Source organism: Mauremys reevesii, linkage group 7 (genome assembly GCF_016161935.1).
Source record: "Mauremys reevesii isolate NIE-2019 linkage group 7, ASM1616193v1, whole genome shotgun sequence".
NCBI classification, from domain to species: Eukaryota; Metazoa; Chordata; order Testudines; family Geoemydidae; genus Mauremys; species Mauremys reevesii.
Window position 1 is genome coordinate 103,255,533 of NC_052629.1, and position 71,940 is coordinate 103,327,472.

At 46.2% G+C, this 71,940-nt stretch overlaps 1 protein-coding gene across 4 annotated transcripts; it reads left to right on the forward strand.

Annotated features, from left to right (window-relative positions):
* Positions 1-8,424: 8,424 nt before the first annotated feature.
* GATA2 (GATA binding protein 2) lies at positions 8,425-30,711 on the forward strand. 4 transcript variants are annotated; one of them, XM_039481667.1, is made up of 6 exons: positions 8,425-8,696; positions 20,691-21,090; positions 21,916-22,518; positions 25,286-25,464; positions 28,469-28,594; positions 29,417-30,711. In XM_039481667.1, exons 2-6 carry the CDS (start codon positions 20,862-20,864, stop codon positions 29,714-29,716), a joined length of 1,437 nt encoding a protein of 478 aa, XP_039337601.1. In that variant the 5' UTR covers positions 8,425-8,696; positions 20,691-20,861; the 3' UTR covers positions 29,717-30,711. The 4 variants fall into 4 exon arrangements, with proteins under 4 accessions (XP_039337601.1, XP_039337602.1, XP_039337600.1 ...); XM_039481668.1 differs by lacking the exon at positions 8,425-8,696 and adding an exon at positions 12,292-12,377; XM_039481666.1 differs by lacking the exon at positions 8,425-8,696 and adding an exon at positions 19,869-20,200.
* Positions 30,712-71,940: the final 41,229 nt, after the last annotated feature.

The window sequence follows — 71,940 nt, forward strand, 5'->3', positions numbered from 1 at the left end:
CTAAGTGTCAGCTCAGTTTCCATTTTGATTCACCCATTGCCAGCATCCTCATCATCTCTATCCTTTCCAATCATGTCATGGAGCGGGGAGGCTTAGGGGTATTAGATCCCTATACATGGGAAATGTTTTTCTGCCAACCTATGCCTTACCTAGAGCACTCAGATACTATGGTGACGGGCACCATATCAGTGCTAGTAATTAAATAAATAAATAGGAACATATGCTGTAATACCCAGTCTCTAACGACAGGGTGAACTTTAACAAGAGAGGAGCTCTGATCCCAAAAGTATTCCATAGTTATTTTTATTACCACTATTCTTCTGGACTTACACAGCTCTAGTCACAAGCTTTGTGGTGCTTCACCACATGAGCATGAAATGTAACTGAGAGTCACAAAGAAAGAAATTCATTCCCAAGCTACTAAAACCTGGTCAAGGACAATATCATACTCTGCAGTTGCAGTGTTGTTTGTAGTTTCCCCTTTTGTTCGTAGATCTGGTTGTTCCTGTACTTTTAAGGCTCCTTCCTACAGCTTTGAACCCAAGGGTTCAAAAGAAAATCACAAGCTGATCCCCAAAATCCCATGAGACTTCAAAAAAAATACTAACTATGGTGTTCACTTAGTTTGCCTCTCTCTTTTGGAGCCTTCAGGGTGCACGCAGATCAGAATCTCCAGCCTTTCTCCGCAACCACAAGTACTAGAAACTAATGCAGATGTAAATGAGACCAGACGCTGGCCCTGTGGAGGCCCACACAGACCACAACTATTATTCCATTTCAGGCCAGCAAGATCTAAGAATTTCATTTCAAGAGGTAAGTGACACACTCAGAGCACAAAAGCAGTGGCACAGCACAGTGGAGATACTGTAATGTTACTAGGCTGATGTTCTGAGTCTGTGCTGAAAGCCTGATGCTTGGCCTCCAATACGCTGCTGTCCACTTCCTAGTCCTTCCCACCTTCTGTTGCTGCTGCTGCTCTGCATGGCCCATCCAGGGCTGCCTGCCGCCCAGTGTCACTACTATCACCTGAAGAGTACAGACACCCATAACAAGGGGGCTGGGAAATTGGGGGAGAAATAGAAAAACAATTCTTACTTCTCCTCTCTGACTGTTCTCCAGCTGCTGCTGCCTTCACGCCCCTGCTTTCCTCCACAGATATTCCCATATTTAAATATTCCTGAATAATCTCAAGAACAGCCCCTCCATGTGCACAAAATTTCATGGTTCCAGACAACAAACAGGCTTTTTTGTACATCATGAGGGCACATGTGAGTGTGCGCACACACTCCTTCCCTCTCTGCCAGGTTCCCGGCAGTGACCTTGGAGGAGGGAAGAGCTGTAGTTCTTTGTGTTGTAGAGATAACACATTTGCCACCAAAGTGTCTAAAGCCTGCCCAGGTTTTATTTTATGGCATTTCCAGGTGTCACCAAACCCCTCCCCCACATCTGCTTGATAACAAGTGACTTTGTTTTACTTCTTTATGCCAGGCTGGGCCGGGTGGATTAGTTGCAGCGATTCAAATCTGTCAGCTTGGAAAATGGTGGTGTTTATAGAACACAAGGCTTTTTTTTTTTTAAATGTGTTAGCAGAAACCTGCAGCCTTCATGACAAAACCGCCACGTAAATAAATTAATAGAACGTGGATACCAATTGTCGTGAAGGTAAACGCGTAGTGAGCCATAAGCACTGGAAATGTGAAGTTGCTCTTTAGCATATTATGAGAAGCTGTAGAGAGATCACCCTTGTGAAATCCAAAAGAAACATTTATTTAATCTGTGCCATTACTGTGCGTGGGTCTGCTCTGTTTGGTGACCAGAGACCCTCTACAAATATGTCCTAGTCAATAGGAAGTTATAGAGAGAGTTCACTGACATAATAAGGCTTCAATACACCCAAGGACTTAAACCCATGATTAACTCTAGCTGCATATTTAAATCTGGTTGACTTCAATGGGATTTCAGCACACGCTTAAAGTTAAGCATGTGTTAAAGGGTTTTGCTGAATAAAGATGGACTTATGAAGTGGTGCCATAGTTCTTAAGGCTCATTATTAACACATATTAATGGTTATATAGAACACTATAGAGAAGGCTGTTGAAAAAGCTAAAAATGTTTGGAACCATTAGGAAAGGGATAGGTGATAAAACAGAAAACATCATAATGCCGCTCCATAAATCCATCGTACACCCACACCTTGAATTCTGCATGCAGTTCTGGTTGCCCCATTTCAAAAAAGATCCATTAGAATTGGGAAAAGTACAGATAAGGGCAACAAAAATGATTAAGAGTATAGAAGAGCTTCCGTAGGAGGAGATATTAAAACAATAGGGACTGTTCAGCTTGGAAAAGAGACAACTGAGGGGAGATTTGATAGAGGTCTATAAAATCAATAATGGTGTGGATAAAGTGAATAAGGAAGTGTTAGTTACCCTTTCACATAGCACATGAACCAGGGGTCACCCAAGGACATTGACAGGCAGCAGGTTTAAAACAAACACAAGGAAGTACTTCTTCTCACAATGCCATCAGTCTGTGGAACTCGTTGCCGGGGGATGTTGTAAAGGCCAAAAGTATAACTGGGTTAAAAAAAGAATCAGATAAGTTCATGGCAGATAGATCCATCGATGGCTATTAGCCAAGATGGTCAGGGATGAAACCCAATGCTCTTGGTGTCCCTAAACCTGTGACTGCTAGATGCTGGGAATGGACAACAGGGGATAGAGGACTCAAAGTGCCCTGTTCCGTTCTCTTCCTCTGACATATCTGGCACCATACTGGGTGAGCTGGATCCTTGGTCTGACCCAATATGGCCGTTCTTAGTGCTTCAGGTCTCATCTCCTGCGAAACTGTGTGTGTCTATTGCTATGACTGTTAAAGGCAGCAGTATGGTGAGGATTTATCCCTAACAGGATTGATCTAATCTCTTCCTACTTTAGTTAATAATTAAGCCCAGCTTTTGCTTTTCCCCAACAGAGCGAGTGAAGTGCTAGACAGGTCTGTTGCTCACGGCCTTTCCTTGAATCCGCACTTATCATGAAGTGGATCAACCGAAAAAGAAGGGACCGGACACATCTACTTTTTATGCAAGATAAAGAAGAATCTTTATTTTACACTGATTGAATCCACTAGCTAGTGCAATAAATAATAATATTCCAGCCACAGGCTAGCCTGACTGAACCCGAGCATGGGTCATATTGAAAGTGAGAAGGCTAAATAATCCCAGCCACAGGAAATGGGCCTTACCTTTCCAATCCAAGCTGGTCTCTTGGCTTTCTGACACAGCAGGAACACTTCATATCTCCCTGGAACATGATGCTGTAGCAGAACAATGTTAAGTGCAGCTTTCTAGCCTAGTTGGCCATGAAATGGGCTCTTCTTCCCATGCTCAACTTCTGAGGTCCTACTGCACCATAAACAAACCAAAAGCATTTGCTTAGGAAACGCGAATGCTTCTCCAATGCTGGCCGGAAGGTGGCGGCCTCCGCCTGCAAATCTCACAGAGCCCAATTAGATGTTCAATATCACTAGAAATCATTGCTGTTGATAGAGATAAATGGGTAATACACTATCTATGTAACAATAGTTTTAAAAAAGGAAGAAAAAAAGAACTTTTCATCAATGGCTAATCATGATTTTTTTATTGCTTTGCTTTGCATTTTCTGGGGAATAAAACCTCAGAGGAGCCCACTCTTTCGTGGAAAATGAAAGGGCATATAAAAAAATGAATGTACATGGATTCTAAATATTTCAGGTTGTATGACTTTGTGTTTGACCTTAGCAGAAGATGAACTAATCCTGCAATATAATAGACTTTCATAGAGATATGGAAAATGGCTGCTTTTTTATCTCAGTTGCCATGGGAACCATCAGAGAGAAGGCCTAGCTGAGATGCAATAGAAGGTTATTAAATGTGTGCTTGTGTATATTGGAAAAATACAGCTTTTTGTCATCCTGTGTCACTCATAGGTCTTTAATACCTAATGTTTAGGTTATTAATAAACTAACACGGGTCCATTTTTTGCAGGGAACAACAGTGAATGTAGCTGTAAAAAAATTAGTACAAGTTGGACATTTGCAAAACTCTTTAATAGGGGCAGAAGTGTTGGGCTGGTTTTTCTGAGCTATTATTTCCCTCAAGTTTCCACCAAAGTTTTCATTCCTCCCTTGAGGGAAAGCCAGGCGATACAGGAACAGAGCCCACCTCTTCAAACTGAAAATAGGGCGCACCTCCCCTCCTCTTTGTCTTGTACTGGCAGGGAAGCCAAGCGTGACTAGAAGGTTGTGCGCACAAGGCTGCCAAGGTGAATCATACTGCACCTTGGCCACGTCTTTGGGCTGGGTTAAGACCTAAGGGGGAAAAGGGCTGTAGAGATATTTCTCGGCTAGAAATGTTCCCCTTTTACACTTTTAAAAAACCCAGGCAGCAAATCAAAGTAATACTCTGCAAAGAAGGAAAAGGAGGTGCAAGGACCGATGGCTGAGAACAGCAAAGCAAAGCGAACATGTCTCTCCCGGTGAAGGGATAGTATCCCTCTCCCCCGCAACCCCCTGGAAATGGGAGCTGGGGGCAGACCCGAGCAAACTCTGCCCGCTCTGCAGTGGCTTTGGGACTAGGGTGCTGGGGCGGGGCAGGGCCAGGCGGCCCTTCCGTGGGCACGTGGCAGGCCCCTCTCTGGGGAGTCAGTTCACTGTGCAGGAGGCACTTTCCTTAGGCAGATGCTTGCCAAAGCTCGGGCTGGTGGTGCCCGTGTCCCGGGCTGGGAGGAAGCGCGGTCACACAAGGCGCTGTGCCCGGGGCAAGCCCCCAGCTCCTGGGAACGGTGCTGACAATCCAGCCCTGCTCTGGGCTCCCCTCCGGAGCGGGCTGTCCGGGGCGAACACTGCCCGGCTGAGCCCGGGACACTGGAACCAGGCCGGGGGCAGCGGGGACGCGATCCGCTCCCGCAATCAGCCCCGGCGCCCGCTGGCCTCCTGCTCGGACGGGAACCTGCCCCCGTTCACACGTGTCCCGGGCCGCGCCAGCCGCGGGGAGAGGAGGGAATGAGGCCGGGCTCCCCACGCCTACCTGCCCCGGCCCGGGGTCAGCCGGGTGCCTCCGGCTCTGCCCCAGCAGCCCGCGTGTCCCCCCGCAGAACCCAGGGCTCGGGGCGCTCCGGAACGAATCCGAATCAGTCTAAAGGCGACAAAGCGGGAGCTAATCGCTTGGGGACTGGACCGGACGGGACAAGCCAGCCCCGCGCGGGAGCCGCTGAGCGCAGCGGAGGGGCTGGCTGGGGATTATTGACCCAGCACTAGCCGATAAATGGCCGGGCGGCCGCAACCTGCTCCTCGGCCACTTAGCGCCCTAACCCGGAGCCGGTGTGCTGGGCTCGTCCGGGGAGTTAACCCCTTCGCTGCCGCGGGGCGCCCTGTCTGGCAGCGCCTCGGAAAGCGAGGTGGCTTCCCGCGGCTGGAGGGTTTGGGGAAGAAAATGAGTGCCTGATCCTAGCAGGGGCAAGTTGGTGCCTGAACAGTCCTAAATCAACAGCCCTCCAGCTGCCTGGCGCCAGCGACCCCAGGCCAGGGCACAACAGCCGCCCCGAGCCAGACTTCGCTTTCGGAACTGGTCTGAAGGCAAGCGAGCAACGCTGCTTATTTCTCCCAGGCAGGGCCCCCCAGCATGTCCGGACTGGAGGCAGCCCCTGCGCAGAGGCTGGGTACCACCCAGTCACGAAAAGGGGGACCAGATCACAATGGTTTGTCTTCATTTGGTTTCCTACAGAAAACCAAGCTCTCCCACACCCACCTGTGTATAGATATAAACGTAACGATCTCTCTCCCTGTGATCACCCCTTGGGGTTTTTTTGGGGGGGGGAGGTCTGTGTGTGCCATTAGATATATATTTCTTCAGGCAAGTTTGCCATCTCCTAAGTGGTCCAACCAAATCTAAAGGAGTCTTAAAACGTGTGTCTCTACCACCACACACACCCCCATATTCTGGTGCCATTTTTCTCGCTAGTGTCAGAGAGGAGCGCACTTTATTACACAACGAATATAACAGTGAGTAAATGGGGAGTGCTAACAAAATATGAGCTGTTAAAAATACCCAGCCTCCCGGATAGCCCATGCATCGCACACACACACTCGTGTGTACATTTCTGCATAATCGCTGGCTGGGCACACACATGCAGGGCACACACACCAGCATGCATGCATGCTAAGCAAAGCTAGGAATACATAGATTTTGCCTATCTGCCGATCAAACGCGGAGATCTGCTCTGGTAAATGATGCATTAGATGCGGTGGCTGTATTTGTTGTGTGAGTTTTGAAAGGGTCCTGATAATCTGGAAGCGAGAGATAAGGAACACCATTTATTCAGCAGCACTTTGGAACCAATTTTCAACCCTGTTCAACCCCATTCTCCAGCAGCCTCCAGGAGCCCAGGAGATAAGGATTGGGCTATTCATTATCTTCACAAGGAACAAAGATTAGCTAGCAGAGATGAAAAATTACCCCTGGATAGTAATAATAAGGAGGAGAACCTCTGGAGTTGCTGAGCCTATATTCTCTCTGCTGCTACTACTACTGCTTTTAAATTCTCTCCCTCTCTTTTTTGTTAAATCAATATTGAAAAGGTTGGGTTATTTGTTAAACCTACTCACTGTCTATCATATTTTTCAATATGCAGAATATGGTTGTTACAGTGGAAGAAAACGGTGAGGTTTTTTTTTCCTTACCCTCAGACTTTAAAATGACATCTTTAGTATGAAATCTAAATGGTGCAGGCAGAATAAAACAGCATTAGTCTATAATAAGCATTCAGCAAAATACATTTTTAAAGACTGTATTGAGTCATTGTGGAGTTTGGGGGTTACTCGCTACAGACATCTGACTAGCTGGCAGATAGCAATGCAGTTGTCAAAGAATAGAAATTTATCCGAAACTCTGACCTTTCTACAAAATTAAAACAAAAACACAACACACACGCACAACGTCTCTGGGTTCAAATCCCCATCTATATTAAAATGCGTGCGTGAGAACCCCATGGCTACTAACCCTTTGAATTACACAGGACCTTTCAGTTTAGGGGACTTGTTTTTATTCGAATATCTGGATTTGCAATAGCGCCTTACTTTTGCCTTAAAATATGAGCATTTTTTTAAAATAGCCTTTTTTTTTACCATGCATAAATCTGGTTCTGTATCTCATCTCTTAGGACGAAGGGTGATACAGGCGAGTAATTAAAACAGTTACTTTGGAAATAGGCTGCTGGGGGCTGATAAGAATTATCTGTAGCATATCAAGGACCCCCCCTCCACCCCTGAATCATATCACAAAGACAGACAGAAAATGCCAGCAAAATGGGATTTTTAGTTGTTGTTTTTGTTGCTCACATATTTTTACCTCCGTTATGATAATTCTTCTCCTATGAAACTTTTCTGCTTCCTTCATGAAACGCATTTCTCTTCCCCCACCCCGCCAGATTTTTTTACATTAGTATGATCATTTGAATTGGGAAAGTGGGGTTCCCCTTGCTCCCCAAAAGGAATTTAAGATATTTGAAGTTTTGGTGTTGTAGCCCATCCTTTCCTAATCGAAGGGCAATAATTCTCTCTCACACTCTGCCCTTTGCCTGAAGAGGGGATACACAGTTTAGACACAGCCCTTGCTGTGTTATGTAAAAAAAGAAGTTATTTTGCTGGCTGTAATATGGAGGGTGGGGGAATGAGGGGGGACAAGGTGAAACTCCCTATAAACCAATAAGAAAAGAAAGAACAGGTGAAGATTTCCAGCCTTGCGCTGAGTCTAGTTGCTTGCAAACATTTTCAAACACATTAGTTCTGGCTGACTTGCCTAATGGGCTGGGATAAATGCATTTTAACATTTTCTTTCTTTGCGCACAACGACTGGCTGGTAGGTATCTGCGTTTTCATTCCGTCCCCCGGCCCCCTCCCCACACACAGAGCTGATATTACGTGCAGGTGCATCGTCCAGCAGATTAAAATTAGGGACAGAAAAATCAGAACGGTTATAAAAGGGCAGCACGTTAAATGCAAGATTTACTCCCCTCACTGGGGAGGGGAAAGAATACAAACTGTTCTCCTTTCTGGAAAGCAATAGGAAATAAAGAGAGACTGCAGCTAAATAGACCTTAAATCGGAATCCCATATTTCTTAGGAGACTGTAGTGTCTTTGTGTGTGTGTGTGGTGTTGGTGTAATATCAATTCATTTAAAAAATATGAAAGTCAAGTCGCGTAGACTGTGACAGCGAAGGCAACAAAAGGTGCAAGCAGCAGACAATGTGATGTGCTTGTACAGATATTGTAATGATGCAAATGTAGTTGAGGGGACGAGCTGCCTTATTATGTACATAAATACACACTGGCTCGCTGTGCCATCCGTGAATGCAGGAGAGTGAGAGGGAGAAGGGGAGGGCGGGGGGGGGGAGACCAGCTCGAAAATTGCTGCCAGTTTTAAACAGCCTACCCCTGGCAACCCCTCTGCTGGTCTGCTTATGCATTCACCAGCCATTTAGACACTTTCGTTCCTCTTTATTCAAATACATGAAGGCGAGCTAGGCAGAGGCGAATCCAGATGTGCTTGCGCCGCTGTAAATGAGCCCAGCAAGAGAGAAAAAGACCATCAGCCCCCCAGCAAAGAACCCAGTGGAAGGCGCTCAGGAAGCAAGGGAAGAAAAGTCACTGTAGGGACAAGGTAAGGGTCTTAAAATAATCAACTCGTGACAAAGTGCCCCGGGGAACGGGGCTGGGATGAAATATGGGGCTCTGCTTCCTCGGGCTGTAGATTAAAAGCCTTTCATTTCGGCTTTTCAAATCGGAACCCCAATTGAAACAGAGCGCTTTGGCTGTGGCGGTGGGGAGGCCAGTGCAACTCTTCCTCACCGGGGCTGTGTTGAACTGGAGAAAGTGTAAACAGCGGTGCTCCCATGGAGACAATGCACTTGGAAGGGCAGAGATTGTCCGTACAGCCTGGGGTTTTTAGCAGGGGGAGATGAAGTATTGTTTATTACAGATTCTCCCCTAAACCGCCCCTGTGCTCTTGTCACTGGCTGCTTGGATGGAAATGCAGAATATTTTGGGTGCTGTTCCCTAGCCACTCCATAAGGGACCCTTCTATCTAAAGAGTGGCTAATGCCCAGTGACAGAGAACAGCTTGGCGTGTCAAATAAAGAACTATTGCTCGGTGTTTTAAATAAACCAGTCTTGTCTTTGCAGATGATTTAGGGCATTTCTTGGGGTAGTTTTTCCTCTTCCAGAACAAATCACAGAATTTGTTATTTCTAAAAATGTGCAGATCTACTCCATATCCGGTGGGGAAAAAATTGTTCGCGTTGCATGGTTGCTTTAACAAGGCTGGTTTCTTATTTGAGCTAGATGCAAACAGGTAAATCCATCCTTAGCAAAATGTAATAATTTACAGACCAAATTTACTGACCAAATGAAGCGATGATTCAAAGAAAATCTAGAGACAGACAACGCGGAAGAGTAAGCTCCTATGAAATACTCTTGTTCTCTTTCACACTGGAAATGGGTGGTTTTTATCTGTTTTGAAAAACATTTCACCCCTAACGACTAGCATGCTCAGAGATTAAAATAAGCCAAGAGGGTTGGAAATTGGGAAAGAGATGGTAGTTTTCAGTTTATAATGTAAACCTGGCGTCCCCAAAGTATCTTACAACTCAGGTATGAAAGACGCGATCAAAGGTTCAAACTGCTTTGCTGGTATATTTATATATTAGCTGGATCTAGGTCTGAAACCGATTTCTAATGAACAGTGTTTCTTCATTCTTAAACTCGCAGTCACTTTAGAATTCCCAGATACTTTCTCTTCTAATAGGCTGGCCCTATTACAGCTAAAGAATGATCGCGTTTTAAACGCCACATCATCCTGCCAAACTATTCCTTTCGCAAAGAGGGAAGAACACGGATTATTGCGATGGGACAATCAACAAACTAAACCAAACCACCGTGAATTAATAGCAGTGAAACTCCCAGGATTAAGTGTGTGTCTTTATGGCTTATATATTTAAAAAAAAAAAACAGCTCCACTTCGGAACGTTCATTTCTTTTCAATGTTGCAATGTTAAATTCTCCCCCCACCCCCCGCGCGCCTGGCCCCGTCCTATCCCCCCTCTCTCATTGTTGTCAGATTTGTTACTAAAAAGATGCGAGGGTTTGTTCTCCCCTGGAAAGCCCCGCATCTCCGCCGGCCCTGGGTTCTGCTACGTTTGCACCTGCCTAGCCAGGGAGCCTTTGCAGTCCCAGTCCCGTGCAGCAGATTTACACAGCTTTGCATGTTTTAAAATTACCCAGCTATAGGCTTCAACCGCCTCCCCTGCGTTGTTTTTTTCCAAGGCAGCTCTTCCACCCCCATCCCACCCCCTTTATTCTCCTTTTGCTGTGGGGTGCAGAGACTGGGAGAAAAATCCACACTGGAGACTGAATGGCTTTGAGGTGATTTCAATAAGAATAGTTCGGGTGCAGGATTTGGAGCCAGGGTTGGCTTGTTTGGTTGCAGAGCGAGAAGCTGAAACAAGAGTAACATCTTTATTAATGTTTTTTAACTCAAATTTGGCCATGTCCAAAGAAACTGGCAAGTAAGGCAGCTGCCTAAATAAATAGAATCATTCCAATGATTAGTTATTGTGTGTGTGTATGTATATATATGTGTGTGTGTGTGTATATATATATATATATATATATATATATATATATATATATATATATATATATATTATCAGTTGTCGCAGACAGCTTTGTACCAAAAACTAAATATCTGTGTCTGAAACTGCCATCGGATCTTTCTCTTCCAGGGCCCGATCTTGCAGCCTTAACTCAGGCGATTTCTCCATGGAAGTGTTGTTGCCTGAGCAAGAACTGCAGGATCGGGCCCCAAATATCTGACGCGAATTGACATCGAAATATGCGTGAAGAAAATCGAGCCCTGCAACGAAATCTTTGGTATGAAAGTCCCCTAGACAGTCTACCCAAGCGCCTTTTTTGCGGCATACTCCGAAACCAACCGTGACGATTACAATAGGGGGAGCATTTATTAATTGCACGTATTAATTGGTAGTAGTACTATCCTCCTCATCGCTGCAGTTGCTGCGTTTGAGCAGAAGCAGGTTTGCCGATTTCCAAAGCCGTGTGGTGGTGCTTGGGTTTAGGGCTGCCCGGCAGTACCAGGTCTGGGGTAACAGACTCTGGGCTGGACGATCTATTTACCAGGGAAGCCAGACAAGGGATCCAGAGCTGGGGAACTTCACCGTGGAGGACAAATTGCAAACAAATTGCAGGGGAATAAAACGTTATTCACAAGTTGTCAGGCGCGTCGCGAGGACAGGATCCAAACAACTCCAAAAGTCAGGAGGGCAAACAAGAGCCACGAGGGGTCACCCAGTGGAGAGCGAAAACTCTCCTGGAGCAATGGGCAAAATACCCGATCTGAATCACCTGGCCGGGGAAGTGGGGGGCAGATCTAGGCAAGGCATTTACGGTAGTTAAAAAGAGTACGTGGCCGCTGATTTATTCCCTAAATCGTTCTGGTTTTATGCAGCTTAAATGGGGGGGTTGCAGTTAAGAGGTAACTGTGTCATTTTCTAACCTTATTAGCCAGCATTAAAATGTACTAGTCATGCAGGTTGTATTTTAAGCAAGCAAGCAAGGAAGAAAGCAGGAAAGCGAGCAAGGAAGAAACCTAAAGAAAGGGGAACATTGGGAAAAGTCTGGCCAGAAGGGCTGGAAAGTGACTGCTGGTATTTCTAACCAAAGACTCCCTGTAGCGGCTAGTCTCTGAACAATGATTAGTATTTTAGCTAACAGCAGAGGACATAATCATGACAGCAACAACCGCGGCTGTGCCTTGCTCTGCCTGGCAGACTCTCGGGTCCCCCTCCCCGGGGTGCAGAGCCGATCACACGGGACCGGGTCCGCTCGGGCTGCGTGTGCGCGCGGGCAGGGTCCCCCACTTTCCCGAGCCGCTGGGAGAAAGGCTCTGGCGAGCTCTGTACCTGCCGCCGCCGCAGCAGGCTGCGGGGTGGCTGGCTCGAGGGCTAACCCGGAAGAGTGTGTGTGAGTGTGTGTGTGCCTTTCTGACGCCAGTCATACGTGTTTCTATTTCTGTACCTGACTTAGCCAGATTGCTGGAAGACGGGGGGTTGCAACAGCCCGGGCGAGCAGCGAGGTGGTTGTGCGTTACATCCACAGGCCTGCCCCCCCCTCCAGCGCAGCCGGCTTCCTCTGCCTGCTCCCCCACCCCCACCCACCCACAGGCACAGCCCACCCTGCACCCCATGCTGCTGGCACTGAGGATCTGGCTCCTGCTGCTGCTGCAGGGGACGGGCGTCGCGGGAGACCACCAGCAGCCCTCTCAGCAGTGAGTACCTTGCATCGCGCTCCCACAGCTCCGTCAAGGTCTGCACGGAGACGCAAAGGCGACCCCGAAGCCTGCGTGCCCTCCAACATGGCTCGTGCCGTGTGCAGCCTCTCTTATCTCGGACCCTGTAGGGGTTAATTAAGTGCGCCTCTCTCGCGCTCGCTCTTTCCTCTTTCCTCCGTTTTTGATGGCTGCACCAATTAGTTGCACATAGGAAAAGACGAGAAGAATAGGGTTACAAAGAGAGGAAAAACTTATGCTGCCCCTGGGGTTTGCAGTCAGGATGAGTGAAGTTTAAACAAAGAGGAAAGTAGCTGCGGTTGCCATTCGAACAATGCATCTGAATGATAGAGCGACAAAGCGAGGATCGGAATTTATGCTAAAACATATTCCGTGTTATGAGACAGATTATTGTCTGCCACTGTACCTAGCACTTTGAAGCAGGATCGGGTCAAAGAGATTGCAGCTCTGATGGCTGGGGTGGAGTTGGGGAGAGAGATTTCTTATATTGACTTTGCGGCGGCGTGGTCTGGTGGGAAACCTTTCCCGTGGAGAGTTTATAGATTGCAATAATTATTACCCGTTGTAATATCTGTATCAAAGACGTAAAAGGAGGTAGGAGGCGGCCAGCTCCCTCCTCCCCTAATTAACAAGATACATGATAGGAAAAGTCCAAAACTGCCCAAAAGAAAAACTGTCACAACCGGCTGGCAGAATGTTCCCTGGGACCGAACCGCTCCCCATCCGCATGGACAGGCCAGGGAGGAGCTCAACGTTTAGATTCTGTTACAACGGAGCATGGGGATTTGGTTATTTCGCCATTGAACCTTTGCCCACCGCTTGTTGTTTTTAGACTCTGGCATAAAGTCTCTTAAATTGAGATTTCGTCAAATAAAACAGGGGCAAACACTGAGAGCATGTAAATAAACAGTCTGCGTGTAGGTCTGGGCACACAGGTTTTCTGCCTTCCAATATACACGCGCACTGATCACAGACACAGGTGTCTTGCTACATCAAATGGCCCCACTAACTGTTGCTAAAACATGTTCCCTCCCCCCCTTAACGAGATGACATCACTTGTCAATCAAATTAAAATAACCAGCTGTGCTTCCAGATCTGGAAGAGCTCCCTTTAAAAATTACAACAAAAAATTAAGGTTAGTAAAACTGTTGTATAAAAAGAGATTTAAAAAAAAGACAGAGAGCTAGACAGCCAGTCTGCGGAGAAAATTGTATAACTCATAATACGCTTTTCTGTTTTACCAGTTTTCCCTCTCACTAGATAAATCCATATAGATCTGCATGACTATCTATCGAATCTCTCTGTATCTCAGAAAACACAGATAGCTGATTTATCGGCTTGCCTGGAAAATATACAGAGAGACACTTGGAAATAAAATGCGGGGTTTGATGTTTGGAGTTCATCCTGGTACAATTCTTACCTTTCTTTTCTCAATTGTCATGCCCTGCGGACTGTGTGCAAAGGAGGGCGATTTGTAAGGCATTTGGCGTACCTTGTGTTTGCATATAACAGCCAATCCATCTAGCAATCTATTGGCAGAAGCTATGGAAGAGAGATGGAACGGTGCGGGAATGCAGGGCCCACGGAGTGGCTTCAGGGGCTGGAGCCGGCTGGCTGCAATCCTGCAGCTCACCGCCCGTTCAGGCAGAGTCTCTCCAGAGAGGACTTTAATAAAATTGACACAATAGTTGTTTAACCAGCCGTGTGAAACAGGCTGAATCTCAGCTCCAGAAAATTAGTTAAGCTTCTGCGCCGAAGGTCCTTGTGCGGGTTAGGTTATGTTCCGATGAGTGCATTAATTAAATAAAGGTCCCAAGCACACCGCTTTGCCCCACGGTGTTTGCAGCAGTGGGGCATTTAATAACAAACCCACCCTAACAAACAAGACCGAAGCGCTGAACTGCCACGCGCTGAACAAGCAGTTTGTAAATCAGAGGCGCGGGGATCATTGAACCTGGAGTTCTCAAAACACGTTTGGAGAAGAATTCACAATGATCTATTAAGCACCGTTTCTACACACACACACTCACCCTGAGCTCTAGTATCAGTGGATGTGGATCACAGACAGGAGTGTGTCTAGCGATTTAAACTGAAAGAATTAAACCGCCTATGAACGTGGAAGGGTTTTGTTTTTTTTTTTTAAAAGGGCGAATGATTTTATTTGCTGTTTATTGTCAGGAGTTTAAAGAGAAGAGCTGCAAGGAGCGATTTAGTGGTCATCCCAAGGCAGGGGAAAGCAGTGCGTAGGAGCAGTGGCCCTAAAGCTGCTGGGCAGACATAATAATAATTAAGAATACACAGAGACACTCATTAATAATAAGAACCGCCCGATGGGAGACATTGACTTTTCAGGAAAATAAGAGTCTAGGAAGAAGTTGCCCAGAAGTACAGTAATAGTGTCAGGAATACCCCGAAAACACTGGTGGCAAAGGAAGCCAGTGAGAATTTCTTTTAGCGACACAATCCAGTCCCAGAGAGAGGCGGCGGCGAGGACGGACAGACAGGGAATTCGTTTGGATTTTGTATTTTCATTGTTGAGGCGGAAGCTGCACCGTTTATTTCCCCCACCCCCAGTATCTCCCCAATGCCTCGCGGACGGGTGGGGTTTTCCCCCCATCCCGCTCCTTGCCATCATGTGGATGTTGTAGGCAAGATCTGCAGAGGAAGCAGCGAGCTCCCCTGGCTCCAGGGAAGTGGCAAGAGCCGGCTGCAGGGTAATCTGACACGGGGGCTTCAGAGTTTCCTGGGCAGTTTTGGGGTCTGTCGCTCCATAAATCAAGCAGCCTGATTAATCTTTACAATTTGTCTTTTAAAACAAACACGAACGAATTATCAGCTCGTTAACTGCGATTTTATCACCTGCCTAAAACAAACAGCCCCCCAACGCCGCCTTGCTCATTGCAGCGGTGAAATAATTAAAAAGGTTGGTATTAATTAATAAGAATGCATTAGGAGCGCATTAACACCGGTATTAATACGATCGCATTAACAGCCCAGCCACTGCAACGAACTTGGGTTCTCCCCCAACGCTTTCGCAGGAGCTTTTGCAATCACGTTCTGCGGGGATCTGTGATTTTTTCAGCGTGAAACGTTTGTTCGGATCTATTAAAACATTCTCCCAGCAGCCCCCCTCCAGGTTAATTTTGCAAACAGGGGCAGGAGAGCGTTTATTTCTAGTAAACAAACACGGTGGGATTTGTTGTTCCCGTCTGTTGTTTGTAACTCGATACTTGGGAGTAAAAATTCCTGATCTTGAAATCTCCTTATTTTCATTTAAAAGATCGATTTGGGTGTGTGAAAAAATATAGATAATTTTTAATGTTTTTTTTAAAAAGGTGGTCACCTCTCTCCCTCCATCGCATCCCAGGCCTGGAACAGAGCCTGCGGTCTATACAGCCTGATATTGGAAGATCATATTTGCTAAAACACCCTTACACCAGAATCCGAATAAATCATCCAGGAATTTCCAATCTTTGGTTCTATAATGTACTAATTCCGGCATAGGGGTCTGCGGTGGCAGCTTCTAGCTCAGTCTGTATCTATGCCAGGGTAGCTCTCCCCAGCGCCCCGATTTCACCGGAGAGTGTGTGGGGAGGGGAGGCGCTGACAGACTTAATTGTACCATCCCGTCTCCCCTGTTTTAATCGCCTTCACTGGTTGAAAACAAACGGGAAGTGTGTGAGTGGGGGGAGGGGGGCTGGGCGAGAGGGGTTCGGAGGGGGGGTCCCAAGCCTGGGAACCGCGGGTAGGCAGGGGGAGCCGGGCAGGGGGGAGAATCCGAGGACCTGGGGCGGTGGTGGGGGGAAGACGGGGCTAGGTTCAGGATTCTGTGCCAGGCTTGTCGCACAGGATGCGGGCTTGGGGCGAGCTCCCGGCCGGCCCTGGCTCAGAGCCGGGGCACAGGCATCAGCAACCCCCCCCCACTCCGCCCCACCCCCAGCAGAGCTGGGCTGGCTGAGCCCGCGGGGCAGAGGGTTGCGCTGTGTTGCCCCGGCTAGCTCCGAGCAAGCCCTGTCCCGGCCGGCGCAGCCAGACCGCCTGTCTCCAACCCCCCACCCCTCCTGCTGCCGGGCCAGCCCAGCCCAGCCGGCTGCAACTGCATCGCGGCTCCTTTCTGCGGCTGCCCGCCCCCCCGCCAGCGCCGGCCTCCCACCCCGCCGGGGGGCTGGGGAGCGCAGGGGTTCCCCTCTCCCGCTGGGGCACATCCTCAGCTCGGCTCCCCCGGCCCTAAAGACCCCGAGCCGAGCCCGGGACTGGAGCGTGCTGAGCTCCCCTCCAGCCCGCTGCCGCCCCCACGCGGCCCACGGATCCCCGGGGCCGCGCCCCCCAGTCTCCGCCCGCACAAGCTGGGGTCGGGGGGAGCCCGGCAGAAGCCCGCGGGGGGAGCAGGGAAAATCCTAGCCCCGCACCACCCCCAGCCCGTCCCCGCAGCCCCCTGCCCCGCAGCGCGGCCCAGCCTGCAGCCAGCGGGCAGGAAGAGGCCAAGAACGAGAGGGCGGGGAGCGGGGAGGCTGTTGTGTGTCTGTCCCCCCCTTGCCTTGGCAATCTGGGCTTGTTTTGTCTGGCTGGGAGGGTGGCAGGGATGGAGGCAGGAGCTGGGGGGGCAGGGCGGGAATTGGGGGTGTCCGGGACCCCTAGTTCCCAGGGAGAACCCGCCCCCAATTCCGGGAGAGGGGGGTTGTCTTGTATTATTATTATTATTAAAGAGTTCATTTCCTGGCGAATTTGGCAGCGGCGGGTGACGTCAGAGCCCCGGCGTCTCAGTGACTGGGGCCGCCTGGCTCGGGAGAAGCAGCCTCCTATTACCCAATTACTGACTGTCAATCCTGCGAGCCGGCCCCCTCCCCTCGGCAGGGAGACCTTCCCCTGCACACCCGGCCCTGCCCTGCGCTCTGGTTGGGGGGGGGGGGTTATACCTACCCTCCCGCCTGGTGTGTGTGGGGTGGGGGGGTATATAACCTGTTCGCCATCACACACCACCACTGCCCTATTGTGCGGGTGATTATATAACCTGAGCACCCCCAAACCACACTCCTGCCTTACCTTGTGTGTGTGATTCCATAGTCTGAACACCCCCACCACAAGACACCCTCCCCCCTCTCTGCGGTGGGATTATATAATTTGATGTAATCAAACATACAATCCTGAGGGGGGGGGGTATACTCCCAGGGCGATACAACCTGATCACAACTCCCCACCCCAGCACACATACATCAATCTTGATTTACAGTGGGGAGGATCCCTGTCAAGCACATTACACCTTGCTCACAACATCTCCCTTCTCCCCCCAACACACCCCTCTGGCCTGGTACAATGGGAGAGGACTCCCCAGCCCATGATATAACCGGATCATAACTCTCCCCTGTCCCACAAAGCACCCAAATCTCGCCCTACAGGGAGATGTACACCACCCAGGAGGATACAACCAGATCACACACGCTCCCCTCCAGACCAACCAGCTCCCCTTCTTCCATTGTGACCTGGAAATGAATTGGTAGAAGGACTTACACATTGGTAGGAACTTACACATAAAGTAAGGAACATGACAAGACTTGGGGGCCAAGCTCAAAAACATCTCCACAGGGTCCCCCTAACCCACCTTTCTTCCCCAGCATAGTCTTCATTCCTGAGGGGGATGGGAGAGAGAGACCGGTTTTCTTGCTTTGATTCCATCATTGAAACCGATTCATTTAAACAATTATTTTTCTTGCATCTAGGAGATAAGAGGATTTACAATCAAATGAAAGGAGCTTTTAAAAAAACCAACCAAAAGCTACCAGTCAACTAGTTCTTTTTAAATATCAACATTTTTAGGGGTAGGTAGGGACCTGGCCCACACCATGTTAGTCCTAATTGTATTTTCCTGTCATCCTGTTGTTCGTGGCCTCCTCTCCTTTCTTTCCCCCTCCCCTGGAGTCGCTTTTCGCAGAACACGGACTGTTAAAAGTGGGATCTTCAAACTGTGATAAATTAATTAGCTCGCTGCATAAAAAGCCTGTTGATTCGGACTGCACTTCTCATCCGCCCTATAACTGGCGGGTTGAAAGCCTCAACTGCTTCAAACGGAGAGAAATAGGTCAAAAACCAGCCCAAAACAAAGAGAGGGTTTATAAAAATGAGTTTTTAAAAGGTTCCTTATGAAATAGCACAGTCGGGCTCCGAGGGCCAGGACTGGCCCACTGCGCTTCAGGCTGTTTATTGTCTAGTACAAACATACACATACTTAAACAGGGAGTGTTTTCTTCTCATTATTCGGGGGTTTCCTAGTCTTGTAACGCTATCGTGGCGCTTTGGGCCTGACCATGCTTTCGGCGTGCAGCCCAAACTCACAGGCAAGTCAGCGAGCCCAGAGCCTGCGTTACTCAGAGATTTCAGGGAAGAGTCCCAGGGAAGCCCACTGGGGCTCTGCGCGACAGACAAGCGCAGGTAGTTGGCTGGGAGACTGGCAGGATCGGGTCCGAAAATATACAACCAACGATTCGCTATAAAAAAAATTACTCAAACAGATGTTTGGGGTCCGAAGCCCTCTCGTTTACACGCCCACCCCAGGTAGGTTCCAAACAGACTTGTGCGGGTTTATTTTCAGTTTAATCTTATTTTATTTTGCTGATTCAGTTATTTCGAACTAACATGACGGTAACAATCCAGTTCAAATCTGACATCTGCTAACGGCCCGAATCTGGGGTTTTCTGACATTTAAAGTTCTGCTTCGGCAAAACTAGAGTCCTGGTGAAATGAGAAATGGTTCCCGTGTTAACGCACCTGGCTAAAATAACCTGCATTCGTTCTGAGCAAACAGCCAGAGTTCCCTGGGGCAAACGCATCTCGCTTAAATGTTTAGGCAAGAAAACACGCGTGTTCTTATCAAATCCCTTTTCTATTTAGGAGCAGGTTCCGCCGTCCTTACTCACACAGAAATCCCGTTCAATTTAATGGGAGATTTTGTCTAAGGAGAGCCTGGCCGGTCCGATTCTGTCTTTACAGCGTACTCCCGATTGAAGTTCACACGCCAATCAAATAAACAGATAAACATAATTTTGCCTTAATTTTTTTTTCGCAGACAGATTTGTGAGGCAATTAGCCACTCAGTAAAACCGGGTTTGTGTGCGTCTTCTAACAGGCTGCATCTATCGTGGGAGACCCTCCTGACCCACTTAGGTTCCCCCCCTTTCACTCCTTGGTTGCATGTATTTTGATCCCCCAAACTGGCTGGAATTGGAATACTTTGTTCATAACCTTATTCTGGAGCGTTGGGGGGGTCTTTAACATTAGCCGCAAACAAACACCCGCTCTGCAAGACAGGCGGACCTGGATGCTGCTGCGGGGAGGGGAGAGTGGAAGGGGGATAGTGGGAGGTGGGCTGAGCGGGGGGGGGTCTTTTCTGTCTTTGGCGGGTTCAGCTCTTTTAAGATGTTTGGAGTAAACGAGGGGGAATGTGGATTTCTGGGGCCAATGGCAGCGCGAGGCTGGGCGCTAGGACGCTGATTGGCTGGGCGGAGGTTCTTAGCCCTGCGCGTCGCCCCTAGTTCATGTCTACTGAACTGAGTCCAGCTGGCGCCAGGGCTGACATAGGATGCTTTGGGGATGTTACAAAAAAGGCCAGAATAAGTGGAGCTTGCCATCTGAGTGAGAACCTCCATCCAATCCTCCTCTGCCTTCCCTCTCTCACTCACTCTCTTCTGCATTCACATCCTCCAAACAACCATCCATCACCACCCCCTCCCAGCCCCTAAACTTACAACCCCAGAAAGAAACTCTGCAAACATTTGGAATTAGATTCACTCCACTTGGAGGGACTTTGTGTAAGTATGTTGGGGGTGGGGGGGAGAGAAGAGCTGGGTTTATTCTTCAGGGAAATTGCTTCTGAGCTGCTGCCTTTTTTCTCTCGGAACATTCCTTTCACTTTTCCTTTTCCTCTTCTGCTCTTGTGTCAGTTCGAGCTGGTATAAGTAGGTGACATTAGACCTGCTGTTTTTACTCCCTCACCCCTGAAGGCAGCTGGAAAAACTCTTATTGACGTTTGTAGAAAAGGGGAAACTTTTTTTTAAAGCTCTTGAAAACAGATGCTGTTTATTTTGTGGGGGGAGAGAGGGGAACCCAGGATAAGAACTTGTGGGGGCGACGGAGCACAAAGTGAGACTTGGGGGGGGCACAAAGAGGGACTTCCCCCACCCCCATTCATCTGCATGTTGGGAATGGCGGAATTAGCTCAAACCAGGTGGAAAATGCGGAGGGTGACGCGTCTCCCTTGAATAGCCATGTGAAGTACTAACCACTCCTTTCCTCTTACAGGTGGTGTCCCGGGCGTGTCGCAGGGAGCCTCTCGCCACTACTTTCCTGCTAAGAGAGGGACACGCTGACTTCCCCCCCCCGAGACACACACGAGCCACCTGCAGTGGGTTTAGAACCTCCCCATCACCGATCCGGGCCGGTTGGCGGGTGGGCTGGGGATTCAGCGCCGGCATGGAAGTCGCCACCGACCAGCCTCGCTGGATGGCTCACCACGCCGTGCTGAACGGGCAGCACCCGGAGACGCACCACCCGGGACTGGCTCATAACTACATGGAACCGGCGCAGCTCCTACCTCCGGATGAAGTCGATGTCTTCTTCAATCACCTGGACTCCCAGGGCAACCCCTACTATGCCAACTCGGCCCATGCCAGGGCCAGGGTGTCCTACAGCCAAGCTCACGGTAAATCTGCACCGCCCTCCCCCCCCCCCAGTTTTCTTTCTCCCCGGGTCCTCTGTGGGCTTGTGCCAGGCGGACAGTTAATAGAGCCCAGGGTTGTCTGGGGGCTGCTTCAGTATCACTGGAAAGGGAGACCCGAGAAAAGGGGATCGAAAGGGAAGCCCGGGTGGACTTTAACCCTACAAATAACCGATGAGGGGTGGGGAGAGAAGGAGGAAGGGGAAATAGACTGAGTGGGTGGGTGGGTGCGCGCATACAGACCAAAGAAACTTCCTAGTCCCGAGACACGGCCACTTCCCGGATATGAAATACAAACTAATTCAGATCCCGGCTAGATTTTATTTTGGGGGAACCGGGGTATTGGTGGCAGCTGAGAAAGTGCTCCCCAAGCCTGCAGAGCCTTTTTTGGGGGGGAGGGGCTGCTACCCCCTGACGCCCCCTCTAGTATTATGCTGTCGCTGCTGCTTTCTTTGCAGCTAAATCAAAGGGGCGAGTGGGTTGGGAGACTTTCGGGACTTGCAGGGTGTTCCTGGCGCCTGGGTAGGGAGAGGCGAGGCGGGCAGGGGAGCAGGGCAGGTCTGCTGTGAAACATTCACCCCAGCGCTGCTCGCTGGGCCCCCGCTGGCTTTGGGATGGCGGGTGTCCTGGTGCGGGCGCTGGATCTCCCCAGCAATACGGGTCTGGCTCTGTGCGCGTCCCCCTGAGAGCTGAACGGCGAGACGCAGCTGGACACTTCCCCGGTCCCTCTCTGCGCCCCAGCGCTCTGCAGGGCCCGTCTCCCTCGCCGGGCTGGTGGGTGTGATGGTGAAAACTCCCCTCTCCCCACAGCCCGTCTGACTGGGAGTCAAATGTGCCGGCCTCACCTGATCCACAGCCCCGGGATCCCCTGGCTGGACAGCGGCAAAGCGGCGCTCTCGGCAGCCCATCACCACAACCCTTGGACGGTGAATCCCTTCACCAAAGGGCCCCTGCACCCTTCCGCCGCTGGAGCCCCCGGGGCCATCTCCGTGTACCCGGGCAGCAGCACTTCCAGCACGGCCTCGGTCTCCTCGCTCACCCCGGCCTCGCACTCCGGCTCCCACCTCTTCGGCTTCCCACCCACCCCTCCCAAGGAGGTGTCCCCGGACCCCAGCTCCACCAGCGCAGCCTCGCCCTCCTCCTCGGCCGGGGCCAGGCAGGAGGAGAAGGAGACCATCAAGTACCAAGTGTCTTTGTCGGACGGGATGAAGCTGGAGAGTGCCAGCCCGCTGCGGACCAGCTTAACCTCCATGGGGGCCCAGCCCTCCACCCACCACCCCATCCCCACCTACCCCTCCTATGTGCCGGCTGCTCACGAGTACAGCAGCAGCCTCTTCCACCCGGGCAGTTTCCTAGGCGGCCCAGCCTCCAGCTTCACCCCCAAGCAGCGGAGCAAAGCTCGATCCTGCTCAGGTAAGCCTACAACGCCTTGATCTCCGCAGCGCCTGTGCAATGGGGCGGGGGGGAGCGTAGGTCAGGTTTGTGTATGTGTGTTTTTGAGGAAGGTTGGAATGTGTGTTACATGATTCTAGCTTGGAAACATCCCTCACCCCCAGCCCAGCTTTTTATATGCACTCCGAAGAGGAGGTGAGGGTGGATTTATTTTGTTGTCATCGAGATACATCTTAACCTCATTCACCTGGATTTTTTTTTAACATGCTGTTGTTGGGGCAGCTCTGAGAAATGGACCGAGCTTTTCTGTTATTAACTGCAGGTAGGGCAAGGTCTAGTCACCGGCTCTCTGCTCGGCAGCAGTCTCATGCCAGGGCCTAAGGGACCCAGTAATCCCTAAAAGAAAAAAAAATTGGCAGATCTAAATTATGCAAAGACGGGTTTATACGGCAACATCTCTCACACAGAAAAAGAAAGACAGTGGCTGGTTCTAATCGCTGGCAATTCTGGGCCAGATCCTGCACTCTTTACTTCAGTGAAACTCCCACTGACTTCATTCCGGGAATTTAATTTTGTTTCCCTGCAATAAATTGCACCTTCATTAATAAGAGAAAAGGCCACCGGTCCCTACTAAACGCTAACTTAAACCAACTCAGTGAAAACTAGAAAATGCGATCGGACATGATTGTTCTCTGCCTCAGATCCATCCCGGTTTGCTCACAACGAAGCGCAGAGCATTCCTCTCTTCACTCCAGTGTTCCCGAAAAGTGTCTTCTGAAAGCAGCTCATTCAGTGATGGCTCAGGTTTTGATCTCACTTTGAAGTGTCCCCAGCTGAATATCTAGAGAAATTAAGTATCAGAGGGGTAGCCGTGTTAGTCTGGTTCTGTAGAAGCAGCAAAGAATCCTGTGGCACCTTATAGACTAACAGATGTTTTGCAGCATGAGCTTTCGTGGGTGAATACCCACTTCATCCGAAGAAGTGGGTATTCACCCACGAAAGCTCATGCTGCAAAACATCTGTTAGTCTATAAGGTGCCACAGGATTCTTTGCTGCTTCTAGAGGAATTAAGAAAACTGGATGTTGTTCCATTCACTTAAGTCATCTTCCCCGTTTGTATTCCCAACGGTGGAAGAAAATAAAAAGTCTATATTTGAGATAGCGTTGTAAAGCTACCTTCTAACACAACTAAATGTGCGTGTACACACACCTCTATTTTAAATATGTGTGTACACACACCTCTATTTTCTATTTTAAAAGCGGCCATGAATTAAGAAACATGATCTCTCTTAGGAATTTTGCAACACAAAGATCAGACATTTTACAATATCAGCTCTATTTCAAATCGCTCTTTTAAGGGATTTTTCCCCCCCAGTGTTTGAAATGCGGCTGCTGTTTTTTCCTTTCTTTCTTTTTTTTTTAAACCGTGAAAAGAAAATTAAAATACAGTTGCCGCTCCCTCCCCCCCCCCTCCGCTTTTAGAAACAGCCGCAAGAGTCACTGCAGAGAAATGGATCCTTAATGGCCTTTTTTTGGTCCCTTTTGTGGAGGGTTTTATTAGATGGGGGAAGTGAGTGATCTTGAGGGTTGTTTTGATGGGAGCCCCCGCGCATGGAAGTAGGGAAAGTTCGTGACCACTCACTGTTTTTGTAGGAAAACTAAGACTCACGACACGATGACTCCTGCGGCTTCCTGCCCTAGGAGGGACAAAAAGCTAGGAGCGCAGAGCTCCCCTCGTTTTCCACTGCAGACTGTGTTGTTTAAAAGCCACCCACTCCCTAGATGGAAGGAGACAGGAGCCCTGCTGAACTCGACCAGGCCTGCTCCAATTACTAGCAAAAATAATTTCCTCTGCAGTTAAATACTGTACAATTTGCATAAACTATATTAAGAGAATTTCCTATATTAAGCAGACCAGCCCTCAAACCTTCAGAGGCAGTGAACTTTCAGCAAATAGATTTCAGAGGCCAAACAAACACACATAACACACCCCCTAAAAAAAAAAGGGGGGGCAGCAGATATCTAAGTAGTTTTCTAGTTGGAGACACAAGGTGGGTGAGCTAATATCTTTAATTGGGTTTTGGGTTTTTTTTAGTGTTGCCCTCACCAAAAATTAACTTACTAAAACAAATGAGGAAAGAGTAGGAGTAAGATAAACCTCCCCACCAAATCAAAATTGGCCGGTTAACAACTAAAGTACAGAAAAAAGCTGTGTTTATAAGTTCCAGAGTGCCTGCTTAAATACAACTTTTGCAAGTGCTGCAGTTCAACCAGTTTTGCTAAATTAAAATAAAAATAATAATTGAACCATTTTGATGCTGTCTCCACTTCCAAGCTGCCCTGCTTTATTTTAGGATATTGCCGCACTTGCAGCAAAGTGTCTTTTGGCCCAGATTTGGTTCCAGATAACCCTTTTCCTTCCAAATTTTTGCTGTGTGTGTGTGTGTGTGTGAGAGGCAGGATATATGTGATCTAGCTATAGAGGTGCAATAGATATGGCAGGGGAATGGTGCACATGACTTGGTAAGGGAGCTCTTGTTGTTACTGAAATGATACTAGTTCCATTTGACACAACAAGGGTGTCCCTCTTTCTCACCTTGCAGAGAGAGCAACTATTTTTTGATCACAACACAGAGTGCTAGTTTGTATTAGAGACACTAAGGAGAGCCTTGCCACATGTACTGTAAATAATCAATGCTGTCTAATTATGCTTGAATAATGCACTGTTTTGACTTCTGAAAATGCCTAAAGGACAATGCAAAAAGCTTTTGTGAATTTGTTTTTAAAGAAAGAAATCCGGTTTCTTCGTGTTTCCATTTAGAAGGCAGAGAGTGTGTGAACTGTGGAGCTACTGCCACCCCTCTCTGGAGAAGAGACGGCACTGGGCATTACCTGTGTAACGCCTGCGGGCTCTACCACAAAATGAACGGTCAAAATCGACCACTCATTAAACCTAAACGAAGACTGGTAGGTGTCTGTCTCTGCTGGGTTTGGGGATAAATTATGCAAAGGGACCACACGCAGACCCACCCATGGTGTGTCTCATCTCCTGTGCTTCAGACCCCGTATGGATGCTAGATGTTGTATTGTACATGAGACTCATGTCACTCAGAGGTCACGGCGTAGCCTAAGGACAGATTGCAGGGACTCCACCCATTGCAGTTACATGCCAAGGTATAGAATAGGCTAGCAATCTCGATTATATACCTACACTCTGTTCCTGTTGGAAGATATGGGGCACAATGAGTAGCTGTCTTTCTCCTTATGAACACACACGTTGATCCTTAGATGACAGCTTTCATTTGATTTCTCATTTATTTGGCCTCTTGAGGCAGTTCAGAAGTATACCAGTATTGAAAGGGTTACACGCTTGATTGCAGTCCTACATTTACTTAAAAAACAAAACAAAAAAAATCCAATGAGTCAAACCCACTGCTCTCTACTTAATAATTATTTGTATAAAGGCCATGAAGTCATTTTCACTCTTCTATTACATGACAATATTAATATTGGTTCCCTCCTCAAACAATCCCCTAATGTGTTTTTTTTTTAAACCTATTATTTTTCCATGGAGTCACCTATACTTTGTATTTTCATTTGAGTGATTAAAAAAAAATGTCCTTTCTAAGCTCCTGGTGGTAGTTTCCTATCCGGATATCTGTACGTTAAAGATAAGGAAACTTTGTGAATCTGTTTCCTGATTCTAAAAGCTTTAGAGAGTTTCTATAGGCAAGGCATGCCAGTCACGCTTGCTGTTTTGAAATTTCTAATACACTCTACTCCACAAAATGTGTAAAACTGCTAAGAATAATAAATATATATATATATATATATATTTGGAGCCATGTGATTTATAGTCCCCTAAATCTCTTGGCCATTTTGGGGACATTTCACTGGCCTGGGAGGAGGGAAGGAGAGTTGGTTTTAATGATATAATGCTGGGATGGGATAAAGAGGATTTCTGTAGTGAGCCAGAATTTCAACTATGCAAGCTTCTTAATGACTTGCTTTCCTTCTAAAGTGACTGACACATAAAGAAAAATGTTAAGACAACAGTGTAACAGTATCTGAAGTGCTTGCCAGGCTGAATGGGACAGGCCACAGAGTTAAGCAGCATAGTTTAGTATCAATAAGCCATTTCAAATATGCAAACATAGCTCTCCACCTTCTAGTGTGCTGGGAAATTGCCCTACTTAGCTCACTGAAAGGAGGTTTGGGTAGCTAGATTTTTTCAGTTGTGTTTGTGTTAAATGTTATATATATATATCCCCCCCCCCCCGGTGGTTCACTCATTTGTTGGGATTGGAAAAAGACTGTCTTCATTTACGGATTTATTAATATTATTGCATGTCAAAATGACATTGTCAAGGCTTGAAGGCCTAAAGTTAGTTGTGTTTTGGTTTGCTTACATGTGCATGCACTAGTGGGTACGGACTGCCTCAGCTCTGGCCTTTGGCTTTGTTCTTGCAGGCTAGCAGGGGGACCGAAATAAATAAATCTCCCAGGACTGATTTAGTCTCACTTTACTGAATACTCCTCTGCCCCCCTTCAGTGGAGTTACTTCTGATTTACACTAGTGTGTACTAGAAGTGAGAGCAAGATCAGGGCCGTAATCTTCAGAGCAGGACCAATCTATGGTTTGATATTTAGCCAACTCTCCAGCAGAGGAAAATGCATTATAAGTTGCATAAAGCCCTGATCGCGGAGAAAACCCAGGGTTGTAGGATGTTATGTTGTAGATTCTCCCAGAAGCTCGATGCCTTGAGAGGAGCCTTGCTGGGGCGCAGGAAGGGATAGGCAGCAACTTGTCCCTAGGATTTTTGTAGGCAACTGTAAAAATCCTTAGGGAGCAGGGCCCTCAGGAAATTAGCACAATGTAGGTGTTTTATAAATACTTGTGAACATAATTATTTTGTTCTCAGAATTTGCTGGGTTGTACAAAATGGAATTTATTCTAAACATTTCCTAGAGCGTTTTTGAACCTCCCTAATAAGGATGCCTCCCCAAAATACGGGGTGCATTTTGTCTATTCCTAACATTTTCTGAAATGCCACCCTTGTCCCAGGATGTGTTATTGTAGAGTCTCTCGCTCAAGTGCCTATACTGAAATCAATCGGACTTCTGCATGCATTTACATTTTTCCTATCTTGCTGTTCTCCTCTGGGGAGGCTGAAAGGTTCCCTCTGCCCTCCTCCCCCCAAGGTTCAGCAGAGCAATGTGATTAAAAGCATCAAATTTTAAGAGAGGATATTTTTTGGGGCTTATCAGCCTAGAAAATGAATGGGGATAGAGGCAGTAGCAGGGGCAGCAGAATCATTGCTGCAAGGCATGAGATTAAATTTGCTAAATATTTAACAAAAGTTGGAGCAGGTTCTGTTTTCTCTTTCACTTATAAATGGAAACTGAAATTTTACTGATGGCTATGATAAATACTGCACCCATCTAAGTAATGCAGCTGGTTTTCCTCGCTGGTCACCTTTAAAGGGACACTATCAGTTTAAAAATCATATTCTAAAAGTCCTCCTTTCTTGTATTGTAGTGCAAACACTGCTGGTGCTTAACAAATTGGTAATAAGCATATTTTAAAAATCCAAGTCTATTGATCTTTAATTTATGTGGAGCATTACAAGAGAAAGCTTTTAAAAACAAATTCCCCACCCCCCCGCCCATTAGTGCTGTGTAGGTTTTGCATTACTTTTGTCTTTCACAAGGAAAATAGACTACTCAGCTTCACTGTCTGGTTTTCATGCAGTAGCCAAATGTCTCAATATTTGGGTGGCTGTTACGGTGGGGGACCATTTAAATACAAACAAGTAAAACCTGAAAAAAAATCAAAGCCACATTCCTCTGTCCTTTCTGTTTTGTAAACAGATTTGGGATTAGTTACAAATCCTACATATTGGACCTAAATTGACCTTTTAAACGGGCGTGTTCCAAGTATACTAAATAATTTCCCCCATCTTTTGGTTAGTCAGCGGCTAGGAGAGCTGGGACCTGTTGTGCCAACTGCCAGACAACCACCACCACCTTATGGCGACGTAATGCAAACGGAGACCCAGTTTGTAATGCCTGTGGACTTTACTATAAATTGCACAATGTGAGTATTTGCTTGTCTTGTGTGTCTCTGCTTGCTTAGCTGGGATTGATGCTTTAACTGCATAGTGTGCACTGGCCTTTTATTGGTTTCAGGTTTTTTTTTCCTCCCTCCCAGGTTCCCCTGGGGACTCAGAGCCATTCTTTGTTGGCATAGTGATGCTAAGTTCACTGACATTACAATGTATTAGCTTGGCTTCTAAAGCTTGGGCAAATCAGGCAAAATAGCGTTACAACACTGGTTTTAACTAAGCATGTTGTATGCGCTTTCTCTCTCCAGCCACGCAGAGGCCATTTGAAATGGATTCTGCGCAAAGGTTAATCCCAGGGGGTGGTACCTCTGTGCAGAATTGTAAAGTTTTTTGTTTGTTTGTTTTTAATAGTAAAGGTTGTTTTAAAAAAAAATAAAACCTGATTCCTACTCAAAACTTTCGACACATCTGAATGTTATTTAAAATGTAAGTAGCTGAGGTTGAAGCTTTCCTAGGAAGAGACCACTCCCGTTTTAGAAGTGAATTTGGGTCAATGTGTGCTGCCTTGTTTGATCTCTTCTATTAGGAAATGAATGGGGGGCGAAGGGTAAGCATAAGGGAAGGATGGCCATCAGCTGCCAAATTCAGTCAAACTGTTTTTCATGTCTGGGGTTTTTGTGTGTGGCTTCATTAAACAAATCAATATAAACAAGATCTGCAGAGAGAAACACCATTTTGTTTGGCCAGAAAAAGTTCTCTGTCCAGGAAAACACACGGGGGCTGTCCAAATATTTTCCTTTTTGCACAATAAGGTCATTTTGTCTGCATGAGCCTGATTTTCTCATTCCTTGCAGGTGAACAGGCCACTGACCATGAAGAAGGAAGGAATTCAGACCAGGAATAGGAAAATGTCCAACAAATCAAAGAAAAGCAAGAAAGGCTCTGAGTGTTTTGAGGAACTGTCCAAGTGCATGCAGGAGAAATCCTCTCCATTCAGTGCCGCTGCCCTCGCCAGTCACATGGCACCAATGGGGCATTTGCCACCTTTTAGCCACTCTGGACACATCCTACCAACTCCTACTCCCATTCACCCATCTTCCAGCATCTCATTTGGACATCCACATCCATCCAGCATGGTTACTGCCATGGGATAGAACCTGAGTACCAAGAGACCCACACAGAGATTAAGAACACGGGGCTCTAAGATGACACCGAGTAAGGAAAGATTCTGCCAAGAGGAGAACATAGGGAAGGAAAAAGGGGACCTTGCACCAATGTGGTTGAACTCTTAGGGTTGGACTAAAACCCTGCAATGATGAGTCTGCTGCAGAAATGCTTAATGGTGCCTGTTATGCACTTTGCCCCTCAGGTATAAGGAAACCGAAGAACTCACTTGTTTGATACCTGCTGGCCCAGCAGAAAGCAAAGGTGGCAGAAGCAGCAGAAGACGGATGCTGGAACTGGCTCTCCTTTCTCTCTCTGTTATTACTGTGAATATTGTAAAGAGATAGCAGCCTCCAAAGGCAGAGCAGGCTGGCTGGTAGCCACCCATACTGGATTTCTATGGTGGACTTTGTCTGAGGGAGAAGGGGTGGGAAACAAGGACAACTTTATAAAAACTTAATTTTTAAAAGGAAATCAGACACAGAAAGTCATTATTTATTTTGCTCTTTTTTTCTACAAAGAGCCTCAAACCTTCTGACTTGCATGATTTTGTGCCTTTTTTGGGGGATGGGGCAGGGGTGGGGAGTCAACCCTGCTAGAAGAAACACAGCTTCATAACAGGAAAAAAAAATTGTGCTAACCAGCCACCCCTTGATTCTCTTCATCAATGTTACATACAAAAATATCTGTTAGGGAAGGGATGAGAGAGAGGGGAAAACAAAGCAAAAATGTATCTGGAATATGGGATTGTAATGGGCCCAAGATGTGGATTATTTGGATGTAATGCCTGCATTCTTTTCCTTAACATGAAAGATCTTATTTAAAAAAAATGTTATTCCACAAACGGCAAAATAGGACAAATCACTAAAAAATACACTGTAGGGAACAATCCTGTGCCAGGTGGGAGTAGCTAGAGAAGGTCTTATTCATCTGTCCCATCTAACTTCTAGTAGTCTTATCAGCAACAGCAAAAGCCAGCGCAAGGCATCAAAAATCCAATTCAAACACTTTGGAGGTTTAAGCATTTTGTTCTGCCTTGTTGGCAGCTGTTGCTTAAGACACAGACTAGCTGCTTTGGTAAACTCACCGTAGTTTGGCTACCACATCCATGCAAAGCCAGAGCATGTGCTGTCTGTGGGCATCCAGGCTACGGCACATTTCACACTTGGGAGTGAGGAAGGGCAGAAAGTGGATTAAGATCACTGGACAAGAGAAAGAGAGAGAGACAATCAGTTTCAGCTTCACATATCCTTCAAATCCCAGAGGCAGCAACAGCTGATGAGTTGAGGGAAGGTGTTCTAAGGGGGACAACTATTTCCCATAGCACATTTTATATTTAAAAATAAAAAATGAGTCTCCCATTATTAAACCATATTGTACGTAAACAACTGAAAACAAAGCTATTGCCAATGTGAAGTGTATTCTATTGATTGTTATGACCTGATGACTCTCATGAACACAAGCTCCAGTATAACATATGATGTACATATTTAGCTATACTTCTGATGAAAATGCCCCAGTGAGCAGAGGGGTTTGATAATGTAAACTGCGTAAGCTTAATTCTGTGACAAGCTTTTTCTTTTTCTTTCTTTTTCTTTCTCTCTCTTTTTTTTTTTGATCAAGCCAATTGTATCTTACTGCAAAAGTTCTGCTTAAAAAACAAACCCAAATAAAAATGGATGTACATTTTTTCCCCTAAATAAGTAATTCAGATATTTGATAATGAAGTAAGGACCAAGCAGCCATGGAAATCCTGCTTTCCTCCTTTTTCTGGTCTGTGTAAGGTGCACTTTGTAAAAAAGTGGAAATAAACAAATAGGGGGAAAAATTGGTTGGGAAATGCTGTAAGAATTTTTAATTTACTGAGTCAAAATTTGGTCTTTTTACCTGTTACTATGGTACAGTTGTACATTATTTGTGCCCAGCTCAAATTTCTGCAGGATTTGGGAGGTGATGGGTGGGGGGAAGAGGAGTGGGTAACTGATACAGTTGACAAAGTGCAATATATTGTCAGTCACTGCAGCGTAGACAACGGCAGTCAAGATTTAAATTATTTTGTACTTGTATCAGCATAAAAATTCTGCAGTATTTTCTGTTTTTAGTCTTAATTTTTTATTTTGCTTATTTTTGGATTAGTGAACTAAGTTATTGTTAATTATGTACAACATGTTTATATATTGTCTGTAAAAAGTGTATGCTTTCCTCATATTCCTTCAAGGTGAATACTGCTAAGAATAATAAAATACCTTTTTTGTGAAAGCCGTTGTGCCCTGTTTCATGCAATGAAGTCGTGTGGGTGGGTGGGTGTGTGTGTGTGTGTGAGCTAAAATATTACAAGGCTGATTATGACCAGTGGAATGGTTAGTTTAAAATTCGTGAGGCTAGATTATCAATATTTTTTAAAAGCTAATGGGTTTAGAGAAATAAAAACAACCTGTTGAATGTTCACATACCAAGGAGCATTCTCAGGATCGTATGTTATCTTAAGGAGTTCAATGTACTAAAGACTCTAAATCAGTTTAGCACAACTCCGGTGTGTCTAACAAGAAACTGATTTTTAAAGTTCAAAATAATAAATCCTTTAAAAAGTGAAATTGATGCAGAACAAGGGCAGCATTTTGCTTCAAGGATAGCCAATGGTTTGGTTTGGTTTTGTTCTCTTCTTTTGCTATTGGCTTAAATGGGAGCAAAAGCAGGGCCTAAGTTTGATAGCTCTAGATACTGAAGTTCTCTGTGTCCCTAGAACAGGCAACAGGAGGGAATGCTTCCCCGAGATACTGCTCTATTGTGGTGGCTCACCCCTGCCCCAGGGCTGCAGGACCCCAGTAGGGATGGCAGGGGAGTTCAGCCGCTGGCCTGTTCAGTCTGTGGAGACTGCTAACCAGGGGCACAGTTAGTGCCAACTGTGATGATGTGTTGGGAGGCAGGGTTGGGTTTGTGTGACTGACACCTGTGCACTAGGACTAAGGTGACAACACATTTCACCCAGGCCACCAACCAGCTGTCACAAGGTTACAATTTTGAGGGCTGTTTTAATCCAGTTGGTTGATCCTGACATATCTAAGGCACTCATCTGGGGCCTTACAGCAAGACATGCTGAGCATCTGCAACCCCCCCTTCACTTCCATAGGTGAGGCAAGGGGGTCAGCACCCCTCCAGGTAAAGCAGAATGTTAAAACCAAATGAAAGATGTGGCCCTGCTCCTGCTGAAGCTGTGGGAGTTTCTGGCCCTCATTTCAGTAGAAACAGGCTTGGGTATAATTGTTTACAGGTTAAGAAAAGTAACCTTTTGAAAATACATATATTCCCCATCACCACTTCTTTTACCCTGCAATCTCCCCTCTGGCTCCCCAGGGGGGGCCATGTTAGTAAATAAAAGATGACAGATGATACAAAGACACTCAGGCAAATTAGACAAGTGCAAATAACAGATACAAGGCTTTCCTGCCTCATTTCAAGTGTGCTAGTCACCTTCCTAACTTGCTTAGCAAGGGTTAATGCAAACACCAATAAAAAGTGGTTTACGGGCACAGATACAATTCAAGTTTACTTTGCAACTTCTATTTAAAAAGAAACAAGCCAACCATAAAACAGGTCTAAAATTGGGTTATATCTAGAAGCTTTTCCCTTTGAAACCATAACACACCCATCTTGCTCTGATGTCTGCAAGAATTCAGCCACCTGATGATAGTTAGGCTGAGGGGAGAATGGGGAGAGCTCATATTATTTAAAACAACACTTTACGATTTAGAAGCACTGAGCTATTAGCTTCTATTGTTTGTAACACACCCTCATTGTTTCTTAGGGCTTGTCTACACTACCGGCCAGATCGATGGGCAGCGATTGATCCAGAGGGGGTCGATTTATTGTGTCAGGATTCTTTGCTGCTAGTATAGACACAATAAATCAACCGCTGATCGCTCTAGCATCGACTCCAGTACTCCACCTCAACGAGAAGCGCAAGGGGAATAGACGGGAGAGCATCTCCCATCGACACACCGCAGTGAAGACACCATGGTAAGTAGATCTAAGTACGTCGACTTCAGCTATGTTATTCGTGTAGCTGAAGTTGCATAACTTAGATCAATCCCTCTCTCCCCTCCCTCAGTGTAGGTCAGCCCTTAGACTAGGGTCTGGTTCAGTAATTGACTCTGCACAAACCAATCCCTGTGCGTGCCCCCATAGATCAGCTTGCAGAACCCAGGCCTAGACTGTAAACTCTTCAGGAGAGGGACCATGCTTCCTATTTTGTAAAGTGCATAGCACAAGAGGCTCCGTCTCCTGACTGGGGCCTTTGATTGTGACTGTGACACAAATAATAAATAATCCTGTTTCCATAAAGTGGCACTAATCTGTGAAAGATCAAAATGTCTTTCTGTACCTTGATATCTTGAGATATTTTACACAGTGGAAGAAAACAAAATAGCAGGGAATGAAAACTGAGTAAATATGTAAAGTTAGATACTAAGTGTAAGCACAGAGCAGATATCAAGGCAACAAATCTGGATTTAACTAATTTCATTTCAACCGAACACTGGTGGACAGCTTCTCATTGATGGGGAGCCCTGACATTACTTGCCTTTGGTTCCCATTGTTGGGATTATTGTTTTAAGCCGTGCTTAATTGTCATGTCTCTACGGCCACATCAAAAGCCAAGGAGATTAGGTTACAGGGAGTGTTTGATGTCAAAATACAAAATAAATAGAATGGAAGCTGGAAAAGGTAGCTTACTTGCTGATATTTCTGCTCACGCTTTTGCCTCAAACATTTTCTATTTTTAAAGATTGCTTTTTTAATGATAGCGTTTCTTTGACTTAATCTTTCCTTTCCCCAAATGACTTCACTGTTTTCCTATAGCAGCACAAAAGGGTTAATATTCATTCTTTAATGGCAAATATGGTATAAATTATGCAAACTTCTTAAGCATCATGGTGACCTGTACATGGCCACAGGAGAATTTTATTATTTACTGGCTTGTCAAACCTTTATTGCCTATAACTAGGAAACAGATATTAATTCTGACAATCTTATCTGTGATTGTATGGAAAGTTTCTACCGTACAGCATGTATATATCAATCACAATTAAACATTTCTCTATTTATTTTTAAAAATGGATTTTATGTTGGTGAAAGGTGTCAGACTGACAGACCTGAATAATGAAATCCTCTCTGCCCACAGAGCAGGTTCCACATGACCAGTGACAGGACAAACTTCCCCCACACTGTGACCTTGACCTGGAGGGTGGGAAAGGAATTTGGTCTCCATGGTCCATTCAGACCTCTGCTGGCATTGTCAAAAAGGGGGCCAATCAGTGCCAGCCCGTGTGCATAGATTTTGTGGTGAATTCCTATTAATAGAATCAAAGAATATCAAGGTTGGAAGGGACCTCAGGAGGTCATCTAGTCTAACCCCCTGCTCGAAGCAGGACCCAATCCCCAACTAAATCATCCCAGCCAAGGCTTTGTCAAACGTGATCTTAAAAACCTCTAAGGAAGGACATTCCACTCCCCTCCCTAGGTAACCCATTCCAGTGCTTCACCACTCTCCTAGTGAAAAAGTTTTTCCTAATATCCAACCTAAACCGCCCCCACTGCAACTTGAGACCATTACTCCTTGTTCTGTCATCTGCCACCACTGAGAACAGTCTAGATCCATCCTCTTTGGAACCCCCTTTCAGGTAGTTGAAAGCAGCTATCAAATCCCCCCTCATTCTTCTCTTCTGCAGACTAAACAATCCCAGTTCCCTCAGTCTCTCCTCATAAGTCATGTGCTCCAGCCCCCTAATCATTTTTGTTGCCTTCCACTGGACTCTTTCTAATTTTTCCACACCCTTCTTGTAGTGTGGGGCCCAAAACTGGATACAGTATTCCAGATGAGGCCTCACCAATGTTGAATAGAGGGGAATGATCACATCCCTCAATCTGCTGGCAATGCCCCTACTTATACAGCCCAAAATGCCATTAGCCTTCTTGGCAACAAGGGCACACTGTTGACTCATATCCAGCTTCTCGTCCACTGTAACCCCTAGATCCTTTTCACTAGGAACTGGGCTGAGACCCATCACACAGGATACAAAACAGCCATCAGGTGATCAAGTTAATCTATTTCCAGCCTGGACTGGATTAGAATGCATGACCTAGAAGTTAAATGCTTTGTTATTACCAACTCCCTGAGCCATCTGGTGCCTGAAAATAAACATTTCTAAGGGTACGTCTTCACTACCCGCCGTATCGGCGGGTAGTAATCGATTTCTCGGGGATCGATATATCGCGTCTCATCTAGAACGCGCTCCTGTCGACTCCGTAACTCCACCAACCCGAACGGCGGTAGCGGAGTCGACATGGGGAGCCGCGGACATCGATCCCGCGCCGTGAGGACGGTAGGTAATTCGATATAAGATACTTCGACTTCAGCTGAAGTTGCGTATCTTATATCGATTTTCCCCCGTAGTGTAGACCTGCCCTAAGTGACATTAAATGATTGTTCTTTAAGTACATTGATATGACTGGAAACAAGGTTGTGTTGGATCTAATGGCTCTGACCTCAGCATCAGGATTTCTGTTTCGTGCCTATTTAGGAACTTCATTGGCTTTGAATAGCCTTGAGCTGGATTCTCGTCTCATTCTCACCAGTTTTGCACTGGTGTAACTCCATTCACATCACTGGAGTTACTCCTGATTTAATTTGGTGTAAGTGAGATTCCCAGAACTCTATGCAGTATTCTAGGTGCAGTCGGTGGGCCTGCTTTCTAAGAGGTAGAAAGACATCAATAAATAAGAGGGAATTCAGGGAAGGGCAATAAAAATGAGTATAATCCTGGAAGTACTGAAATGAAAAAAACCTACATTTTCCCCTCCAGAAGTTCAGTTATGCACTTGTGCACCTAAATTTTGCCTGCATTTCTGTGCAGGCAGTATATGCAATTATTGCACGTGCAAAACAAAGAGCTAACTGAGATTTGTCCTAAATGATGGTGTAAGTCGCATGTTGGTAAATCAACATCAATTGACCAAATCTTGGTCCTATTGACATGAAATGTAGTTTTGCCCTAGACTTCAGTGAATTAGTGCAGTAAAAGTGAGGGCAAGTCTACCCTTAAAACACTGCAATGGTGCAGCTGTGCTGCTGTAGAGTTTTAATGAAGATGCTCTAAGTTGATGGGAGAGAGCTCTTCCATCAGCGTAGTTAATCCATCCTCCTGAGAGGCGGTAGCTATGTTGGCGGGAGAAGCTGTCCCCCCCCGGCATAGCACTATCTACCTGGGTGGCACAGGCACCGACTTTCTAATGTGCTGGAGGGTGCTCCCCTCTGGCTCCGTCCCAGGCCCCAGCCCCACTCCATGTCTTCCCTCAAGGCCTCACCCCATCTCTTTCCACCCCTACCCTGCCTCTTTCCCACCCTGTTCCGCCCCTCCCCAAAGTGCACCCTGACTTTGCTCCGTCTCCCTCTCCCCCAGAGCCTCCTGCATGCTGCAGAACAGCTGATCCACAGCGGGAACCAGTATTCCACCAAAGATTGGTACCACTAGGGCTTCTAAACAAAAGAGAAAAATTAGAAGAGTATGAAATTAACCCCAGTATAACAACACAAATGAGAAGACAGTGACCTAAATATATTCTGCACACTTTTTCTCTGCATGGTTTGGTTTTTTTCACTGCAGTGTACTTCTTGAACAACCGTTAGCTCTGGCATAAGGCGATTTAAATCTACAGGAGCTGGGCCCATTTATGCCCACGATGAACTGGGGCTCTTGTTTCTTCTAAACATTTCTGCTCCTCACTGTGAGTCTTCTTCAGCTCCTTTAGTGACGCCCGAGTCTGCTTTGGAGTTTGACTCTGCTTTGCATACTGGTTGCGGAGGAGAAGGCTGAGACTCTGCTATGGCAGATTTCTTTCCCTGGGGTATAGAGAGTTGAAGAATGGGATTAGATTATCTGTTCTGGTTGTCGATCAGATCTTTATCTTTAGCCATCTCATCCACCTGGTCACTCTAGCATTTTGCTCCCTATTCCAGCAGAATATTTTGCTGGAATGTTTCAAGGCTCATACCTAGCGTGGTTTCACGCTAACATTTTGAATCATTTACTACCTCCATAATATATTATTGACTTTAATTTATTCTTTCCCTTTCATGACCTTGTACAGTTCTACGATAAATGCATCCACATTTTAAGGGCCACAGTGGCCAGTAGCCAAAAGGGCTACAGTGAAATTGAATAAAATAGAGCAGACTGAAGACATCCTAGAGTGCAGTCCAGGGAAACTACATGTCCCAGCATGCAGTGGGTCCATCTTGAGCTGAGCAGCTTTGTGCAGCTTTCCTCGGGCCAGAATAAATGCTTTCATTGTAGAACTCTTTTCATGACTAATGTATGTTAGGAGAGAGAGTGCTATCTGGTTAGTCCAGGTGACAGAGTCAGAACTGCTGGATTCTATCCAACTCCAGCTCTGGCTTGCTGTATGAGCTTGGGCAGTTACTGCATTCCTCTGTGCCTCAGTTTCCCCATTTGTAAAACAGGGATACTAATAATGACCTACCTCACAGGGTATATGTGTGACTTTTTATATGCCTGAGTGTCTAAGCAGACTTCTGGGCAAGTGAAAACAAATAATAAATAAAAGTCCATGGGATGCTGTGAGGTGTTCATCCGTCAGGCACTAAAAAAGGGCACAGTATTAATATTCTTAGGCTAGTCAGGCTCCTCCCATGCTTCCCTGCATAACTGTTGCACTGCCGTTAGCCTTTCTGTACAGCTGTCTGTGGCAAAAGTGACACATCAGAGCGATTAGTCATCGGAGTGTATCAACCCTCCCCCCCGCCCCACGTACCCCACCCCCAACTGCTCCATACACGCACGGTCAAAGATTTCAGCCCAAGCCCATTGTGAAGCAGCCCTGTCTCCATGTCCCATGCTGTCATCCCTTGACCTTCCTTTCACATGCGCTGGTGGTCACTGTAAAACCCTGAGCAAAAACAGCATCAGTATTAAATAGCACTAATTTGTCTCCAGCCTCCCCCTCCCACACCAATTTAACGTTTAAACCAGCTGAAGTTTACAACAAATCAAAACCTCCCTATAGACTCAGATTGTCTAAATACAGAAAACAGGAAGTGAGTAACCTTCAACAGGAAATAGTTCAGCTGATGGAGGCCAAGACCCAAGGCCCAGTGCCTTTCAGGCCTGCCCGGAGCAACACCAGACAAAGTGTGTGATCTATTGAAACGGACACTTGGGGTTTCAGATGAGGGAGTGGCTCGGGGAAGGGCCTCTTTTATGCTTCTCTTGTGGTTAAGTTGAGACTGTTTCAAGAAAGGGGATGAGGTTAATGTCTGTGACGAACAATAGATGGGCAGATGTTGGGCTTCAGTGGAGGGGGGGGGAGGAGAACCCAGGAAGAGGGGGAGGAGGAGAAAAAGGTGACTGGGATTGAAGTGACTGTGTATTGCTTCCTATGGAGGTGATAAAGCAAAGCAGCATCAGGGATTGCATTGGGATGTTTCCAGGCTATAGGGGTGGGAAGGGTTTTGAACTCAAGCCCAATCAGTGAGAAAGGAGGCTATTTCATTTCTTAGGCAGATATAATTTTAAAAAATGTTTTTTTTTTTTTTTTTTTGTGGCAGCTTTTTCTTTTCAAGAAGGATTCAGAAGTGATTTACAGACTATACATATAGGGATCACATTACCCACCACTGAAATACAGCCCTCTCTGGGGTGGAACATGGCAGCTGTTTGAACACTGCACAGCAATGTTTTTTAGGAGGGGAATATGAAGAAGAATACCTCTAACTGAAAATAAAGATGTAGTTTCTGGACACAGGCTAGACTCCATTGAGTATAAACTTTGCTCAGATTCTAGATTTGCAATTCCCTCAGCATCACAAAAACACAAAAGAAATTGGGACACAGACACCCCTCCACCCCATCTGCTTTTCTTCTCCAGGACTGAAGAAAGCTGAGTGCATGTTATCCCTCCTTCAGACATAGCCCTGCAATGCACACTGCTGACAGGGTTAATGGAAACACACACCAGGCGTGGCAGCTGGGAGATGGACACCTCCTTTACTTGCTCACTGCAGTCTATACCCATACTCAGATGGGGATTTCACTCTGTCCTAATCACCACTGCGTTGGAGAACCATCAGCAGCCTGGGCCACACAAAATCAAGATTGAAAAAGGGAGAGAGAAAAGGAAGGCATGATGTGACCTAAAGCTTAGCAATACCATGCAGGAATGCTGGGTTTGAGAGGTCAGTCCTGGTTACTTGTCCCTGGGTTGTGGTTGAGGGTTCTACACAGGCAAGAACACTCATCTGCTGTTGGGCAGGGGAGAGAAAGGAAAATCTCCTAAGTGATTACTCTGGATTAGCAAGAGGTGGTATAGAAGGACTCTGGAGGGTATCCATCTTGAATCCTCAGCTGGACTGGAGGAAACTTTATCATGAGGCCTCAAGGGAAGACAGATATAATATGGGGGATTTGGAGTCCTTACAGTTCAGTCAGGAATGTGAAGACTGCCCCCACCCTCCCAATCCTCAGAAGAAAAGTGTTAAATATAGGGAATGGAAATATTAATTCACAGAATAAAGTCCCCTAATCCCAGAGCGATGAGTGTCTAAATGCCAAGATAAAATGCATGCAGGATCTCTGCACAGAATGCCACATTTTCAAACATTGATGCCTGAGAAAAATGTGCAGGAAATGGCCGTGTGCATTGGGGGATGAGGGTAGCACATGGGTTTTTTTTAGCAAGTTTTTGCAGGTGCCCTCTTGCACTCATATTTGAATTACTCGCCAAAAGTTACATCATGTTCTAAATCCCTCCTTAAAACTCCCCTCTGCCATGATGCCTACAAAAAAACTTGACAACAGTTGGGTGGCTGGTGTGCCGAGATCACAGTTTATCATGCTGCCCACTGTTGTCTCATTGTTTCCTTGTAACGCCCCTGTTTGTCTGTATCCATCTGTTGTCTCTTGTCTTATACCGAGATTGTAAGGCCTTTGAGACAGAAACCATCTTTTTATTCTGTGTTTGTGCAGCACCTAGCACATGGGGTTCTGGTCCTTGACTAGGCCTCTTAGATGCTATGGTAATATAAATAATAATAATAATAATAATAGTAGTACACAACTATTAAAACAATAGTACACAACTGTAAAAAATAAAAGGCAGATTCTCCTCTCGCTTACGCTGTTTTTTCACCACTGTATCTTTGCCAATTTCAACAGAAGTCCTCCTAGAGATTAAGACTGAGAATATATTATTGCCCTTATATAAATCCATGGTACGCCCACATCTCGAATACTGTGTACAGATGTGGTCTCCTCACCTCAAAAAAGATATTCTAGCACTAGAAAAGGTTCAGAAAAGGGCAACTAAAATGATTAGGGGTTTAGAGAGGGTCCCTTACGAGGAAAGATTAAAGAGGCTAGGACTCTTCAGCTTGGAAAAGAGAAGACTAAGGGGGGACATGATAGAGGTATATAAAATCATGAGTGATGTTGAGAAAGTGGATAAGGAAAAGTTATTTACTTATTCCCATAATACAAGAACTAGGGGTCACCAAATGAAATTAATAGGCAGCAGGTTTAAAACAAATAAAAGGAAGTTCTTCTTCACGCAGCGCACAGTCAACTTGTGGAACTCCTTACCTGAGGAGGTTGTGAAGGCTAGGACTAGAACAATGTTTAAAAGGGGACTGGAGAAATTCATGGTGGCTAAGTCCATAAATGGCTATTAGCCAGAATGGGTAAGAATGGTGTCCCTAGCCTCTGTTCGTCAGAGGATGGAGCTGGATGGCAGGAGAGAGATCACTTGACCATTGCCTGTTAGATTCACTCCCTCTGGGGCACCTGGCATTGGCCACTGTCGGTAGACAGATACTGGGCTAGATGGACCTTTGGTCTGACCCGGTACGGCCTTTCTTATGTTCTTATGTTAGTTTGCATGGGGATATGGGCGAGCAGAATCAGACCCAATACACGTGTTTCTCAGTGATTTTGTCATTTGCACTGACATGGTTTTTTTTGTTTGGTTTTTAACTAACAGTCAATAAATTTACTGCTGGCTGGCAAACTAGCTGGGCAGAGGAAGAGGCTCTCCAATCAGAAGGGGATTCCCTGCCTCTCTGGGGAGAATTCTGTTTTTTAACTCTCACATCAGGTTTCCCCTTTGTTCTCTAGTGGGCAGGTGTTGTCCCACTGGGATGTGGAAAAGGGCAGGCACTGATCTCATGACAGATACCCTCACTGGTAATACATCAGAAGGGCATCCCAAGCCTGTGGGGTAGTATGTTTGTCTCGATTCACTGGGTAGCGAATAGTAGAGCTGGTTCAGGGCTGCCCAGAGGATTCCAGGGGCCCAGGGTCTTCGGCAGCAAGTCGGCGGCGGGGGGTCCTTCCCTTCCGGGACCCGCCACCAAAGTGCCTCAAAGACCCATGGCTGGGACCCCCTCCGCCGAATTACTGCCGAAGCGGGACCCACCGCCGAAGTGCAGCCCCCACCGTGGGTCTTTGGGGCACTTCGGCGGCGGGTCCCGGAACGGAAGGCCCCCCCCCCCCCCGCCGCCGAATTACCGCCGAAGACCCAGCTGCACTCCGGCAGCGGGTCCCGCTTTAGTGGTAATTCGGCAGTGGGGGGGTCCTTCTATCCCGGAAAGGAAGGATCCCCCCGCCAGCGAAGACCGGGAGCAAAGAAGCTCCGGGGGCCTGGGCCCCCCGAGAGTTTTCCAGGGCCCCCGGAGCGTGTGAAGGACCCTGCTCCAGGGGCCCCGAAAAACTCTCGTGGGGGCCCCTGCTCGGCCCGGGGCCTGGGGTAAATTGCCCCACTTGCCTCCCCCCCCCCCCCTCTGGGCGGCCCTGAGCTGGTTATCAGTGGCAGATCCAGGGTTTTAACCAGGGTCCTGTTCTCCAGAGGCATAATGAAAGGCAAAGGAGCCTGAAGAGTGAGGGCTGCTGATAGCATTGCCAGAAACTGCCGCTGGTCCTGCAGCAATGAGAATGCTAGTCGAGCTGAGTCCTGCTAGTTATGCATGACATAAAGATGTGACTCCATCTCTACATTATGTATTGCTTTTTCTAGTTGCCCTCTCCTCCGTAACAGTTTTATTTTAATGGTTTCAAGGTGAATTTTATGTTGGTGAAAGGTGAGGAACTAGCAAACCTGAAGATCGGTGTCCTCTGTTTATCCCCAGAGCAGGTCTAGCACGGGCAACAGCAGGGCAAGTGTCCCCATAAACACTATCTCTTGCCAACATGCCTCAACCCATTGTTTGAGGGATCTTCACTAAGAACTAGAGGAGAGTTCAGTCTCCATGGCCCAATCAGCTGTCTGTCTCTGCTGAGTTTGAGGCCATCTCTGGGGTTGGGGGTTTTTCTGTGTTGTTGACACCTAGCTCACTAGCAATGGGATGATGGCAGAGATCAACAGCTCATTTAATTGACTCAGAGATTCTAAAGCAATTCTAAAGGGGATTGTACTGTGATCTAGAGCTTAGCTCTGCCAGTGTCTTGCTTCTTGGACAAGCCACCTAGCGTCTCTGCTTTTCCCCTCTGTAAAATGGGAACAATCAATACTCGTCCACCCCCTCTCGCTCCAGGGAGTTGTACCAATTACTTAGTCCAGGTTAGTGCAGTGCTTTGAAAATGTAAAGTCCCAAGGATTTCAGCTTGAAGCTGTGTAGCTGTAGCAGCCATAATAGGTAGCTGAGCTTGCACACTGTGCTACATGCATGTTACTAAAGTCTGTTTCAACCCTGCTGGCCAGCAGATTGTTTCAAACAAGGCACTTACTCCTACAGGAACTGTTAGGGCACAAACTTCTTGCACTCTCTTGTCTCTTTGCAAGTCTATGGAGGGCCAGACACAATCCATCTCATAACAGGTGGTTACGTGATACAGTTGTGCACTGATCTGGCATTTTTTAGGGACCAAGGGCCTGACTGGGTGATGCTTAGTGTGCCTCCTTTCAGGTGCTGAGCACTCCAAGTTCCCAATTAAGCAAAGGAAAGGCTGGGCACTCTGCAACTCGCAGAGTCAGGCCTCAGATCCAGCCCCCATATAAATGAACACACCTTAGGGTGACCAGATGTCCTGATTTTATAGGGACAGTCCCGATTTTTGGGTCTTTTTCTTATATAGGCTCCTATTACCCTCCACCTCCATCCCGATTTTTCACATTTGCTGTCTGGTCACCCTAACACACCTACTGAAGTCAACAGCAGTTGTACCTGGTTGTGCCAGGCTGAATTTCATCCCAGGAGGGCTGGTTATGGTGCTGGCACAAGCAAATGGGTCAGGAAGCATGCTCTACTTTGCTCTCTCCATTTAGTTCCTTTTCCTGCTACCCTCTTAGTTCCCTTGTTCACTCCTTGAATATAAAATGGATGCAAATCATGCTGCTCTCTCATTTGCACCCATTTTCTGGCCAATGTAGTCCCTGTGTTTTAAACCTCTGGTCATATCACTGTTGAATTTGGCTCAGTGGTGTTGCCCTCCCTTGCTCCCAAGTATGTTTACCTGAATGTGGCCTAGTGAGAATCATAGAATATTAGGGTTGGAAGGGACCTGAGGAGGTCATCTAGTCCAACCCCCTACTCAAAGCAGGACCAATCCCCAGACAGAATTTTGCCCCAGATCCCTAAATGGCCCCCTCAAGAATTAGAACTCACAACCCTGGGTTTAGCAGGCCAATAGTCAAACCACTGAACTATCCCTCCCCCGAATCATTTTCTTTGCAAGCCCATCTTTGCATTCTGTTCCTAAGCATCATGCGGCCCAGCCGCTGCCACTCCTGTCTCAACTCACTGCTTCCACACTGCCCATGCTGAGGCCACTTTCAGTCTTAGGCCCGACTCCAAACAAGCCCTTGAAGAAAACTGACTATATATAGAGAAATGTATTTTGCAAGATTTAATATTCTCCGAGCTCTGCTGTGGACTCTTTCTTCCTCTTTTGTCAGAAGTCGTGGTTTCAGAGGAGGCTTTGTGGGTTTCAGTGAGTCCTTGGACGCCTTGGGAAATGTTCTGTAAAAGCAAACATCCTCTCCAAAGGTTTTGGGCTCCAGCCACGAGGTCCTGAACTCTAGTACACGGGCCCCTCCCCCACCTGGATTAGCACAAAGTCTATTTTTCATTCAGTCATATTTTTCTTGCTTTACTAAGGTAGCTTTGTGCTGCCTCCCTATCCCTGCAGTCCCATGCACAGAAATGGGAGACTGAGCTGGATTCTCTTCTGGCACCTACATCGTCAAGAAATCCAGCTCGACTTTGAAATCCTAGGCTGAGTTAGCAGGAGTGGTAAGAACTGGTTAGGAGCACCATCAAATTACTTGCAAACTAAGCACATATAATCTGGAGTCACTGATGGAAAATAACCATGGAACCCCACAATACTAGTTTGGGAGGGTCGCTTTTCAGAGACTGACTCTATTTTAACTGCTTCTTTAATTTCTTCAGTGGGAAGAATAATACTCACACTACCTACACTGCGCAATTCATTAATTCTATATGAATTGGCCTCTAAGTACCAAGTACAGTCTGCAACGCACAACAGAATTATGGGCCAGCTCCTCTGGAGTCCCTTTTGCACTGCTCCAGCTGCACAAAGGGGACGTAAACCTGCCTTAAGGCAGCATCTGAGGATTCCACTAGCATACAACTAGTGTAAAGCTGGCCCCCCCACACCCTCATTGGCATAGGAGGCATTCCAGAGATGGCTGGAGGCAAGGAGATGGATAGTTTCAGGACAGCAATGGTAGAGCCAGAGCACAATATGCTCCAGTGATCCTGGCAGTGAAGTGGCTCCTTGGGAGCAGTTATCAGCTATGAAGAATTAGAGCAGCCCAGAGGCTGCTCTAATTCCAACAGATTATAAACCACAGCAAGGGCAGCAGGTATAAGAGTCTTGGAAAGGCTAAGCCTCCCCAAAAGGAACAAGAAATGCTGGATGCAGCACAGCACCCTTTGGAGGCACGCTGGCCTGCTGCCTTTGGAGCACTGCTGCCGGAAGCTCCCAAGAAGTGGGGGGGCACCGGCACCTGGACTGTGCTCCACCCCAAGGCCCTCCCATGGCCCTGCCCACACTGTGCCTCTTCTCACCCCTGCTTCACCTCTTTGCCCAAGGCCCCGCCCTCGCTCTGCCTCTTCCCGCCCCAAAAGCGCCCACCAGCAAAACCCAAAGTCAGCGCCTGTAGAACGAATGGAAAAGTGGTGTGACCCCTTCTCAAGGTGTACCAAGTGCTGTTGTGGTGCTCCTGGTGACCTAGTCCTTTCTGTTCAAGTTTCAGCTTGGAGCCCTGGTAATGAGAGCAGGGTTGGCAGGCTGAGGCACAAGAGGCGAAAGGGAACTTCCGGCAAGGTAAGATATTTAGCTGAGGAATTTGCAGCATTATGCTCCCTAACTCACCTCCTCCCCCACAGCTAAGGAAAGATCTCTTTTGTGAAAGTGTGATAGTGAGGCAGGGCTTCTGGTGTTTGGGGTGGGGAGAAAATGTGAGAATGTGGGTCTGAGGTTATGTTAAAGGGCTGAGGGCCAGCCCAGGGCAGTTTCTCAGAAGTCTCCTCATGCGTGTCTGGAAAGGTGGATCAGGCGGCAAAAAGCCGTGAAGCCGCCAACATGCTCAGGCCCCAGATGACTGCCATCTTCATGTTCTTTTGTAAAGCGACTCCCCTCGTCCTTCTTCCCTCCCCCAGTCTGCCACTGATGAACCACAGTGCAGGAGCCAGACAACAACGTCTGAAGTGGGGGTCTATAAAGAGGCAAAAATGGCCCTAGGTTGAAAGGGGCAATTATTGCAAGGGGTGGCAAATAAAATAACCCTTCTAGTCATGAAAAACTGCCAAGCTGAGGCCTGGTCTACACTAGAAAATGAGCTCAGTTTAACTACATCAGTTAGGGGTGTGAATGAGCCACACCCCTGAGCAGCATTGTCAAGCTGACCTAAGTCTCCATGTAGACAGCACTAAGTCGACAGAAGAATTCTTCCATTGACCTACTTCCCCCCTCTTGAGGAGGTGGATTACGTACACCAAAGGGAGAACCCCACCAATTGGTGTAGGTGGTGTCTACACTGAAGCGCTACAGCTGGCAGCATAGTGCTGCTGTACCACTGTAGGATTTTAAATGTACTGTAGACATAACCTCAGACAGCTCAGTGTCAGAGCAACTTCACTCCTGCCCCATCACATAAAGGGTTAATCTCTTCTCCCACCCTCTTCTTTGTGTAAATGGTGGAACTAAAGTGAGTTTTAAGCTCAGAGCGTGGGCTAGCAATTTGAACGAAGAATAGGGAGCCGGGAGCTCATGAATTCTTTCTAATTCTGGCCCTAGCATGGACCTGGGCAAGTCACTGAACCTCTGCATGCCTCTGTTTCTCCATCTGTTAAATGGGGATAATGGTACCAGCCTGCTTCCCAAGGGGCTAGTGAGGACTGGCTAATGTTTGTAAGATACTTTGAAGATTAAAAGGGCTAAGTATTATCATCACATGAGAGCAAAGTGATTGTGGATGGCTGAGAGAAAGAGATCATGAGAGAATATAATTTAATGAAGGGGATGGAAGCAGCACCATGCACCAACTCAGTCATAAATATAATTTCTTTCACTCAGAGTCTTGCTGTCTAAGCAGCTCAGCCCCTGAACGCCTAGTGCCTCAGCTCCAAAGGCTGACTGGAGTTGTCTACTCTCTCTTCCTCCATTTATATTTATAAGTGGGCTGAGTGCTCAGCGCAGACTGGAATAATTACATTAAGGGGAAAAAATAGATGGCAAACTCAGTTCCCTTTCTCTGCTCTTCAAACTAGAGAACAAGCCTGTTCTCCTTTCACATGGGGCCCGGGAGAGCAGAATGAAGTGCAGGGTGGGCCTGCTCCTTTGTGGGTGGGAGGGAGGGTTTGGCAACCCAAGAGGCTCCTGAGCCCTACAGCCCTGACAAGGAGAAGGCTTGTTTGAGGAAAATTAAGGGAGGGTTCTGGCTGCCAACAGGCTGATACATTCACCTGCAATTCACCTTTAATGGGGTCTTTTTAGCATCTGTTACCAAAATAATGGGGACAAAAGAATGGGCTGTTTATCACTATCTCCACCCACCAAATTACCTTGTGTACCTGCAGGGCCCATGCTGCTGCCCTGCTCTCCTTGGAGCCTACTCAGGCAGCCAAGGAAGAGCTAGGGGTGATTCCAGGGGTGGGAAGAAGGCGAAAAGGAGGAAAAGGAGAGAGCGCCCTGGTGGGCACTGATGGAAAATCTCATTTGTTTACACCTCCAGCCGTTTCAGTGTTCATTAACATCAAGCCCCATCATAAGGGCTGGCTTAGTCCTGCCCTGTACCCTGTGCAGTGCACCCTCAGTGCCTTTGTTGGGAGTTACACATCAGGGCCCAATGTGACTGTGATATAGCTCTTATCGCATTATAGCCCAGGGAATGGGAAATGGGTATCCAAGTCCCCTGGGTGGCTCAGAGGAGCCTAGCCTACATTTTCAAAGCATAACATGCACATTAGGTAGTTAAACCACACAACCCTCCTGTGAGATAAGTGACTAAGTATAACACGGCCATTTTCCAGAGCGGTCAAGTGACTGGCCCCTGCCCACCCAGTCACTAGCAGAGCTCCAGGGCTTAGCACTGAGGAGTCCCTGACCCCAAGAGCTCAAACCACTAGGCCATGCTGCTATTAAAGTGAAGGACAAAACACTCTGGGATAAAAGAAGAACTGAATGGAACCTTTGCCCTGAATGCAAATTAAACCAAGTGGCCTTTTTTCAAAAGGTGCAGAAAAGTTTGGTTGCGCTGAAGAGCACAGAAAAGGGCTTGTGGGAGTTCCTGGATGGACAAGGAATTCCTGGGAACTACTAGAATGGTCGAATCGTAGGACTGGAAGGGTTCTCGAGAGGTCCTCTAGTCCAGTCTCTTGCACTCGTGGCAGGTTTGGAGCTAGGGATTCAAATTTGTCCTTCCTGCAACATGACTGGATTCAGATTCACTCCTCTTTTCTAGCTGATTCATGAAAAAAGCATAATTTTTACCTTGGATATTTTATATAAAAATCAAAGAACTTTAGTGAAAGAGACGAACCGATTGAGGATGTGAGAATAAAATGGAAGCTTGGAACCAGAGACCATGAACTACATGAATTCAGCATAGCAAAGAATAAAAACCACAATGCAGCAGAATAAGGGAAAGTAAATGATGGGGAATTAAAAATCTCATGAGTAAAGTGCAATGAGAGGAAGTACTGAAATCCACCAATGTAGGAGGAGGCTGGCAATCCTAAACGGCACAATAATTTATGCAGGATAGGGGAAAAAAAGAAGAAGAATGCAAGAAATAAGAAAGCACAAGGGCTGCTAAGAGATCTAAGGATTAAAAAGAAAACCTTCAGTGGAAATGGAGAACAGGGGAGGCAACCAAACAAGAATATTCAGTCAGTTAAAGCTTGCAGGGAAAAGATAAGGGCAGCAAAAATGCAGAATGAGTTAATTATAGCCAAAGGGATTAAGGAAAATGAGAGGCCTTTTACAAATATATCAGGGGAAACAGAAGCACTAGGTAGAAGGTGGGTCTGTTAATAGGTCAGAGGAAGGGATGAAAATAACGAAACAAGTAAGGCCAATTGTAGTATAGACATCTTCCCATTAGGAACTGGTCTGAGACCCCCCCAAAGCATTTCACACAAGCCAACAAATAGTTGTTAGACTATTGTGATTTTCGTCACCACCAATCCAGACTGTTTTCAATCCACTGACCTAGTGGTGCAAGGCTTTGTACCCCAGTACCAATCCACAAAGCTACCTAGCCTTATGCTTTGCTAAATTAAATTAATAGGCAGCAGGTTGAAAACAAACAAAAGTATTTTTTCATACAATGCACAGTCAACCTGTGGAACTTCTTGCCAGAGGAACTTTTTGTCTTGAAGGCCAAGACTATAACAGAATTAGAAAAAGAACTAGGTAAGTTCATGGAGGATAGGTCCATCAATGGCTATTAGCCAGGATGGATAGGGATGGTGTCCCTAGCCTCTGTTTGCCTGAGGCTGGGAATGGGCGACAGAGGATGGATCACTTGATGATTACCTGTTCTGTTCATTCTCTCTGGGGCACATGGCACTGGCCACTGTCGGAAGACAGGATATTAGGCTAGATGGACCTTTGGTCTGACCCACTATGGCCGTTCTTATGTTCTTAAACATGAAGTGACAGTATCAAGCCAAGCTATGGACACATGTCCCAAGCACTGGGCAAATCTCCCTGTGTAGGGCTGCATCCATAGCCCATAGAAGTCAATAGGAATCTTTTAATTGACCTCAGTGGACTCTGGACCAGTGTTACGTTATTAAGGAAAATAGTTGCTTTAGAAGAAATTGCACTGTCCGTTCACCTCTAGAAGGGTTAGGTGAAGGGAAGGGTCCTCTGGGGTGAGTAATTCCCATCAGACACCTTGCATATGTCCTGCTTGGAATGGGTCTTGGAAGAATTGTCTAGTGGTTAAAACACAGCAATGGGCGACAGAGGATCTGGGCTCTTATCTGTGTCACTGACTCAAGGTACGTTTACACCATGGACACTACACTGGCATAGCTAGGTCGTTGTAAATATTCTGGCATAACACTGCAGTGACACAGCCTACACCAATGGAACAGGTTTTTCCGTCAGTGTAGAAACACCACCTCTGCGACTCATGGTAGCTATGTCAATGGAAGCATTCTTCTGCCAGCATACCTGCATCTACACTAGGGGTTAGGTTGGCATAGCTACATGCTCAGGGTGTGTGTATTTTTCACACCTCTGATCAATTTAGCTATATACTGTAAATCTAACTTTTAAGTGGATCCAGGCCTCACTGTCACTTGGCCAACTTGATTTTCTTCTCCACCTTAGTGTCCCCATTTGTAAAATGAGGATAATAATAATAAATAAAATGAGGATAATAATAATAAACCTTGATAACACACTTTGAGGTCCACAGCTAACAGCAGAGATGGGAGTGAATCAGAACCACCCACAGGCTGCATTTTGCTGTATAGTGGGCCAGGATTCAAACTCCACAAACTTTAGGAAAGTTTGAATTTGGATTCTAAATCTTCAGGCCAAGTGCATTTGGATCAGGGCTTTCGTTTTTGCCCATTACAGAGATAAAGTTTGGCTCCAGATTAAGGGTTTTGATACAGGCCCATTTGCTTGACAGTGCTATAGCAATATCATCAATTATTCTTTTAGCAAAAAGAAAAAAAAGGCAAAAATTAAACATAGTTGTCAGGGCATGGAAGCTATTTTAAACCCAACCTTTCACAGGAGAAAAAGACATCAGCATCCTGTCTGGATTCAGTGGGTGTGTTCTCTTACTACTGCTGTTTTTGTATGAACAGACACACCCTCAGGCCACCCCCTGTGTGCTTGGGACTCACAACCTAAAACAAAGCACAGGCTGTATTGTCCCAGGAGAGAAGGTGCCAACACGTCTGGCTCTGTTTACTAAATGGAATAATGTTGCTAATGTGGCAATGAGGGGCTGTGATCACTGCTGGGGTGTTGGCCTTTTGTCCTCCCTCTCAGCTTTGAGATGCTTTCCTTTCATTCCTGCCGCCTCCTCTTTCGCCCTGCAATTCTCAGATATCTCCTTATACTCCTCTTCAGCTTGGCTTTGAAAGTTTTATTTTCTTCAGACTGTAAAATAGTTAAATTTCACTGGAGAGGTCAAGGATTGTGTTTGCAGTCAAAACCAGAACCAGCTGGTGCCAGCATCCCTGTCCAAAGACCTCCCTGCATCTCCCCATGGCTAGGATGAACAACCAGGATGCGAGTGGGTCACCCACACAAGACCCTCTTCTGGAAGGTAGTATCCAGAGGAATGGTGTTGCAGCCAGTCAGCACTTCTCATGCTAACTGTACCATTCTAAGAGATCCCATTCTCAGGACTAGTACTCCAATATTTTCATCTTTCCATTAAATAATTAAAAACCCTGTCTTCCCACATAGCATGATCTTTCACCAAGATCCAATCTGCAGTCAGAACTTGGATTTTAATAACTTTATCAAGATAAAATGGCAAACCTCAGATGAGGGTTACTTGCATGTGTAAAACCTCATATAGATTTGTGTGGTCATATATGCATACTATTATCACAGTTATATGTACAAACAGGTATCTGTATATCCAAATACTGTGATTGTATGTGCAGATGGGTAAGAGCATGTGGAAATGTAGTCATCTGAATGCATGCACATATTGTACTGAGGCTGTGTGTGCAAGCTCTGGATATCTGAACGTGGACACAGCAGCTTTTATTTCAGCACAGATCCTATGTATATCAGAAAACTTAAAAATAAGTAAGCTGGTTAATACACCCCATCAGATTATATGAGTTTCACATCATATGTCCAAATAAACACGTTATGTGGTCACTACCATCAACATATGATCCCACAACTCTGTTGAGTTAACTTTTTCACCTTCTTTTTGGACACGAAAGGGCATGAATTCACAAATGAAAGGAAAGGTTGCATAACTGTGTGCTGATGGTAAAAGGAGATGTACCTGGTCCATCCTAAGCCTGCCCCATGCTCCAGTAGGGGGTGCTGATGTTCCCAGTAGGATGAGCGTTGGGATGTCACATTGACTTTGGAGTCTCCAGGTTGGGTGAGGCAGGATGTCACAGGGTCTATAAGAAAACAAGATGAATTTTCAGTCCCTTTAGTCAGTGGGAATCTATGTTCAGCACACATTGCTAATGGTGATGAGTGGAGATCACTTCTAGGGGGATGTATCTATTTTACTGTCTCTTGTTATGCTCTGTTTTCTGGCTCTGGTGTATTACAGGAGCACCTCTGCTTTCCCTCTCTTGTGGCTCAAACTTGTGCTATAGCATTGCAGGAGCTCCCCTTATTTCCTATCTCGCTGGCTCAACCCAACCTGTAGTGTTAAAAGAGTTCCCCTGCTTTCCCATCTCACGTTGTGTGTGCCACCCCACAGATCAGGCTCATGCTGCAGCATGCAGTGCTCCTCTCTTCTTCTCTGCACATTTTGAGCATTGTCCTTATAATTTCCAAACTGCTCAGACAAGAGTCTGTTTGGAAATTTGAGAAGAAGAAGAGGTGTTGGGAAAAAGGAGAAAGCACTCAAGTCAAGAACCATCAGCAGCAGAAGCAGCAGCAGCAGAAGGCAGTGCTTTGAATAATCTCATGAATCAGCCAGGACATTATCTACAGTGAAATGCCTGGGAAGAGGTTTCCCATGTCCTGCTCTGACCTGGAAGGTTGAATGCACTGGGCCCCTGAAGGGCATTTAGATTGCCAAAGACAAAAGCTAAATCAGAAGAAAATGGTATTTTATTTAACCTCTGCATCAAGGGGGCTAGTGAGAGAGTCACAGAGATAATACCATGGGATTCAGAACAGATAACTCAGCAACATATGGGCTTTCATTAAAGCAGCATTTACCACCAAAATGCCAATTTCCCCTGACATGCTGTCAGTCACTTTCAGGGACTGCGTGTGGAGAGCCTAACACAACCCAGCCTGCTCCTGCAGGACTGCAGATCATTGTTATCACAGTGTAATGCTTTGTGTGAACAAGGAGTTTCCTTCTGAAAGAGGATAATTACTGCATCTTCCTTTTATATAGTGCCTTTAACACCAAAGGCTTTATGGACCACAGGCCAGAGCCTGAAACCCTTATTCAGGCAACGCTCCCAGTGATGTCTTGCTGAACCCTGCTTCAATGAGAGCTAAGAGCATTCAGGCTCTTTCAGGATCAGGCCATTAGATTGCAAGCTCGTTGGTACAAGGATTATATATTGCTTTATGTCAGAGGTTCCCAAACCATGGCCCGAAGAGAAATTGCTGGTGGTCTACGGAGAACTGGTGAGTCATGTAGACCCACTGACTTCGATGGACTTTGGACCAGACCCATGGTGTATCCTTCCTACCTGGCTTAAATAAATCACATTAACGACAGCTACAAACACTTCCTAATATTACTTTTCCATTAAAGAAGTTGCTGCAGTTGTCACAGAGATGCCACCTGATCAGGAATGGGAGAACTGATGGGGTCCAGGCAAGAGTGAATGGGAGAAGAAGTGACCCACAGTCCAATCTCTCTATAAAGAGCATGAGAGTCCCCACCCTAAAGTGCGTGGAGCTCTGAACACACTGATGACAACAAACAAGTACTAATTTTTCCAATTCTCTTGCTAAACACAGCCTTCCACTCAACAGCAGTCTCCTTTTCCCACCTCTCTCTCTCTCTCACCAGTTTTCAACAAAACTACAGAAATAATTTGGTGGATCAGAGAACCACCGAAATTACAGAGATAGAAAAGGCTAAGGGTACGTCTATACTACCTGCCGGATCGGCGGGTAGTGTTCGATGTATCGGGGATCGATTTAGCTCATCTCGTCGCGATAAATCGCTCCCCAACTCGACGCTTGTACTCCACCTCAGCAGGAGGAGTAAGCGGAGTCCACGAGGGAGCCGCGGCGGTTGATTCATCACAGAGAGGATGGCCAGGTAAGTCGAACTAAGATACTTCGACTTCAGCTTCACGAATAGCATAGCTGAAGTTGTGTATCTTAGTTCAAACCCTCCCCACCCCGCCCAGTGTAGCCCAGGCCTAAGTTATCCTGACAATCTTTCACTAAAAGTGCAGATTTCTTCCCTGCACAATTTTTCTCTAGTGCTTTGTCATGCAGGAGTGTTGGTGTAGACACTCTGCTGAGAGACAATATTTGCCACCTATTCTCCATGAGCTGAAGCAGTGCCTACGTACTTCCTACTACCAGAGATGGTTCCTTTGCAGTAGGATTCCACCTGATGTGGTCACTGTTTATTATGTCTAGTCCTGGTCTCTCAAATGGAGAAAAAGGGAAATCCTCATCTGCATTACAATACCTTATTGGCCAAACACTGTACAGAAGTTGAAGCGGGGCTATGCAATTTTTATTAATATTTGAATACCTAATAGTCTGGAGGCTAATCTAAACCTCTTGGGTCTGCAGCACTAGGACAGAACTCTGGAGACAACAGGCTTTCTCATGAGAACTCTGGGACTTCCTAATTGACCAGTTATACTCCAAGGAAAACTTTTGTCGTGTTATTTTGGCACTTTCAATTTTTTCTAAACCAGGGAGCGCAGAGTTGGGCAAAATGAATGATTTTTTTTTGTAAGGATCAAAATTTTTGAACCTGCAAAAGGGTTCATGTCAGGTTTTGGGTAAAGAACTGGTTTTGTTCTTAGTGCATCTGAGGAGATTCATCTGGACCTAGTAGTTTCTGGATGTTTTGGGGGCAGATATGTGAGAAGCATCAATGCATCAGTCTCGCTGCGTAAAATATCTACAGCACAAAGAGATCAGTGGGGAGCATGACCCAAGAAGTCAAAACAGGACCCTTTACATTTTCCACTGCCACCAAACCTGTTTGACTGAATTACAGGTTAAAAAGGCATCGTGTCTGTAACTGTGGGCTTTAGCAAGCATGTCCTTTTCCTTAATGCAATACCCTGCTCATTTCTTTTGCAAAGGAACCAAAGACTTCTCAGGTTTATCATAAAGTTGTAAAAATTTTATTTACCCCATATTTCCTGCTGGGTTATTTATGAGGCATTTTGTCAGGTGTCATAAAGCTGCCTAGTAAAATATATTTTCTTACAAAAAATAAATAAAGTCATTCGTGCGCGACATCTTGGGAGCAGAGAGGACAGAACTGATGGGATGCACACACGCTCGGACCCCAGGAGAACAAAACAAAACCAAAAGAAAAGTCCGGCACTGTTGTGTCCTATTATTAAATCACAGCTTTGGAGCTAAATTCTGCTGCCACTGATATTAATGGATGTTTGCCCTGGAAATCCAAAATGATAGAAGACCCGTCTGCCACAAAATTAAGATTCCAGAAAATGATTTTGAAATGCATCAAGGTGCCCAGAAACTATTGTTTCCACAGGGTGCATTTTTCTCCAAAATATTAAAGACTAGACTTAGTTCACACACGAATGGGTGGGCATCTTCATTCAAAACTTGAACCAGGATATTTAATGCTTTTTTTTATTATTTTTTACTTAATGTCATTTTTATAATTGTGTGTGTGTCTCTTTATGTCCCCAGTGGAACCCCTGAAATACTGCAAGCAAAGGTATTCTTATTGTACGTCCAACATAGCTACGAGGGCATTGAATTCACCTTTATTTGGCCTTCTCCAATTCATTCTATCAAACCCTTACCACTCCCAAAACACACATCACCTTAACGTGGGGGTGGAGAAGCAGGATGCAAACTCCAGACCCCATTCTGAGTGGCATGCATTCTACCTAGGACTCGGGCGACACAGCTCAGCAGGTATGTTGTACCTGGGATGTACATTGAGCAGCACAGCAGAGGTGTTGTGCATGGGATATAACAGGAACGGGGGTGGGGTGGGGGGAACTGGCAAGGGCTATTCAAAGAAAAGGAAGTGGGGGAGAAAAAGCAGGCAAGGGTCTTTTTGTTCCGTGTTTGTGCCATGCCTAGCAATATGGGATCCTGGTCCTTGACTGGTACCCCTGCGTGTTACCACAAGACAAATAAATAGACAAACAAAACCAACAGAATGTGCTAAAGAGTCAAAGTGTTAGATTTACCAAGATGTCTAAAGACACAGACAGACATCCAGTGGGACTCACAGAAACCCCTAAGCAGGTTAGGCACCTAACTACTTGAAGACAATGGGAGTTAGGTGCCTTTTGTAAATCCCACTAGATACCTAAAGATGCAGAAAGGCGCATAAATACCTTTGTGAATCTGGCCCAAAGGCTACTTAAGCAGTTCACATTGAATCCCTTCTTTTCACATCCCCAACTGCATGTTGTGTCTTTAGAACTTAAGCTCCTTGGAGAGGAACCTGCTTTCTTACATTCTTGCAAGATTTCTAGAACAGGTTGGGATCCTATGTAAATCAGTCAATAAACAACAACAATGGTCAGCAATGCGGCAGCACTTTCTACCTGGGACGTACCTGGAACACTTGGTAGCATAGAAAGCAGGAGCATTCAGCAGTACAACTGCTCTGTTTTCTATTGGTTGTTCTCAGTACATTTAATGACTCAGCAGGCGAAGTCCAGCCGGACATACCTAGAACATTTATCAGCATTCAAGAGGTAAATGTCATCAGATTTTCTAGGCATAAAGTAACTCAGATCCAGAGTGGGAGCAGACGAAAGGAGGAATGGATCCTAAAGAATCTCTGGAGAGCATTCTGAGTCTCGAGGGGTAGAGACGGGGAAAGAGAATAATTTCTACTCCAGCTATTACACAAGCTCTCAGGGAAATTCCTTCTACAGCTTAATTCAATTGTAAAAGAAAACACCTGTGTCTCTCAGCTCGCGAGAGGGTTTTGGCATCCTGACACGAAGCTCAGCCATCTGTTCTGGTCAATGACTAACAAAAAATGGCTGCTTCAGACTCAGTGTAACAGGGAGGACTGGCAGACATGTGGCAAGGCCGTGTTTGCATTAGTGGGACAAATGGTGTTGACATTAACTTGCAAAATGTGAGTCAGCAGGATATTAGGATACTAGTACTGGTGGCCGAGCAATGTCACCTAAAGAAATCTGGCTAAGGTGCTAAAAGACCTCCCCATTCTACTCAATCCATTGTGATTCATGGGATAAACCCCTGAAAAGTGTATCTCAAAGCTCCAGTTCCTACAGGCATGTTGCTAATCAGAACAGCTGTTCCTTGAGTTTGAAATTTGTCATCAATACTGTGCCTACAAGAAGCAAATGTCAGTTGAGGCAGATAAGTTAATCAGAGAAGTGCAATGACCCATAATGGTATCTCTGCAAGCTGCCACAAGGGCTTGCCTACACAGTGCCGGCAAAGCACACTGGAGGGTTATGATCTGTAAAAGGTTCTATCTAACGTGTTGTGTGCTAACTAACCCATGTAGACTCTGTTGGCATGCTCTAAAACAGGGGTAGGCAACCTATGGCACACTGCTGAAGGCGGCACTTGAGCTGATTTTCAGTGGCACTCCCACTGCCTGGGTCTTGGCCACCAGTCCTGGGGGCTCTGCATTTTAATTTTAATTTTAAAATGAAGCTTCTTAAACATTAAAAAAACCTTATTTACTTTACATACAACAATAGTTTAGTTCTATACACTTATAGAAAGAGACCTTCTAAAAACGTTAAAATGTATCACTGGCACGCGAAACCTTAAATGAAGTGAATAAATGAAGACTCAGCACAGCACTTCTGAAAGGTTGCCGACCCCTGGTCTAAAAGTTCCCTGGGTCACATTACGACTTTGTTAACATGAATTAGGTCCCTCTGAGAGAATGCCAGCAGGGTCCATATGGAGCAGATAGAGAAAAACATGTTAGTGTGCTTTACCAATCACACTCCTCTGGTGCACTTTGCCACGTTATGTAGACAAGCCAAATCGGATGAGCAGAAGACAAGGATGAGCGCTGCTCTTGTTTGTAACAGAATGTGCTGGTTCACTCTTCTCTTACTGCCAGTTGGCATCAGCAACCAATTAATTCCCATCAATGCTAAGATACTGGTTATTTTGAGCCAAATAGGACCCTCAGCTGGGGAAGATACTGGTGACATTTATTAAAGTTTTAGAGACCACAGCTGAGGGTCCAGGCTTTCCCACCACAGTAGGAGAAGATGAAATTCTTTAATTTGTTTGTGTTCAAGTGGAACTCATATAAAAGAGGATTTGGGATGCAGAGCAAGATTTAGAATGGATTCTGGCCTTAAGCTGTGTTTCTGTGCAGCATTCCATGCATGCAGAATGGTCATTCCAGCACCCATTCTGGGGATTCAGTCCTCAAATTGTAGAGCCCTTTCACTTGGCCATGTGGAAGGGACCAGGAGACAGTGTTTACTTCACATCGAACTGTAGTGCAGGCTCATCTGGGATTGATGGGATTGAGACTTAGGCCTTGGCTACACTGGGGCTTTACAGCGCTGCAACTTTCTCGCTCAGGGGTGTGAAAAAACACACCCCGGAGCGCAGCAAGTTACAGCGCTGCAAAGCGCCAGTGTAAACACTGCCCCAGCGCTGGGAGCACGGCTCCCAGCGCTGCAAGCTAATCCCCATGGGGAGGTGGAGTACGTGCAGCGCTGGGAGAGCTCTCTCTCAGCACTGGCGCTGCGACCACACTCGCACTTTAAAGTGCTGCCGTGGGAGCGCTCCCGCGGCAGCGCTGTACGGCTGCAAGTGTAGCCGTACCCTTAGGCTACATCTACACTAGAAACGTCAAAGCGCTGGGAGCACTGGGAGTCTCTCCACACTAGCACTTTAAAGCACTCACATTTGCTGCGCTTGGGGGTGGTGGTGATTTTTCACTCCCCTGAACCAGCAAGTTAGAGCTTTATAAAATGTAAGTGTAGACAAGCCCTGAAAGAAAATCTGTCCTCATTCTGAGTAGAGTAACTTCGATAGACATGCAGACACTGCCTCATCCTTTGTAGCTGGACATTTTGCTGAATTCAGGAGCATCTAATTGTAGAAAAACTAAATAACTACAATAAAGCTGGATTGGAAGGTAACTTGCACAGAGACTGATGGAGCACAATTTATATAGTTTAGAAAAGAGAAGATTCAGGAGGACATGATGGCATTTATTCCTTTTAAGGAAACAATATGTATGAAGGGTAATTTATTCTGTTTCTGAAGATGTTTGGACAGGGACTAGTGGCCTAAAGCTAAGGAGAGAAAAGTTTAGACTAGAGGTTAAGAAAAAAATCTACAACTGGGAAATGGAGCCGATGACCTAGAGAGGCAATTAAGGCACCATTACTCCAGACATTCAAGAACAGGGCGGATATCACATTTGTAAGAATGATGGATTAATTGGAGGCATGGTGCTGGTGAAAGTGTGGGAATTAGACCGGGTGATCCTAGTGGTCTTTTCTGGTCCAGTTCTCAAAGGATATAGAAGTCCTAAATCAATGGTACCTGGACTCACAGAATTTGTGTTACAAGTTCTCTGACAGACACCTGTCTGAACAGAGTGAACCTCTCTGATATTTTCCCTGGTTTTCTCATCTTACATACTGTTTCTGTCACACACACACTTGATCGTGTTATTCATGACAGACTCCTGTCACTGTTTCACAACTCATGGTAATGGCTAAATCAAGGTTAGATTTTGGGTTTCGATTTGAATGGTGAAAACTTTATGGGATTAGCTGTTTTCATGGGATTTCCACCCCACCATTTGGGGCTGAAATCGCATGATAATAGTTGTTCTCATGAGATTTATTCTACATCGGAATCTGAACTGGAAAACAGGTTAGTTCCAACTTGGGATCCAACCAGAGCTGGCGCTGGGTTTAAGCAGGCCAAGCAATTACTTAGGGCCTCAAGCAGCCAAGGGGGCCCCCTATTAATTATTAGTATGTGTTGGGGGGGATATTCTTGCTTAGGGCCTCCAATGGGCTAGCACTGGCACAGGATCCAACCCAGGACCAAAACTACAGAGGTGAGTTCAGATCTGAAGATCTGAATTTGTTCCCCATTCTGTGATAGTCAAAAGGGGTTCAGATTCAAGGTTTGGGCTTTGACCCATCTCTAATTTCAACAATTTCTACTAATTTCTTCTTCCAATACAATTTACTCAAAATTCTCGTTAAACGCAAAACATGTGACCTGAGCCTCTGGCTGGATCTGGTGGAGATGCCGTTTCCTGACAGGGTCCATGATGTATATATCTCAGAAATGTGTTAGATGTTAAAGGTTTTTGGAAGGGTACCATCAAGGCTCTCAGCAAAAGGGTGAGAGAAAAGATGGAAATTCAGATGGCTTTTTCTTAGGTCCAAAACATGAAATGATACTGGCTTCTAAACAACACCTGAATACAGAACAAACCTCTCTGACAAGGATAAAGAAACATATAACCAAACTTTGGAGGGACAAAAACAATTTCCCAACATGGACGTCTGGCTACATGAACTCTTAACAATGTCATCTTTTTGATGTAAAAATATATACATAAAAGGACAGGACTCATTTTGCCACCTGGCAACTCTTCTCATTTAAGCAGAGAGACAGTCAGAGGATGAATTTGGCCAAATCTGCAAGGCCATGGCTTAACATACATACAATAGGCAGGAGCACCAGCAGCCTTTTTGGCGCCCTCGGCAGCGGAAGGTCCCGCCCCCAAAATGGCTCCCCCAACAGAGGCGGCGGAAGGTCCCGCCCCTGAAATTTCACCGACGACCACGGTGGCCGAACATCCGGCCGCCGCAGTCGCCGCCCCCCAAATGTCAGTGCCCTAGGCGACCACCTAGGTCGCCTAATGTGTTGTGCCGGCCCTGACAATAGGTACATCTGCAGAAAAATTTAAAAAATTTAAACTGAGTGTTTCTGGCCAAGCAAGAAGACCCAGGTCTGGAAAGTAATCAGAGAACCTAATACGGTCCATAGGTAAACACCAAAATGTCTGGAAGCTTATCTGAACCTCAGGTTTGGCTCATGGTCATCTGAGACATCCTGCAAACATTGACAGGGTGGCCTTTTTACCCTCAACAACATAGTGAAAACCATGTCCACTTTAATCTGTGCTTCCACTGAGGGGGCCACGAGAAACCACAGCTGCGGGACAAGCAGGTACCTTGGGTCAGACGTACAAAATTGTATTCAAACCTTTTACTTCTGCAAACTTGAGCTGTAAAGCAGCCTCTTTTGTGAAATGTACAGCTCTTCCTAATTCCAGGGTGGCAGTGGACTAGTGGACTGAACATGGAGTTTAGAGCTAGGAACTCAAATGCTAATCCTGGCTCTACCAATAACTTGCTATGTAGCCTTGGGCAAAACATTTAAGGTCTGATTGCTTAAAAGGTTTCAACCCAGCCCATGAAGTTTGCAGGCACAAATGACAGTATTTAAGCATCTAACTGCAAATCAAGTAGTTAAATAAGTAAATGCTATCTGGTGTAGCAACAATTAATTGTGGGCCTAATTTGTACAAACAAATCAGGGGCTGTATTTCAAAATTTGTCTTTTAACCTCTCTGTGTAAGGAGAAGGTACCTCAGAAGGGTGGTGTTTACCAAATTTTGTGAAGGCATGAAGTAATTTACTATTATTTCAGTCAAACCGCATATATTCCAAGAACAGACCTTCTGGTGACATATTGGCATTTCTGCCAGCCAGATGGAAATTAAAATAAGGAAGGAGCGGTAATCAACCTTTGTGAACTTCAGAGAATATTTAGTTTTTGTTCTGAGGGAAGATTTGACTCCGTTTGTATTTCCTTTATACTCATTTGCCAGCCCTCACTCTCACATTTCTTCACTTCTCGCCACAAAAATTAAAGGAGTCTAATCTCAATCACTGGATAAGGAATGCCTGGTTAGCTGTGTTTCCAAGACACAGAAACAGCAATCTTTCTACTCTTTAACATCAATAACACCAGTTATTCTCCCAAAGAATTATTATCAACAATCCCATTGCTATATTTACAAAGAAGCAGGGCTATTCTTAGACAAAACACTAAAAAAAAAGCCATTTTATTTAGTTTTATTGGCAGTTATACAAAAATGTAAGGAATGTTGTCAGTTAAAAACATCAAATCCCTAACACAAGCCTGTAAGAGCTTTCCTAATGCATATTTACAGTATAGAAAACAACCACTTTCCTGTGTTGTAGAACAAACAAGGACGATACACTCTTCCACTCAGCTGTTGCTGAAGACTGGACGTTAAGTTTGACATAGAATGCTGCTCCTAATGGTATAGATTTGTAAACCTTAATGCTTGGGAAATGGGACCTCATGTCACAGTTTTCTTTTTCTAAAAATAAATGTGAATTAAATTTTAGTGCTAGGGAAAGGTTCTGAATTGGCAGCCCAAGGCATCTGAACAATCTATTTAGCCCCAATGAGGTATAACTCTGGACATTGGCAGTGCAGGCTTCTTCTGCAGTGTTCCTCAACCCTGAACTGGAGAGATCCATCTCTAGTGGTGAGACAAAATCTGCCTGCCCACCACATCCTTATTGGTAATGAAACAGACTTCAAGGCCTATTCAGTCTTTGGCTTTTCAGCTGAGACTGCCAACAATGCACAAATTAGTACCAGAGCTTTTTCTATGAGGTGGCCACCTGCCCACCAGTAAATGGATTGAGACCATTCACTTATTCCATACAAGTCCCACCAAGAGACACCACGAAAGAACCATGATAATAACTAGGCTGTAGAATATTCTTCCACTCTTCCATGGGAAATCACAGAAGCCCAGTCATTTGGGACTTTTGTAACTGATTGGACAAAACTCTAGACAACATACCATAAAGAGCAATCTTTCACTGGCCGGCAGACAGGTTGGATGATCTACTAGATGTTTTTCATCGCTAATTCAAATGACTATTTTATTTTTCTGTCAATCTAGTTAGGTTGGAATTGGCGGCCTAGAGGGGCAAGATTCCATAACCCAGTCCCAGTCCCCTGAACCATAATGGAGTCAGTGCCCTAGAAGAAAAAGACTACATGCAACCCATTCCCAATCCCTGAAGCAATCTAGATTCCCCAGCCATTTGTCAGATTGGAATCAGTGTCCTAAAGGTGAAAAACTTCATAACCTATTCCTAATCTCCTGAACCATGCAGCCCTTTGATATTATTCCATTGACAGTTCAGAGGATTTTGCTGTTTTAAGCTACCATGTATGGAATAAGGCAGGTCACTTTTCTATAGCCCTTTCCTTTGCAGGGCACTATGAATTCTCTCTCTAGATGTTTTGATTGGGTACATGTTTTCCAACTTTACACACATTTTCTCTCTTTCTGTAAGAAGATGAAGAAAATTAATACGAGTGAATTCATCCCTGTTCTCCACTGAATTCAGTATTCTTAAATCAGGGAAGAATTTGACCAACTCTGCTCAGTCAGGAAGATTGGAGCATCAAATAGTGAAATCTACAAAAGATAAGCCTGGCTCCCGATTGACACTTGCCCTGGTGGGTCACAGAATCATCCTCCACCTTGGCAGGTCATTTAAAAATCCTGAATTGATTTTGGGTAGTTTGTTGTGTGGTGACCTCACATTGGAACATGATGATGTTGCTCAGTTATGTTGTGATGCAATATCACCATGATGGGATGGAACACATGAGCACATCAGGATACACCGCCACTGTGTCAGGATGCAGCATCGCTGCACCACAATACATCATCATAACAACCTGGCTCATTATGCAATGTCATGACAGAAAACAATGAGCGGCTGGGACAAATCCTGAAACTGGTCCTCACTCATACCACAGTGAAAAAAGAAAAGTAACTCCTCCTTATGGCAAATTAAACACCCCCTTGGAATTTCACAGATTGTTCTGATTTGTGTTCTAATCATAACATTGTGCACGCCTAGTTTCTCTTTTGGTTTTATCTATCATAGTGGTCAAAACCTAAGATGGCTTAGTGTGGAGAAACCAAGTAAAGCAATTGACTACACTGCAGCTGCAATGAGAAACTCCACAAGGCCTGCAGCTTCTATCCACTGTCATATAACAGTCTCATCATTGTACCAAGTGTCAATCAGATACCAAGAAAGGAAAACAAATTGTCAGACAGATCTTCACAGAGCCAGCTGACTGGGCCATGGCTGCTTTGTACACTATGCCAGTACACTGTCATTTCTAATGGGAGAATTTATACAGTGTAATTATAGCAGAGATTGCTCCAGGCTACACACTGTTGTGTTATAAACCTGGCCATTGCCCTGCAATTAGTCAGAGCCTTAAATCTCAAGATTGGATGTTTTTTCTAAAAGATCTGTTCTAGGAATTGTTTTGTGAAGTCCAGTGGCCTGCGTTATACAGGAGGTCTGTCTAGATGGTCACAATGGTCCCTTCTGGCCTTGCAATCTATGAAAATAACATTAAAGGTAATCATAAAAAGCAAGTAGTCATCAAAGCCTGGCTAAGAAAAGTGGAGCATTCCAAAGCTTGTTACATACCAGTCATTGGAGATTAGGTAATGATGACAATGCTTCTTTTAGTGCTATAAGTTTAGATACTTTAGGACAAATCCTGACCTTACTCAGTACCAAAGGGAGTTTTGACTCAGTAAGGATCTGAGCTTAGCTTCTTGATAGCAGTTGAATTGTAACTGTGGGATCAGAGGAGAGTTTCTCCCACTGTGAGCTTTGATAGGGGCCCAGCAAGAACGGCTTTAGGTGCACACAGGTGAGATGCAGTGTGGATGCTGCCCCATGCAGCAGCAGGGAGCTGGAGGGAGGAAGTGATGAAGAGATGATGCTACATCTTCTTGTCCTGAAGCTGAATGAATATGTAACAAGGCCATAATGACATGCCATGGCCATGTGGTTTGGGGGTGGGGGATAGCGCACTCCCAAGAATAACCAAGGAATGCTAAAATCTGAACACTAGATCTGGCCCCCAGCTGGTTCATCTGCAGTCGCTAATAAAAGGGGTCACACCAAATGCGGTACCTTATCTCTGAATCTTGGCATCCAAAACCAGCAAGGGTACCCCAACCCCTGACACTGAACATGGCTCCCCAGAACCAGTGCCCAGTGAAAGATGAGCTGCTCACCTCTGAGAGTGGCACCCGTTGGGAGGGAATAGATCTGTCATGGGAAACAACCATCAGGTCTGGGGATGGGCAAGTCTCCGGTTTGTATAATGGGAATTAATAATACTTCACACTTATATAGCACTTCTTATCTGAGGCCTCCAAACCACTTTATGTGGGTAACCTTATATCCCCATTTTACACTTATGGGCTCTGTCATGAATAGTTAGTAAAGGGTTAAAGTATAATACCTGGTGGGCACCTGACCTGAGGACCAATCAGGGAAGAGAATTTGAAACTCCTAGGAGGGAACTTTTCCCTCTGTTTGGGGGGGTCTTTGTCTTTAGCCGTCTGGAGTTACAAGAGTCCAGATGTTTTAATCAAGTCTACAAGTTTCCACCTTTCTGAACTAAGTTCTTCTAGTCAAGATAGTGAGTATTAGAAAGATACGTTGTGTCCTCACCTAATAATCCTATGCTTGCAATTCTGTGTGTTTGTTATTGATTATTCTTATTCTGCTGTTTTGTTGTACTGAGAAAGAGAGAGGATTCTCTCCAGAACTTAGCAAGGTTATACCCTATGAGTGTCCAGCTTGGGCTCATAGAGATTCTGTATTTTCTTGTTTTTCTTTTAATAAATTCTTTCTATAAAGACTTGATTAAATCCCTTCCACTGTGGATAGGGGGAGGGGCGAAGACACTCTCTCGGTGGTGAGACAGGCTTATCTCCGGGCAGAGAAGGGAGGGGGGAGAGGGTTCCTCCTGGGTTTGATTCAAACAGTTGAATCAGGTATCTCTTTCCAGTGGCTAGGAGAGAGAGGGGAGGTTTCCTCCGATGAGTGGATCTGTATTTCCCAGGAACGTCTCTGGAAAGGGGAGTGGAGGGGAATATAGGGGTGTCTCGGCCCACGTAATCGACCGAGTGGTGGCAGCCTGAAGGAGACCTACCCTAAGGATTTTGGGGTGGGGGAAGACATGCGGGTCCTCACTTTGAAACCCCCCAGCTTCAAGTGAGGGTAGACCCATGACATGGTGGCAGCGGAGTTCGAACCCATTGTTCGAAGGAGTTTTTTCAGCTGGGCTACGCTGAAGGGAGCTCTTTTCTTTCTTGTTGCTTGGACAGGCAGCTTGAGGAAAAGGTGGTTTTGAAGCAGGTTCAGGGTTAGAAGATTTTCAGTTTCTTCCAGGGCTTTCTGTTACAAAGCCCCTGTGGAGTGCTGTTTTCGTCCATTGTGAGAGGAGATATCACTCAGGATTCCTGAGGTGGGGGGAAGTGCTCAACAAAGTACATTCCCATCCAACAGGAAAAACAGGTTTGGGGGGGGGGAGAGATAAACCCTCCAGCCAGGTTTTTTTTTTTTTCTCCCTGTGTTGAGAACACAGATCTCTGAGGAAATAGACCAGATTTTTCTCAGGGGTATTGTTAGCAGCAGCCTTTCAGCTGGGCTGCTGAGTACAGCTACTCAGAGCAGAGTGGGACAGAGAATTTTTTTTTACTCTTTCCCTCTTTCTCAGTACAAACCAGTAACATTACACAAACCACAATTTGCTATACAAAGGATTGATTTCTCTTTCTTTACTCAAGTTATCATAGGCAGGGGTAGGGACTGTCAAGCAACACAAACAGTTCACTGACTGCAGAGGGGTGTGGCCAGCACCTGAAGGCACAGACATGACTGACTCAAAGACCGAACTGGAAATTGCTCAAGTAAATTTAAAAATCCTACAGGCACAAAAAGAGAAGGAGGAAGCTGCCCATCAGAGAGAGATGGAAAAACTAGAAGCTAACCAGAAAGCCAAAGAGGCAGAACACAGGCGGGCAATGGCAGCCAAAGAGGCTGACCGGGCAACCAAAGAGTTAGAGCTACGAATCCAGACACAGGCTTTGGAATTAGAAAAAGCTAAACAGCAAACTCCACCCAATCCAATCCCTCTTCAACCTACTGATCAACCTTCTCGGAGAAAATTTCCCGCCTACAGGGCAGGGGATGATGTTGAGGCCTTTTTAGAAAACTTTGAGAGGGCCTGTATTGGATACCATCTTCCTAAAGATCAATACATGCTGGAGCTGAGGTCACAGCTCAGCGGACAATTATCCCTGGTGGCAGCTGAAATGCCTCTGGGCCAAATGAACGACTTTCAACTATTCCTAACCAAGGCCAGACTCAGAATGGGCATCACCCCTGATCACGCCCGTCAGCGTTTCAGAAACCAGAAATGGACACCGGAGGAGTCATTTCCAAAACACGCCCTACATTGAAAAGCATTTTTCTTCCTGGTTAGCAGGAGCCAATGTTCAAACCATGGACGAGCTAACCCTCCTGATGATGATGGAGCAGTTCTTGGATGGTGTTCCGGAGAACATTAGACGCTACATACAAGATGGTAAACCAAAATCTCTCACTGAGGCAGGGGAGATTGGAGCCAGATGGATGGCATCGGTAGACAACACGAAAGCTACGGCCAAAGGGAGCGAATCACACAAGGTAGCCACCGAGACTAAACCTTACCATCGAGGGCCAATCAAGCCCACACCTACAACCCAAGCACAGTCACACCCTACTTCTTCTTCTACCTCACCAGTTTCCAGTAAACCAACACAACCCCGTGACCCATCAAGTGGGCGATGTTTTGGATGCAATGAACTGGGGCATATCAAAGCCAAATGCCCGAAGAACCTGAACCGGGTCCAACTCCTTGCACCTGCACACCAAGGAAACCCGGAATTAGATATATCTCAAATACCCGTATGCTTTAGGGAAACTTTGAGAGTGGACGGAAAGGAAGTTATCGCATGGAGAGACACTGCAGCACATATGTCAGCTATCCACCGAACCTTCGTGGACCCCAAATTCATCAACCCGAAAAGCACAGTGACTGTTCGACCCTTCATGTCAAAACCTGTGACATTACCTTCCGCGCAGTTACCTGTCCAGTACAAGGGCTGGTCAGGGACGTGGACTTTTGCTGTCTATGACAATTATTCTGTCCCCATGATTCTGGGCAACCACTTAGCCCATCACGTTGAGCCGCCAGAAACAGAGGGAGTGGTTACACGCAGCCAAGCCAGACGAGCTGCTGCAGCCATCCCTGTCCCTGAGCCATCCACCAAGACCCCGTCTGTGTTAACAGGGACCCAGACAGAGGTGGTGGAACCGGATCCCATGACAACACCTACAGCAGCCATACTACATCCAGTCCCAGAACCGGAACTGGAAGAGCAACCAGCGGCAGTACCAGCGCCAGCACCGACGCCAGCGCTTACAACTCCACCGCCGGAGGGCGGTCCAAAACTGGCAGAAGCAGCAGACAACCCTACCCAAGAGGCTCAGCCGGAGCCTGAAATGACACTTTGTGCACCAGCGGGGCGCGGTTCACAGTCAACGGAAACAACCTCATCACCTACATCGCTTCCACAGGAACTGGTGTCTCCCGCCTCAAGGGAACAGTTCCAAGCAGAGCAGGAAGCCGATGACAGCCTCAAGAAAGCATGGGCGGCGGCACGCAGCAACCCACCGCCTCTCAGCTCCACTAACCGATCCCGGTTTGTGGTGGACCAAGGACTTTTATACAAGGAAAGTCTTTATGGTGGACACCAGGAGGGCTGGCATCCTCAAAAACGGTTGCTAGTTCCGACGAAGTACCGGGAAAAGCTCTTAAGCTTAGCCCATGATCATCCCAGTGGCCATGCTGGGGTGAAGCAAAGACAGGTTGGGAAGGTCCTTCGACTGGGAGGATGGGCAAGGACATTGCCAAGTATGTCCGGTCTTGTGAGGTATGCCAAAGGTAGAAACCTCAAGACCAGGTCAAGGCCCCTCTCCAGCCACTTCCCATAATTGAGGTCCCATTTCAGCGAGTAGCTGTGGATATTATGGGTCCTTTCCCAAAGACCCCCAGAGGAAAGCAGTACATACTGACTTTTGTGGACTTTGCTACCAGATGGCCGGAAGCAGTAGCTCTAGGCAACACCAGGGCTAACACTGTGTGCCAGGCCTTAACTGACATTTTTACCAGGGTGGGTTGGCCCTCTGAAATTCTTACAGATTCGGGAACAAATTTCCTATCAGGGACCATGAAAGACCTGTGGGAAACTCATGGGGTGCATCACTTGGTTGCCACCCCGTACCATCACCAAACTAATGGCCTAGTGGAAAGGTTCAATGGAACTTTGGGGGCCATGATCCGCAAATTCGTCAATGAACACTCCAATAATTGGGATCTAGTGTTACAACAGTTGCTGTTTGCCTACAGGGCTGTTCCACATCCCAGTTTAGGATTCTCACCATTCGAGCTGGTGTATGGCCATGAGGTTAAGGCCATTACAGCTGGTAAAGCAGCAATGGGAGGGGTTTACACCTTCCCAGGGACTAACATTCTGGACTTTGTAAACAACCTTCAAAACACCCTCCGAGACTCTTGGGCCCTTGCTCGAGAGAGCTTAAAGGATGCTCAAGCGGAGCAAAAGGTCTGGTATGATAGACACACCAGAGAGCGTTCCTTCAAGGTAGGAGACCAGGTCATGGTCTTGAAGGCGCAACAGGCCCATAAGATGGAAGCATCCTGGGAAGGACCATACGTGGTCCAGGAGCGCCTGGGAGCTGTTAACTACCTCATAACATTCCCTGATTCCTCTTTAAAGCCTAAAGTGTTTCATGTTAACTCTCTAAAGCCCTTTTATCCCAGAGAATTACAGGTCTGTCACTTTACAGTTCAGGAAGGAGATGACACCGAGTGGCCTGAAGGTGTCTACTACGAAGGTAAAAGAAATGGTGGTGTGGAAGAGGTGACCCTCTCCTCAACCCTGCAACGTCTGCAGCGGCAACAGATCAAGGAGCTGTGCACTCTCTTCGCGCCCTTGTTCTCAGCCAACCCAGGACGGACTGAGCAAACCTGCCACTCCATTGACACAGGTAATGCTCACCCGATTAGGGACCCACCCTACCGGGTGTCACCTCATGCCAAAGTTGCTATTAAACAGGAGATTGACAACATGTTGGAGATGGGTATCATCCGCCTTCTACCAGAGCATGGGCATCTCCAGTGGTTCTGGTTCCCAAACCAGATGGGGAAATACGCTTTTGCGTGGACTACCGTAAGCTAAATGCTGTAACTCGTCCAGACAACTATCCAATGCCACGCACTGATGAGCTATTGGAAAAGTTGGGACGTGCCCAGTTCATCTCTACCATTGACTTAACCAAGGGGTACTGGCAAGTACCACTAGATGAACCCGCCAGGGAAAAATCTGCCTTCATCACCCATGCAGGGGTGTATGAGTTTAATGTGCTTCCATTCGGATTACGGAATGCACCTGCCACCTTCCAAAGGCTGGTGGATGGTCTACTAGCGGGATTGGGAGACTGTGCAGTTGCATACCTCGATGATGTGGCCATTTTTTCTGATTCATGGCCCGAACACCTAGAACATTTGAAAATGGTTTTTGAGCGCATCAAGCAGGCAGGACTTACTGTCAAGGCCAAAAAGTGTCAAATAGGCCAAAACAGAGTGACTTACCTAGGACACCAGGTGGGTCAAGGAACCATCAACCCCCTACAGGCCAAGGTTGAGGCTATCCAACAGTGGCCTGTCCCAAGGTCAAAGAAGCAGGTCCAATCCTTCTTAGGTTTGGCCGGATATTACAGGCGATTTGTACCACACTACAGCCAAATCGCTGCCCCACTAACTGATCTGACCAGGAAAACCCAGCCAAATGCAGTTAAGTGGACTGATGAGTGTCAGAAAGCCTTTACCCAGCTTAAGGCTTACTCATGTCGGACCCTGTCTTAAGGGCCCCAGACTTTGACAAACCCTTCCTAGTTACCACCGATGCATCTGAGTACTCATGCAGGAAGGACCGGATCACAACTTCCATCCTGTCGTATTTCTCAGCAAGAAACTGTCTGAGAGGGAAAGCCACTGGTCCATCAGTGAAAAAGAATGTTACGCCATTGTATATGCCCTGGAAAAGCTACGCCCATACGTTTGGGGCCGGCAGTTCCAGCTACAAACTGACCATGCTGCGCTAAAGTGGCTTCACACCAACAAGGGAAACAACAAGAAACTTCCCGCTGGAGCTTAGCTCTCCAAGACTTTGACTTTGACATTCAACACATTTCAGGAGCTTCCAACAAAGTTGCTGATGCACTCTCTCGTGAAAGTTTCCCAGAATCAAGTGGCTAAAAACTTTTCTTAAAATGTTTTCATGCTTAGTAGTCGATGTAATAGTGCATGTGTTTTATTACTCTGGTTGTTTTACAGTTCTAGGAGGAAATCGCCGCCAGTGGATCCCACTGTGACGATTTGGGGGCGTCATGAATAGTTAGTAAAGGGTTAAAGTATAATACCTGGTGGGCACCTGACCTGAGGACCAATCAGGGAAGAGAATTTGAAACTCCTAGGAGGGAACTTTTCCTCTGTTTGTCTTTGTCTTTAGCCGTCTGGAGTTACAAGAGTCCAGATGTTTTAATCAAGTCTACAAGTTTCCACCTTTCTGAACTAAGTTCTTCTAGTCAAGATAGTGAGTATTAGAAAGATACGTTGTGTCCTCACCTAATAATCCTATGCTTGCAATTCTGTGTGTTTGTTATTGATTATTCTTATTCTGCTGTTTTGTTGTACTGAGAAAGAGAGAGGATTCTCTCCAGAACTTAGCAAGGTTATACCCTATGAGTGTCCAGCTTGGGCTCATAGAGATTCTGTAT

Excerpts from the sequence above, each read along its gene's own strand:
- GATA2 (XM_039481667.1), top strand. The coding sequence starts at position 20,862 with ATGGAAGTCGCCACCGACCAGCCTCGCTGGATGGCTCACCACGCCGTG. Across the intron at positions 22,519-25,285 it reads CAAAGCTCGATCCTGCTCAG|AAAGAAATCCGGTTTCTTCG; the intron begins GTAAGCCTACAA and ends TTGTTTTTAAAG. Across the intron at positions 28,595-29,416 it reads TTTACTATAAATTGCACAAT|GTGAACAGGCCACTGACCAT; the intron begins GTGAGTATTTGC and ends CATTCCTTGCAG.